The sequence below is a fragment of the Gossypium arboreum genome, chromosome 9 (genome assembly GCF_025698485.1).
Source record: "Gossypium arboreum isolate Shixiya-1 chromosome 9, ASM2569848v2, whole genome shotgun sequence".
NCBI lineage: Eukaryota > Viridiplantae > Streptophyta > Magnoliopsida > Malvales > Malvaceae > Gossypium > Gossypium arboreum.
In genome coordinates, this window is record NC_069078.1 from 55,950,823 (window position 1) to 56,022,911 (window position 72,089).

At 34.6% G+C, this 72,089-nt stretch overlaps 1 protein-coding gene and 1 non-coding gene across 4 annotated transcripts; both read left to right on the forward strand.

Annotated features, from left to right (window-relative positions):
• Positions 1-11,542: 11,542 nt before the first annotated feature.
• Positions 11,543-11,649, forward strand: LOC128281232 (small nucleolar RNA R71). Its single transcript, XR_008271445.1, has one exon. It is a non-coding gene; the product is annotated as a small nucleolar RNA R71 (small nucleolar RNA).
• Positions 11,650-27,420: 15,771 nt separating this feature from the next.
• LOC108455654 (uncharacterized) lies at positions 27,421-33,754 on the forward strand. 3 transcript variants are annotated; one of them, XM_017754192.2, is made up of 10 exons: positions 27,421-27,607; positions 27,725-27,819; positions 27,912-27,976; positions 28,049-28,092; positions 28,243-28,320; positions 29,040-29,081; positions 30,948-31,110; positions 32,746-32,856; positions 33,260-33,319; positions 33,476-33,754. In XM_017754192.2, exons 1-10 carry the CDS (start codon positions 27,456-27,458, stop codon positions 33,593-33,595), a joined length of 930 nt encoding a protein of 309 aa, XP_017609681.1. In that variant the 5' UTR covers positions 27,421-27,455; the 3' UTR covers positions 33,596-33,754. The 3 variants fall into 3 exon arrangements, with proteins under 3 accessions (XP_017609681.1, XP_052875384.1, XP_052875385.1); XM_053019424.1 differs by lacking the exon at positions 33,260-33,319; XM_053019425.1 differs by lacking the exon at positions 28,243-28,320.
• The last annotated feature ends 38,335 nt before the right edge of the window (positions 33,755-72,089 follow it).

Sequence of the window (72,089 nt, forward strand, 5' to 3'; positions counted from 1 at the left end):
AAGGGTATTAAATAGTGAATCAGCTATGTAAATGAACATTGATGAGTCTATTTTCATATGGAAGAAACGAAATGGTCATAGGAGTTACATGTTAAGAGATATTAAAGCTATTGTGAGACAGGGCCAGAACGGTTTCTGGGTTCCCTGTCGCAACTTTAAAAATTTACTGTAAATTATCCAGAAAGAATTAGGAGACATACCTTATATGTAAAAATTCCATTTTGAGTCTAGTTTCATTATAAATAAACGGCACCAGCATTAAATCCCTGTACAGAGAGATATTCAAGTTATACCGCGCGAAGGTCAGAGCAGTCGATCCCTATAACATGGGTGACTTTAACTAATAAACTGTACCAATTGGCCCGACCAAAAATTCTAGAAATAAATCCATGGATGGATATATGAGTCTAAATTCAGGGAAAATTTACAAAACCAGTTTCCGAGTTTTGAAACTCGAGATATGATTTTTAAGGCGACAGTGACGCAGTTTTTCCAGCCTGACTAGAAATGTCCAATGGATGGGCAAAACAAGTGAACTTGGCTTGCTAACCCCTCGTGTCCGACACCGGCGATGGTCTCGGGTTCGGGGTGTTACACTTTATCAATAGAATTTCTTCATGAAATCTTCACACAAGCATGCAATCATATCATAGACCCTATGAGAATCATAAAATAATTATTTCTATTTCAAATTTGTGGTCTCAAAATCATTGTTCCTACTAGACCCTGATTCGGGATATTACATAATCAATGTCTATCAGTTTTACTACAGTCTCAGTATTCACTATTTTAAGTGTTTTCAGTATAGTCTATCTACAGTAGTCTCGGCATATACTACCTATAGAAGTTTCAGGATATATTATCAAAAATAGTTTCAAAAAACTTACTAGATTGGTGCCGGAGACTCTGTGTACCATACTTTTAGTAAGAACATTTAGAAATCAGTTCTCAAAAAATCACGTCTTAAAAACCCATATCGACAGCCGAGTTTTGTAACCTGACTTTGATACCACTAAATGTAACACCCCAGATCGGGCCTGGATGTTATGGCTGGATCAAGCGATGTCACATGGAAGTGTGTTTAAAAACCGTAAATTAGCCTAAAATAATTTCTGTTTAGGAACTTTTCATTATTACTTATTAATTATAAAATCGTATTATTTAATCAGCCAAAAGTGTTCAAAACATTTATCCAATACGGAAGCTTTTAAAATGGCTTGCATGTTGGTGAGTATTTTGCTAAAATGTTTGTTTCTTTTGAAAACCTGAGTCATAACCAATAAAAATCCCAACCAAAATTGATGCGTGATATTCGTGACAGATTTTAAATATTTATAATGAATCATTCTTAAAACTAACTATTATCACGATGAAGGCAAGTGTACCTATCGAACAGTAGTATAGCTTTAGCAAGACCGGATTGTCAAACCCAAAGGAACTAAAAGTACTAGTAATGACTGTCTTTCTATTATCTAGCCTAAGAATAACAGGGTCTGTTTTAACTAACTAATTAACTAAACTAAGAATTCACAGAAAATAGAATTGGGGAATTACTTTTGGAAAAACGATTGAATTAAGACAATGCCTAAGGAAAATCCACCTAGACTTCACTTGTTATTTGACTCTGAATCGGACGATTTATTCATTTAACTTGATCCGTAGAAATCCCTAAGTTATATTATTATCCCTCTCGAGACTAACAACATATAACCCTAGGTTGAATAATTGAAATCTCTTTCTAATCAACTTCCTAAGGTTGCATTAAGTCGATCTATGGATCCTCTTATTAGGTTTCACCCTAATCCGGTAAAATCTTGTCATCCTATCTCTAGGCGCGCAATCAACTTCACTTAATTATGACAAATGTACTCTTAAACAGGGTCTATTCCTCCTCTGAATAAGAGCTTAGCTTGAATCAATCTCCTGGAATATCAAGATAAGAATAAAAACAACCAAAATATTTATCATACAATTCAGATAATAATAACAAAATCTGTCTTAGGTTTCATTCCCCTTAGGTATTTAGGGGTTTTAGTTCATAACTAAAAAGGTAAACATCTCAGAAGAATAATGAATACAAAACATAAAGAAAAACCCAAAACTCTTGAAGGGAAATTGAGGGGAGATCTTCAGTCATGATGATGAATCTGGCTTCTGAGATGGATCAATCAACTTTCCTTGAGCAGTTCCCTGCTTCCTCCTCTATGCCTCCCCTTTTCCTCCTCCTTCAAGGTGTATTTATAGGCTTTGGAATGCCTAAAAACCCTCAAAATTGGCCTTTTCCGAATTGGACTTAACTTGGGCTTGACAGGGACATGCCTGTGTGACACTCTCATGTACGATTACTTCAGGCCGTGGTCAAGCTTGTTAAAGAGGCACGAGCGTGTGGTCCACCCGTGTGAGTCGTGCTTCAATTTTGCCAAATTGACACGGCCGTGTGGTCTGCCCGTGTGAGGAGGTCCAGGCCGTGTTGATTTTATACGTTGGCCCATTTTCTCCATTTTTGTCCCGTTTCTCGTTCCTTTCACTCTCCTATGCTCACCTAAGTATAAAATATTAAATTAAGGCATTAGGACCACCGAATTCACCAATTTTAAGGAAAAATCATCCATAAAATATGCTAAGCATGGGATATAAATATGTATAAATTACAGTTTATCAAATACCCCCACACTTAAGCATTTGCTTGTCCTCAAGCAAAATCCTCAACTCATAATCAAAATAAATTCTTCTCAACTTATAATTTCTATTGTTAATATCTCAAAATAATCCATAGGTAATCATACATTGAAAATTCGACTGAAAGAACATCAAAGTTTCAAACATTCCAAGTTGAGTATTTTATCATGAAAACATAGGTGTCTCCCATCGTCTAAGTAATTACCTTTGATTCAAAATGTAACACCCCGTACCCGAGACCATGGCCGGAGTCGAACACGAGGTGCTAATAGACATAATATATTTATTTTCAGAGTCTATTTAAAAATTTCCAGACAGTTGGCTAACTGTGTCACTGTCACCTTAAAAATCATATCCTGAGTTCCATAACCCAAAAATCAGTTTCGTGATTTTTCCCTGAAACTAGACTCATATATGCATCTACAAATTTTTTTCTAGAATTTTTGGTCAGGCCAATTAGTACAGTTTATTAGTTAAAATCTCCCATGTTACAGGGATCAACTACACTGACCTTCGCACATTACGACTTGGATATCTCCCTGTACAGGGCTTCAATACTAATGCCGTTTCTTTCTATAGAAACTAAACTCAAAGAGGAATCTATACATATATGGCATGACTCCTAATTATCTCTGGTTAATTTATAAGGAATTTCCAAAGTCGGAACAGGGAATCCAGAAACCGTTCTGGCCCTATTTCACGAAAACCTAAATATATCTTAACATACAACTCATATGACCGTTTCGTTTCTTCCATATGAAAGTAGATTCATCAATGTTCATTTAAATAATTTATTCACTATTTAATTCCATTCCTACTATTTTTAGTGATTTTTCACATCCACATCGCTGCTGCTGTCAGCATCTGCCTTTAAGGTAGACTTTACCTATTTCATAGTTTCCATGATTCAATTAGCCCTTTTTGCATAAATAGCACAAAGTATAATCATGATTAACCATTCCAATGGCTAATCGTTTCCAAACATTTCCATACCTCTTAGTGATCAACATACAAAACGATTATAGTACTATGCTAAAAACGTATATAAGCCATTTTCGCATGGCTATCCAAGTTTACACAAAATCCATGGGTACATGACCAACAACAAAAAGGGTAGTCCTATACATGCCATTTCAAAGTTCAACCAAAATTGTACCAAAAGGGGGCTTTGATAGTGTGGGAGACTTCGACTTCCAAAAATCCCGAGTCCGATGGTGACGAGCTAAAATCTATAAAACAGAGAAACAAAGAAACGGAGTAAGCAATTTACGCTTAGTAAGTTTTGAGCAAGGATTCCAAGACAACAAAAGCATAGCATTCATATAGCTAAACGGATAATTTCATATGCACAAATTCTCAATATCATACTTACTTCACATTACCAACCCTTATGTTCATACACAAAAGATCAACTTAGCCAAAGGCGGTAGCTCATTTATCGATCGGCGAATACTGATTTGTGAGGGATCAACTAATTCAAGCACACACGAAACATACCTCATCGCTGGGATTTTACAAGCGTATTAATTTAAATTTTACAGCAAGATCGCTCATTCCCAAATCAAGCATCTTGAGGTTTAGCGGATATAACCACTCGCACAAGGCCTTGGTCTTAGCCGGATATGGTCACTAGCATAAATGCCTTCGGACTTAGCCAGATATAGTCGCTAGCACAAATGCCTTCTTGGATCTTAGTCCGGATGTAGTCGCTAGCACAAAAGCCTTGGGACTTAGCCGGATATCATTTGAGTAACCATGCACATATATCAATAAATCATGACACATTCATATTTCATTTTCATTACCAAAGCTCAAACACAAGACACTTATCACATTTACAATTTCGGCTCAATAGCCACATACAAGAGCATGATTTTGATTTACTTAAGACATAATCTAACCGAATCATAATTTAAGTTCCATTACTCGAAAACTTACCTCGGATGTTGTCGAACGATTCCGATAGCTATTCGACCACTTTTTCCTTCCCTTTATCGGATTTAGTTCCCCTTTGTTCTTGAGCTTAATTTAACAAATAAATTGATTTAATCATTTGAGCATCGAAAAGAGGAACTCAAGGTACTTAGCCCACATATATTCATTAGACATTAAAGTCACATATGTACGGAATCATGAATCAAACTCAACACATTAGTTAATACTCTCCTTAGCCGAATTTTCTAAGTCAAGATAAAGCCTTCAATATGCTTACCTATGGCGAACAACACATCAACCTATGTACTCATTCATGTGGCCGATTATGCATGTCTATGTTGAGGCCAATTATATACTCAATACCACACACAAATGGCATACCTTTTACTAACTAATGCATTACATATTATAACTCAATACGCATCCATCATGTACTCCATAATCAAACACCATCATATGTAAGTATATACCTTGAGATATTGTATATGTCATACCAATACGTCATGTGCAAACATATATATATATATGTGCAAGGGCGAATCTCAAAGTTGTTTATAACTAAACATGAACATAAATCCAAAACACAAATCTTACCTACCATGCAATAAGCATAAATCATACTTATGGATATACCATGGCGAATACATCACAACACCATACCATTTCAATTTTGGTCATGGTTAAACAAAGAACTTAATGTCTCACTCAAAAATGCTAAAAAGAAAATCCAAGAGTCATCAATCCACCATCACATGTATCATTATCAAGCTTCATATTTAGCATGCAATGGCATTAACACAAAATCCACCTTGGCGAATATCATCCCCATGACATAGCAAAGATTTGAACCATGGGCTAATTAGAACTCAATCTAGCAACTAAAAACATGCATGAATCTCATGGCACAACCTCAAACATACCTTAATCTAGATACAAGTATGGCCAAACCTCTTCCTAATCCTCTTCCAAACCAAACATGAAGCAAGAACTCCTTCCTTCTTCCTTAGAATTTTCGCCAAAAGAAATGAAAAGGATGAACAAATTTTTTTCTCTTTTCTTCAACTCACGGCAATGGGAGGGAACACTCACACACATTCTTTCTTTTTTTTCCATTTCTTTATTACCCATACTCCTTATTTTATTTTTCCTAACATACCTCACTAACATAACATGTTTGTGACATGTTTCCACTCATAGCATGGCTGGCCACTACTAATTAGGGGGGAAATTTGACATGCAAGTCCTCCCTTTTGATTACATGCACTATTAGATCCTTATAGATTAGCCTATCACATTTCAAAAGTGTCACACAAGTCCTACTAACTGAATTCACATGCAATCGACTAAATCGAAGCTTGAAATTTTCACACATTCATAATTACATGTTCTAGACAATAAATATTACGTTCAAACATTTCGGTGACTCGGTTTAGCGGTCCCGAAACCACTTCCCGACTAGGGTCAATTTTGGGCTGTCACACAAAATGTCATAGAGTTTCATATCCTCACTAAAGATTCACTCAAATCACTCGAGATGTTTAAGGACAATAAATGAAGCACTCAATAGTCAATAATGAAAAGTCATTACCATAAGCTTGCATGAAAATCAAATCTCCAACACTATAAATTGAGATAATACATCAATCAAAAGGTCTTTTGAGGGTTGTAACGAGGCTTGGTTAGTGGGTGTGGTCACAAGCTGAAAGAAAATGTTAGAATCGAGATTGAATTGAAAAATCACTTAACTAGAAAAAGATTTAATCATCACTTACATACAACAGATCTTCTTCTCAGAATATGGAATTTAAATACTTAAGCTCAAAAACAAAAGATTACTACTAATGTGCATACACTTTTTTTTAAAATAAGTCAAATAACATAGACTAACTATTAAGAACAAGACATAGCTGAGCAACTATTTCAATTCAAATCTCGACAAAAATAGGGATCAAATTAATTTAGGGGATTTCAATAATAATGAGTTATGGGTTAATATTAAGGGTAAATCAATGAATTGGTTGTTAGGCTTAAGAGGGTTCACTAAGGGTTAATTGTGAAGGTAGGCTTTTATGGAGTGAGTGGGTTAAACCTAAGTGCCTTTCTCATTTTGACATATCAAATCAAATGGTCTGGTCTTGACATGCATAATCAAGCAAGTTCTAGAATAACAATTCAATACTGATGCACTCATAATGAAAGTGAGCATGAAAGAAATAATAGATGCTCTAAAGGCTCAAGATCTCACAAAAATTATGGCTTTTTGATATTTAAACTTGTGAATTCCAACTCAAGATCATACCTAAACTTCGGGAAACAACCTAAAAGTTTTTAATTCTTCAAAAATCAACTCAAGTCCTGTGCCAAAAGAATATTATATCTGGTGGTAGCTATGGTCGTGGTCGAGTAGGACATGACAGTCGTGGAGAATCTTTCCCAATGGAGTTTCAAGTTCCTAAGTAATGGTGAGCTTTGTATCTCTTTATAACTGTGATAAAATCAGGAACTTTTTAGGGGATATTAGGAAGAATAATTACTTAGAAAGAATTAACCGAGATTTGTTTATAAAACCTAAAATAGTAGCAAAAAGGAAATAACATTTAAAAGTTAAAGGTGAATTAATAAAAACATAAAATGAAAATAAAAATGAAAATAAAAATAAAGATAAAGATAAAATAAAATTAAACATCATCATCGCCGGATGGTTCGCAAGGTGGTGGCGGCGATGAGATGTGGAAGTGCTGACAAATCTGCTGCAGAGTAGCATCAATGTTATCAAATCGTTGAAAACACTGCTGCTCGAATCGAGTGAGGCGCTCAGAGATGTTAGCATATAAAGTTGCCGCATGAATTGGACGATGGGAGCGTGGTTGCTAAGACGCTAGGTCCTTGTACTGTGGAGGGACATCATCAGTAATGTCCTCGGGGGCCTCTTCCTCAGTAGATTGGGCGAGATGATATTGAGGAGGGTAGGTTCCTCGACGCTTTTCGATTATCCTCATGCTTAGCATGCTCGAGATGCCTTGTGGAGACATCTGGCCAATGAGGGTCAAGGATGATTCTTGTGCCATAGTGTCGAGAAGTCCGAAGTGTCGTGCCAGTCGAGTCACATAAGGGCCAATGAAGATGACCCCCTTCTGATGTCGCTCCGTCTGGTGGCGAATGGCAAGGGCGATAAAGTAGGCGAGGTCGAAGACATGCTTGTGCGACATACACCATAAGTGGTAGACATCGTGAGTGGTGACAATGCCGGTGCTCTCTCTCTACCCTGTCAAGGTGTGAGATAAAATAGAATGTAAGTACCTCAAGGATAGAGGGAGAGCTGAGGCCTTGGAGCGACTTGGGTCGTAGGTGGCCGAACGTGGTACTAGTGCATCCCAGCACTGTGACAGAGAACGATGGATGTGGCGGTTGAGAGAATGTAAATCATTCTCCTACTTGAACTCCTCCGTATATAAGCCCAGTGCACTATCGAATTATGAGACGCTTAGCTGGCGGACTAATCTGCCTAGGCGAAATTGGACCGTGCCGGGACCATCGTAGTTTCTCATTACAGTCTTAAGATGAATCATTGAGCATAGTTCCATCGTGAGCTCGAGATAGTTGGCTCGATGATCCCAAAGAAAAGCTCCCAAGGGTCTGTGGTTAGGAGGGCCCGAATCGCATCAGCCAACTCAACTTGTTCTACTGTAGCCCAGTCGATGCAGTGGCCCATAATTAAAGGTCGGGACCGAAGTATTTGGAAAAGTTCTTCTTGGGGCCTAATGGGGAACAGCAGGAAAGGGTGACGAATTTCCGCGATAGGACCCGAGGAAGATGACGCTCCTTTCCTTTTCTTTGAAGCAAGGACGACGGCCTTTTTACCACGTGAAGATGACATTGTATGCCTACAATATAAAAAAAAAGGATAATAGTAGGTAAACAAATTTGAAAAGGAAAAAGCCATGAATTTGAACTAACAATTTCAGCCAAAACTACTAATACTAACCAAACTCAACCAAAATAATCAATTTGATAGCATAATTTCTTGACATTAGCATGGTAATAGCATGAGAATGAGCATAGTAATGGCATGGGTATGACAATAGAATAAGGCTTTCCTAACAACTCGATTCAACATGAAATGTATGATAAATAACCTAAGAATGCAAATTAAATGATAGAATAATGAGAAAAATGAAAATAGTATGAGAAAAATAAAGATTATTTTGATAATAAGCATTAGAAATAAGTAAAATAGAAGTGAAAAGAGTAAACAAACGCTAAGGGAGAGAGATTGGGCGTCAAAAATAGAGTTGGTAGCGGTGCAAGGGCGTGGTAGGGAGGCTGTGTGGACTTGCAGCGACTAGGGTTAGGGATTTTGAGTGAAGAAGATAATGAATAGTGCAGGGTATTTATAGATTTTGGGACACACGGCCAGGGAACACGCCCGTGTTCCCCAATTTTTGCCCGTGTGATTCGCAAATTTTAAATTTGGGCGCGTCTGACAATTTCCCCACACCCGTGTACCTTAGGCGTGTTCGTACGCATAGCTGTGTCGCATGGCCGTGTCTGTCTTTGTTCGCTTCTCCCACACCCGTGTTGTTTTGGCAAGTTTGCCCATGGTTTCTTGGCATAGATGTGTCGTACGCTCGAGTTAATTTAACAGGTTCGACCACAGTTTCAAGGCACGGGCGTGTCGCACGCCCGTGTTGTTTTGGCAGGTTTGCCCACCGCCATGTCATACAGCCATGGCAATTTATCATAGCCCGTGCTGGGGAAAATTTTTGCCCTGTTTCAACATGGCTTAAGGCACGCCCGTGTGCTTGGCCGTGTCTGTGTGGTAAACCTATATTCAAGAGCTCCGTTAGTAAGTTAGGTGTTAAACACTAAAATTTAAAGAAGTTAATATAGTTAGGGCTCGGGTTGCCTCCCGAGAAGTGCTTATTTATAGTCTAAGCTCAACTTATCTTTCCATTGAATGGTCATGGTGGTTCGAGGAGTTTATACTCCTCCTTCCTGCTGTGAATCTCATTAAAATAAGGTTTTAGGTGGGTATTGTTTACCTTAAAAGTGCCGAACTTGGGATGATTTACCTCGATTGTACCGAATGGGAAAATGCTAAGTACCGTAAGAGGGATTTCTTCATTCAATTTGGTAGTGACAATGTGACGATCTGCGGCATCTAATAAAACTTTATCTCCAACCTTAAGTTGATTTGGAAAGGTATTGAGCTCATCCTGGCATAGTTTTGGTTTATCGTGTGTTCTCGATTTATGTGTCTGCCATTCATCTAGCTCTTCCATTTGTAGTATTCATTCTTCATTAATAGGTCCTCTACTATTTCTTGAAAATGGCTCATGTACTTCTTTCAAACTCATTTCCTGCAAAGTAGGCTTCACCATATTGTCAGTTTTAGTAGAATGGTTTAGACAATCACCTTCAATTTTTGATGTGTTGCCAGAATTGCGAGTTTGAAGGGTAATTGTTTTGTCTCCCACATGAAGTGTGAGCTCACCTGTGCCAACATCAATAATCGTTCTAGCAATCACTAAAAAGGGCCTTCCTAAAATCAAAGCAGTGTTGCTATCCTCCTCTATGTCTAGAACAACAAAGTCAACGGGAAATATAAATTTATCGATTTTAACTAGCACATCTTCAATAATTCCCTTAGGAAATCTTATAGTTTTATCTACTAATTGAATGCTCATCCTAGTCTGTTTGGGTTTCCCAAGATCTAGTTGTTTAAACATTTTGTAAGGCATGACATTAATACTAGCCCCTAAATCAGCTAATGCATTATTAACATTTAAACTACCAATTAAGCAAGGAATTGTAAAACTCCCTGGGTCTTTCAATTTATTGGGTAGCTTATTCTAAAGAATGGTTGAGCAAACCACATTCAGCTCCACATGCGACCTTTCATCTAACTTTTGTTTATTTGCTAGAAGCTCCTTTAAAAATTTGACTGCGTTTGCCATCTGTGAAAGTGCTTCAATAAACGGTAAGTTAATATATAGTTTCTTTAAAAGTTTAAGGAATATACCAAATTGTTCATCTAAGCGGTCCTTCCTTGTCGCATTGGGGTATGTCACACGAGGTTTGTATTCTGTACTTACTGGTTTCTGCTCATTATGGTCTACCTTACCTTTACCTTTGCTTATCTCAGTTTCTTGCCTTGGTTCTAGTTCAGGTGTTACTAACCCTTCCTCATCTTGACTAGTAATCGCGTTGAGTTGCTCCCTTGGGTTAGATTCTGTATTGCTTGGCAGGCTACCTTGTGGTCATTCAGAAATTAACTTGGCAAGCTGTCCAATCTGAGTTTCGAGCCTTTGGATCTTTGCTTGTTGATTCTTAAGTTATGTCTCGGTATTCTTAAAACGAGTTTCTGACTCCGATAAAACTTTGAGAGCATCTCTTCAAGGTTTGGCTTCTTTTCCTGTTGGTAGGGTGGTTGTTGGTAGCCTGGAGGTGGTCTCTGATTTCCTTGGCCTCTCCATGGGAAATTTGAGTGGTTCTTCCAACCTACATTGTAAGTGTTACTGTATGGATTATTTTGAGATCGAGGGTAATAACATGTAATTTAACTACTCGTTCTCCATGCTGTGGCCATAATATTGGTATTCTGAATCACTTGATCCGCCTCCACTTGCTTTGCACTGCATTATTGGGTGAACCTGTGAGGAACTAGGAAAACCATCAATTTTCTTATTCAAGAGTTCTACCTGATTATAGAGCATGGTGACCGAATCGACGTTATAAACACCGACTTTTTTGTTGGCTTTGTCCTCATGATTTGCCACTGATAGTTATTCTATGACATCTCTTCTATAAACTCATAAGCATCCCAGGTGTTTTACTATTGATAGTTCCGCCAGTAGCTGCATCAACCATTTGTCGAGTCGAAGGATTCATGCCATTATGAAAGGTTTGAACCTGTAGCCAGAGTGGTAACCCATGGTGAGGGCATCTTCGCAAAAGGTCTTTGTATCTCTCCCATGCATCATAGAGTGTTTCTGAATTCATATGCACAAATGAAGAGATATCGTTACATAATTTAGCTATTTTAGCCGGCGAAAAATATTTAAGTAAAAACTTTTTGATCATTTGTTCCCAAGTAGTAATTGACCCTTGTGGTAATGAGTTCAACCACTGTTTAGCTTTATTCCTTAATGAAAAGGGAAACAACCGAAGACGTATGGCATCATCAGAAATGCTATTGATTTTAAATGTATCGCATAGTTCCAAAAAGTTTGCCAAGTGAGCGTTGGGATCTTCGTCCTGCAAACCATCAAACTGAACAAATTGTTGTATCATTTGAATTGTGTTAGGTTTTAGTTCAAAAGTATTTACAGCTACAGCAGGTCTAACTATGCTCGATTCAGTTCCTATTAAAAAAGGTTTAGCATAATCATACATAGTGCGTGGAGCAGGATTTTGATTAACAGTAATCACAGGAGGTAGCGGATTTTCTTGGTTCTCAGCCATCTCCTCAGTGGTGGTTGAATTATCTTTCTCTTGCTCTTCTGTGTAACGTAAGCTTCGCCTTATTTCTCTTTGGTTTCTGTGAACTGTGCGATCGATCTCACTATCAAAAAGTAATGGTCCTGACGGGTTTCTTCTAGTCATAAACTATAAGAACCTATCAGAAAAAGGGAAAAAGAAGAATTAGTAATAAAAATTGGAAATAAAGTTAAACTGCAGTAAAAATAAATGGCTAATGTAATAAAAATCGAGTGTTCCTAATATCTTAGTTCCCCGACAACGGCGCCAGAAACTTGATGCATGATATTCGTGATAGGTTTTAAATATTTATAATGAATCGTTCTTGAAACTAACTATTATCACGATGGAGGCAAGTGTACCTATCGAACTGTAGTATAGCTTTAGCAAGACCGTATTGTCGAACCCAAAAGAACTAAAAGTACTAGTAATGACTGTCTTTCTATTATCTAGCCTAATAATAATGGGGTTTGTTTTAACTAACTAATTAACTAAACTAAGAATTCATAGAAAATAGAAATGGGGAATTACTTTTGGAAAAATGATTGAATTAAGACAATACCTAAGGAAAAATGCACCTAGACTTTACTTGTTATTTGACTCTGAATCGGACGATTTATTCATTTGACTTGATCCGTAGAAATCCCTAAGTTATATTATTATCCCTCTCGAGACTAAAAATGTCTAACCCTAGGTTGAATAATTGAAATCTCTTTCTAATTAACTTCCTAGGGTTACATTAAGTCGATCTATGAATCCCCTTATTAGGTTTCACCCTAATCCAATAAAATCTTGTCACCCTATCTCTAGGCACGCAATCAACTCCGCTTAATTATGAAAAATGTATTCTTAGACAGGGTCTATTCCTCCTCTGAATAAGAGCTTAACTTGAATCAATATCCTAGAATATCAAGACAAGAATTAAGAACACATAATTAAGAACAAGCCAAATATTTATCATACAATTCAGATAATAATAACAAGATCTGTCTTAGGTTTCATTCCCCTTAGGTATTTAGGGGTTTTAGTCCATAACTAAAAAGGTAAACATCTCATAAGAATAATGACTAAAAACCATAAAGAAAAACCCAAAACTCCTAAAGGGAAATTGATGGGAGATCTTTAGTCTTAATGATGAATCCGGCTCCTGAGATGGATCAATCGGCTTTCCTTGAGCAATTCCCTGCTTCCTCCTCTGTGCCTCCCCTTTTCCGCCTCCTTTAGGGTGTATTTATAGGCTTTAGAATGGCTAAGAACCCTCAAAATTGGCCTTTTCTGAATTGGATTTAACTTGGGCTCGACAAGGACACGCCCGTGTGCGATTACTTCATGCCGTGGTCAGGCCTGTTAAAAAGGCACGGGCGTGTGGTCCACCCGTGTGAGTCGTCCTTCAATTCTGCCAAATTGACACGGTCGTGTGGTCTGCCCGTGTGAGGAGCTCCAAGCCGTGTTGATTTCTTACGGTGGTCAATTTTCTCCGTTTTTGGCCCGTTTCTCGTTTCTTTCACTCTTCTATGCTCACCTAAGTATAAAATATGAAATTAAGGCATTAGAAGCATCAAATTCACCAATTTTAAGGAAAAATCATCCATAAAATATACTAAGCATGGGATAGAAATATGTATAAATTACAGTTTATCAAAAATAAAAATCCATAGAGGCCATATTTACAATAAAATACCCAAATATAATCTAATATCATAAACAAGTGCGAAAAAGTGTTAAAAAGGTCATGTGGCCACCATTGAGTCCTCCGCTGCACCAATCCATCAAGTCAGGGGATTACCTGTACAAATTATGTAACACCCCTTACCCGAGACCGTCACCAGAGTCGAGCACGAGGCGTTACCTGACTTAACTTACTAATTCGGGGCATAAAATTTTCTTTTAAAATTAATTAATTTACATTCATTCAATATACCCCTAAAAAGGGCCCTCGAGACCCTAAAACATGCAATTGAAATGATTCATGACCAAACCGGGAACATTAAAAATTTTCCGAATAAATAGACAAATCAAAACAATTTATTTCATTATTCCTTATAAAATTGCCCACATGCGTCATAGTCACTAAATAAATCATAACTCGAGTCACAAAACTCAAAATTTAAATTTGTGAATTTTTCCTGAAACTAAACTCATATATATTCTTAGTAATATTTTTCCAGAACTTTTGGTCTAGCCAATTAGTACAGTTTATTAGTTAAAGTTTTCCCTGTTGCATTTATAACCTCTCATCATTACAAACCAATTTTATCCCTGTACAGAATTCAAATAACCATGCTGTTTGTTTCTATTAAAAGTAGATTCACTAAGGAATCTATAAATATAAACTATAACTCCTAACTCTTTTTGTACAATTTTTAATGAATTTATAATGTTAGAATAGGGGATTCAAAAATTGCTCTGACCCTGTCTCACTAAAATTCAAATATTTCACTTTTTCATGATTTTTTTGTATTAACTACCATTTAGGCATACATAACACTAAAACCTATTCTTCATTAGCCATTTCAATAGCTAATCAATATCAAATATTTACATACCATTCTTTAGCCATATCATAAGGACATACACACAAAATGGCTACGTCCCTATACATGGCATAAACTAGAACGTTTGTAAACGAAGATACCCATTTGGTAACCTGATAGTCGATAATGTGAAGTGATCTCTGACGACCTCCAACCCAAGCTTGCTTTTAAGTACTCTGAAATATGGGAAAGTGAAATAAGTAAGCTTATAAAGCTTAGTAAGTTCACATGTAAAATAATAAGCATTAACAATCAATTTAGCTTACTACTATGCTGTCATAATTTGCTTAAATAATGTTTAGTTCTTACTTTCCCATCTTACTCATCAGTAACCTTACTTAATAGCTTGCTTACATACTTGCAACATCTCACTTAACCCATGAGTACTCTTTCATAATATAGGCATATTGCCAATCATGTCATAAAGCATCACAAGCATAACTGAAAACTCATCACTTACTTAAACTTGATAATCTCAATTACTTACAATCTTAATACTAAATAAGCCTTAAATGCATACCTGTTCTCTTTCTTCATGTTCTCACCTTGTCATTTCTTTTACTTACTCTTTGGAATACTCGGGAACCTTTTTCCTTTTTGAACTTACCATTGCCATGTCTTGACATGGTCTTACGTGGTATCCTTGCCTTATGAACTCACCAATGCCATGCCTTGGCATGGTCTTACATGGGACCTTTGCCTTATAGTAACTCATCAATGCCATGTCTTGACATGGTCTTACATGATTTCCTTACCTTATAGAACTTATCAATGCCATGCCTTGGCATGATCTTACATGATATCCTTATCTTACCAAATGCCTTGATCCAAACATGGTTTTACATGGTATCCTTATCTTACCAAATGCCATGTTCCAAACATGGTCTTACATGGTATCCTTGTCTTAGTGCCAATGCCACATCTTGATGTGGTCTTACATGGAGTCCTTAATCAATGCCGATGCCATGTCTTGACATGGTCTTACACGGGATCCTTGCCTTACCAATGCCATGTCTTGACATGGTCTTACATGGTACAATTCCTCCTTAAATGCCATGTTATGAACATGGAATTTTCCGTCAATTCTTCCTTAATTGCCATGGTACAACCATGGACTTTGAAATATCAATACCTTGTCAAGTCATAGCTGAAACATACTTGCTCAAATTTCTCAAGGTTAGTCGCATAACTCAATAATAACAATACTAATAACAAAAATTGCATAATAATAAAATGCTACTCAACTTACATACTTACATTCTCAATCTCACCATATCATCAACTTAACTTATTCTCATCAAACTATGCTAGTCAATACTTTCTAATACAAAATATGGTCTTACATATAAATTATACAAGTTCTCTTTCCAATATCGAATTATCATCGAACATTAATCATTATATCTGAAACTTAATACTAAAGTATTTATGGCAAAAATATCAATTTACCATTAAAATATTCATAATTAAATGCTTATTAAACATATGAACTTACTTGGATACTAAAACGATCATTTGACCAACTTTCTCGATTTTTTATTTTTCTCATATTCTAGGTCCAAATCTCACTTTCCGGGATCTAAAACATCATAATTCACTTATTTAATTCATGTACTATTCAAAACATTCCCTAACTCAAACTTTGGCAAAATTACAATTTTGCCCATAAACCTTTGCAGAATTACGATTTTTCCCCTAAGCTCGGAAATTAAAATTTATCCATTTTTCTTATGTTTTATGACACGCTGAACATTTTTCCCTTCTATGGAAACATCAAATTCCCACTCTATCATGTACTTATGAACATTAGGTATTTTTACCGATTATGTCGTTTTACTCGTTTTCACTTAAAATCGCTTAGAAAAAGTTGTTTAACATAATTTCAAGCTTCATATTCTACCATAAAACATCAAAATATAAAATTTTAACCTATGGGTATTTCTCCAAATATGAACCTAGCATGAATTATTGCTAGAATAAGCTAAATCAAGTTACCAGGACTCAAAAAACGTAAAGAACATTAAAAACGATGTTAGAACGGACTTACTATTGAGCTTGGAAAGCTTGCAAACCCTAACCATGGCTTCCTCCATGCTATATTCAGCCTCCATGAAGAAGATGGACCAATTTTGGCTTTATTTTCACTTTTTAATTCTTTTAATTACTAAATGACCAAAATGCCCTTAAAGGCATTTCTTTCAAATTTGTCCTATTCTTGCCCATTTTTGTCCAAACATAAATATAATGATCTAATTACTAAATAAGGACCTCCACTTTCAGAACCCATTTCAATTAAATCCCCTTTATTATCTAGAACACACATTTTGCTAATTTTACAATTTAGTCCTAATTATCAAATTAGGAACTTATACATAAAATTTCTTCACGAAATTTTCACACAATTATTCAATCAATGAATAAACCTTAAAAATTAATCGAAATAAGTTTTTTTTTACCTTAGATTCGTGGTTTCGCAACCACTATTCCGTTTAGGCCCTATTTCAGGATGTTACAGATTAAACCGAGAAGGTGAGTTTACATAAACTCGGTGTGTAATCCCCATATAAACAAAAGACAGTATGCACATGATCACAGTCTGGGCCTAAGCCCTTTTCAGTAACAGCATCGGCTTCAGTTTGGCCTTAGGCCAACAATGTATCCGTAGCAGTAACAAATATGCAGTCACAAAATCCTACCCAGCCAGCCTCTACACACCATCTCCGTCCAACCTTACACTCCATGTGGGGATATATTCAACCTACCCATCCCTACACTGCAATAAGTACCGAGTGCAGCACTAGACAATAATTTGAAGCTAAGCTGCCAGTAAATTAGGCTCGCCTTCCAATACATTTCATTCGAACAATATCAACCCCCAACCCAATGCAATGCAATAATCAATTATGACATGCTATAACATGGTAACAGTACATACAATATCAGTTCAGTGAAACATCATCATGCTCGATAACATGTATACATACAAAGCAGTCACAGAGTCATTTCATTCAATTAGAAGTCTAGGTAAGCTTATTGACCCTACAATAGGTTTACAGTTGTCTTAGGTGACCCGTGCAACCTTGCAACAAATCAATGAAAATGGGCTCACATGCCCATGTTGTCTGCCTGTGTCAGCCCACACCCGTGTGGCCTACACCCTTGTGGCCCACACGGCCCAAATTGGCCTTGGCTGTATGGATCACACGGCCTGGCCCAGAATCCAACATGCTCGTGTAGTACCCTTGTGGGCCCACACGCTTGTGTGGTCCACACAGCCCAAATCAGTCGAGCCCGTGTGTTGCACACGGCCTACCTGGCCATCACTTGGTCGTGTCTGGTGCGTACGGCCTGGCCTCGTCGATCACGCGCCCGTCTTATGGCACACAGCCTACCACACGGCCGTGTGGCATCGACAGAATGGTTTTTAGCTTTCACTGAAACCCTATTTTCTACGTTTTTGGGTACACACTTGGTACAATTTCGACGCGAACCCACTCCCGAACCTTCAAAAACCTAAAAATCGATAACCCAAAGCTTAGAGTCAAATTTAATTTGCAACTAAATTGAACTACAAAAGAAACACCGAATTTCAACACTTACTCAATTACCATGACGATTTGATTACGATTCCAAACGAGGGTAACCCCTAGTCACTAGATTTGCTGCTATTTTAACACAAGCACTATCTTAACAGAGGATTCAACAAAAAAAAATTAAAAGAGTAAATAGAGGCTCCTTTCTCTGCACAACTTACTACCACACAACAAACGAGCACGTCTTCCAACCAAAATATGAAGAAGAAACGCGAAATAAGAAGAAAGTTCAGTTGACAATAGTAAGGGCAGAAAATGACAAGGACGGGGGAGAGTTTAGCAAATGAAAATTCAGTAGAGAGATGAAAGGAAGAGGAACGTCAAAATTTTAGGGAAAAAAATGAAAAAGAAAAGAAAACTAGGATAACCCATAACTCCCTATATCCCTCAAATCTCTCCACTAACCCCACTACCCAGACTTTTTGTCCAACCAAAATTTTACAAGTCAGCAGAGCAAAAATAACAACCACGCTTGTGCAAAGATTCAAACACACGACCTTTAGCAGACTAACACTCCACCCAACCATTAGACCAGCAGGCCTTTTCTGTTATTAGCTTACCAACAATTAAACTTAAACCCTTTCAATAAGGTTAAAGCTTTATTTAGTAAAAAAAAAAACCAAAATTTGCCAAATGAAAGGCTTAAACTTGGGACCTCCCACACACACCCGGAATACTTAACCACTAAAGCAGATACACATTTATGTCACAATTTCATGAAAGCTGAAATAGAAATTTTGAGGCATTAAAAAATTTGACGAGTAAGTTCGTAAATATTATATTTATTATTTACGAGTTAATTGTGACTTTAAAAAGGTTTATTAAGTAATTTATTAAGTTCAAGTGGTATGACCCTAAGGTCAAGTGGTTTCAGAAACTAAGGTATCAGGACATCACTTTTATAAACCGAGCCAAAAGTATTTTTATAAATATTTACGGAGTGTAATTAAGGTGGTATTAAAGTTTCATTGAAAAATTTCACTGTTTCTTAAGCAAAAAGGACTAAATCGCAAAATTTGAAAAATTCAATCGCTATTAGATTAAATGTGTTAATTGAAGAATTATAATTGAAGGGCCTTATGGGTAAATTACCCATTCTTAAGTTGGTTGACAGTTAAAGCTTTATGTACTTTTAATTTTATATGTGATTTTTATATTATAATGTTATTATTAAATGAAAAAGATAAAATAAAGAAATAAAAGTTAATAAAATAAGAAAACAAAGTTTCTCTTCTTCATTTGACATCTTCATCACTGAAACACCATGACAAGAAGAACCAAGGTTCAGCCGTGCTACAATTCATGGATGGTAAGTCATTTTTCATCCCTTTTTCATAATTTTTATGTTTTTGAGATCGTTGCAACTAGGTCTAACTAGCTTGTATCTTCTATTTTGAAACTATTAAAGATTTTGAATGTTTCCATTGATGAATCTTGTGATTTTTTATGTTATATGATGATTTTGGAATGTTTATTTATATTTAAAAGTATTTTGTTAAGTGATTTTGATGAATTTTCCGATTAAGGACTAATTTCTTAAATTAATAAAAGTATAAGGATTTAATGTGAAATTTTTACATAAATGGAATTTTTTAAATACTATAAACATTCAACTATCTTGGGTTTGTATTTAAAATAGTTAATTTGCATATTTTTGGCTGAGGGACTAAATTGAATAAAAGTAAAACTTTAGGGGCAATTTTGTAAAAATGTCAAAAATGACCAACTTGCATGAAATGAATTTTTTTATTGTCTAAATTAATGTATTGAATGAAATGATTAATTTAAATCAAGATCAGGTGGAAAATCAAGAAAAATAAAAAATTACCAAAATGCCATTGAGCTTTAGAATTTCTACAATTTAACCTGGTAAGTTTGTAACACCTCTAACCCATAACTGTCGTCGAAATAGGTTAAGAGGCATTACCAGACTTGTAACTCAGTTTAGAACAATCATTTATCAATCATCGTTTCATTTCAGTAACTATCATTCAATCTCATTCAATATGTACTTAAATCGAGCATACGAAGCTTAAAATGTGCATTCAGGACTAAATCGATAACATATTAAAATTTTGGAAACTTAAAAGAAATTTTAGCATTTAAGGGTCACACTGTAACACCCTGAATTTTGGGCCTAGAAGTAATGGGCCTTGAGTTTGGGATCGGTTAGAAGGTGGCTTAAATGAATGAAATGTGTTTAAATATTTTATAATTGCATGTTTAGTTTAATTGTTAAGTGATTTAGGAGGGGTTGGTAGTGTGGAAAAAGGTCCTGGGTTCGATCTAGGGCTTTAGCAAAATTTTGCATTTTTTTTCAAAAAAAGGCCCTGAGCATTAAGTGGAAGGCTTATTAATAAGGCCTGGTAAAATTTGACACAAGGAAACGCTTGGCCTAGTTGTAAGCGACGTTGGTGGCAAGCAGGAAGTTCAGGGTTCGAGTCTTGGCCTTGGAAAAAATTTTTATTACACACATTAGTAGTAGGGGAGCTAGGGTTTAGGCCTTATAAATGTGTTTGGTGGAAATTTCACATAAAGGATGCGCTTGGCCCAGTGGTATGATGGCGTTGGGAGTAAGGAGAGGAGCTGGGTTCAAGTCGCGGCATGAGTAAACGTTGTGGGTTTTTTTTTAGATAACCTGGAGGTCGGCGGAAAGACTTTATATATAATTGGGGAGGAAGAATAACACAAATAAGGTAAGTGCTGTGGTGGCAAAGGACGTATAGTGCAGCCAAGAGATTAGGGGTTCGAATCTGAATGGTAGCAAATATTTTTAGGATAACCTCGTTGCGGGTTAATAGGCCTTAAAAATAGTTAGGGATGGAATATGGCACAAGAGCGCCTGTGGTGCAGTGGCGAGAAGCATGTTATAGATATGATAGGTTGTAGGTTCGAATCCCAGGCCTGGCAAAGTTTAAATTTTTATTCCTTAAGAGAACTAAGGCTTAGGCACATAAGCCTTATAGTTAATTGTGACCGAATGTTACCAAAAGACAGGTAGTGGTGCAATGGCCAGCAGTATATTGGGAAGTTGAAGGATAGGAGTTCGAGTCATTCCATGTGCAAAAAAGGGAGTTAATTTTGCTACTCAACGCAGGGAAGGATGGCCAGTCGGTGGAAGCAATTTGAATGCAATTCAAATTGGAATTTTTGGCTAAAATCAAGGAGATAAGGATGAGGATTAAGTGTGGATATGATGAGGAAAAAAATTGGAGAAATTGAAGGTAATTTAACTAGTTTAAGTTGATTGGGGAGTGTAGGTTTGTATTTTTATTTATTTATTTATTTCTTTTAGTATATATATGTGTGTCGTATGAGCAAGTAAGGGCATTTGTTGTTTTTGTGTGCTTTAGTCACGTACCATCTTATCTTTTCTTTAAACCAAACTCTGGATCTTTTCTTCCTTATTTTAATCGGATCAACCTCTTCCCTGTTCAACCTAGCCGACTGTTTCTTTTTCATTTAAAAGTTTAGTCATACACTTTCGGGGTTTGATTTCTTGTTGGCAAGCGATCTCGCAATCGGTAAGTGAATTAGATCTTCTCTGGCTTTTGTTAAATATTTCTAAGTTCTTTCGTTGCTACACTCTTAAAAGATGCTTTTTCTTTATTCTTTCCAATACTTTCGTTAACCTATGGTTTCTCCATTTATTTCTCTTTTTCCCTCTCATTCAAGAGTGTGGTCGCCGGCTAAGTGTTAGTTGATGGAAAAAGCAAGTTCTAGCAGAGAAGTTGGGATAGAGGCTCCCATGTCTAAGTGATGTAAGTTGTCAGCCGTTCGGGACTTTCCACCGGGATACGGAAGGGGGGCTACATCAGATTTCGGGTTACATAGGCAAATCACAATCGATCAATCTAGTCAAGGCAAGTATAGGTTGTTATTCGGTAAGTAGTGGATTTATTTTGAATTAATGGAATGTGACTAATGCAGTATAATGTTGAATATAGGTTCGAGCGATTATGAATAATTAGTACTCCAGGTGATAAGGTGTGTACTTCTACCCTATGATAGCTTGATATAAAGCTGAAGGTGTGTACATACACAGCACACACAAGTAGATCGGCAAAAGCCAAAATGCCGAATAGCCGAAATGCTGAAAAGCCGAAAGTTTGGCTACGGTAGTCTTGCGAGTGTGTGAACACTCGTAAAGGGGAAACTGATAGGTTGCCTGAGGCCCATGGACGATTCCATGGACTTGGGTTGTGAATTGGCCAAACAAGCCAAAATGGGCTAAATGGGGCTGATGGGCTGTTGGGCCCATATAGGCAAAAATTGATAATTTATGCTATGTGATGGAAAATTGTATGTGAGCATGATTATAAATGTGATTTGGGCCTAATGGCCATATGAATGTGATTTGGGCCTAATGGGCCATATAAATGTGATTTAGGCCTTATGGGCCATATGAAAGAGATTGGGCCTAGTGGGTTACATACAGGTGTGTGGATTTGTCTGGCCTTTGTAAGGGGTTTTGGGCATAATATTTGATAACTGCTTAAATAGACATAAAATTTAATTAATTAATTAAAGACCATGGACAAGTCATAGGGTTAAGGTGTGGTAATGGGTATATGCATGTCTAAGATTAGATCTAGGGAGAGCTTGGTACTTAAACGGTCTTAATGACTCACCTACTCTTCTCTGGAATCCTACCTGGTGCATAGTATCCGTTCATCTTAGCCAACAGGGATTTGTTAACGAGCCAAGGTAAGTGAAAAACTCGTAATAAAGGAAAATTACTAAAATGCCCTTAAGGGTGAGAATGACTAAAATACCCCTGCCCGTTGTGTGTAAGATTTATTGATGTTACATGTATACCTGCTGCATTCATACGCACTCATATGATATTCTGTTTAAGTTGCATATGGGTTGGGAATTATGGAACGGAGGAAGTATATGAGGATCGCTTGGTTGCTTGGCGACCGTGGATCCACCGATGGCTATTAAGCTCAATATTTGATTAGCAGCTTGCTGCAATGATGGTAGTACCGCAACCGAGCTACCATTGATGTGTACTGGATGGGTGGGTCGATATTTATATCCCCACATGATGTGTAACGGGGGACGGAGTTGGTGTGTAACGGTTGGATTATTGGGGTGGGTTGCATAGCATTGTATGTATGATATTATTGTGATATTATTGCGATGTGGGCTTCGGCCCAACTGAGGCTAACATGGGCTAAGGCCCAAAGGTCACCGTTATTGAATTGGGCTCAGGCCCAAAATGACTGATGATTGCTTTATACTCGTTGAAGGTTGTACATACTGAGTTTTCAAAACTCACCCCCTCCTTCTAAATTTTTCAGGTGATCCTCAGTAGGCGGTTCGAAGGATGGAGGGACTCGGAGATGTCCAACTAGCATAAAATCTTTATGTAATTTTTAATATTTTGATTTTAAATTATTTTTATTTGATTTGGGTTGTAACAAGGTCTTTCCTCTGGCTAATATTTCAAATTAGGATTATTATCATTTTTATGCTTTATATTTATTAAATTAGAATGTTAAACCATAATTGTTTTTAAATACTATGTTTCCGCAATTAAATTCTTTAATGAAAAGTTTTCATAAATCATATGCTGTAAACAAGCTTTTGTGATTGAAAAGAGATTTTACAAACTAATTAAGGTTTTTCATTTTAAGGAAGTGTTTCCAATGAAAACAAGATTTTTGATAAAACACTTCAGTGTGACATGCCAAATTCGGCCATAACGTCCGGGTACACACACCCGTGTGAACAGGCCGTGTGCCTTACACGGCTACTAGACACGCCCGTGTCACAAGCCGTGTGAAAATAAGGCATACATACTAACTTGTACCACACGGCCGAGGACATGCCCGTCTACCAGGCTGTGTGAAATCTAGAGAGGTTACTGATTTGGGTCACACGGCCAACCACACGCCCATGTGTCTAGCCTATGTACCCTTCGAAATGGCCACAAACACCTATGAGCCAAGGCTGTGTGCCTCACACGGCTAGTAGACACGCCTTTGTGTCAGACCGTGCTCAAGACTGACTTGAGTTTCTAATTATTCCCCAGGGGACAATGACTGTGCAACATGACTGTGTGTCACACACGGCTGAGACACACGCCCATGTCTCTACCCGTATGGACAAAAATTAGGCCATTTGTAGAGCCATTTTGCCACCCTAAAAACAAAAACACTCACAAGCATAAATGATCACATTTTTACAACTCAATAGGCAGCCAAGATAACCATTTCAATACACATTATTAGCTATATCGAAACCCAACAATTACATGCCCAAATACCTATTTAACATCATGGATTATCCATTCATTTAACAACTAAATATCAAAACTTCACTTGCATAATTTCACTCGATCATTACCTTGCCAAAACATACCATAATTGAACACTTATACACTACCAAATATGATACCAAAATAAGCCAAATCACATGGCTTTTCATAGACAAAATATACCAAAACTATGATATCAAGTAACTTAATTATCATCATTTAAACTAGCCTATAAATGCCATATTTATAGTATCCACAAGTTCAAAAGTACCAATTGGAAATTGGATAGTGTGATGTGCAACTCAGATTTGTCCGAAATGAGCGAGCTAACGAGCCTCTGTAAAACATAGAAATAGAAACAGAGTAAGCATTATAACTTAGTAAGCCCGTATAATTCAGAACTAAACTTACCATTTAGACATAATCAAACAATACTTAAAGTTCAACTAATTCAATTATAAACACCTAATCACAAGTATTCATCACATGTTAGTCATTGTGGAAATATAAGAAACCATCCATTAATACAATACTTTGCATCAATCCAAATTCTTATATCACATATAACATTAGCAACATTTATAAACCGTGACTCATCCATATAACATTATTTGTGCCCGTTGAACCTATTAGAAATTCAAAGGATACTCGGGTGAATAACATCAGTAATTCATCAATTCATTATCATTTATGCTCTTTTGAGTCATAATCGGTAAGCTCCTCCTGAGCTGATGAATAGTAAGCTCTATCGAGCTGAACAGTAAGTTCATACGAGCTAAAACAGTAAGCTCCAATGAGCTGATAATAGTACGCACTTACGATCTGATACATTGGTAAGCTTATATGAACTGTGGTGAGTCCGCAACAAATGCAGGAGCTCAACCAAAACGGTAACCCTAGTGACAAGTCACACGTATCTTATGAATTCAAATAGTTCAAATGGGACTTGGTAACAAATATAATATATATCAATAATGTATTTTTAATTCAAGTATATCAAATTCTCAATCACAATATTCATTTCAAATATTTTCAAATATATAAAAGTTTGATTCTAATTATACGAACTTACCTCATATCCTCGGATAACACTATCGACTATTCGTCCACTTTTTGTTTTCCCCGATCTAGTTCCAGTATTTGCTTATCTTGATCTATATAATATCAAATTAACTCATTCAGACTTTCATTCAATTCAATTTAGCCTAAAACATTCTTTTTGGCTAATTTACAATTTTACCCCTAGACTTTTGACCACTTTGCAGTGTAGGGATGGGTGGGTTGATTATATCCCCACATGGTGTGTAGGGTTGGACGGACATGGTGTATAGAGGCTAGTTGGGTAGGATTTTACTACTGCATAATTGTTACTGCTACTGATACTGTGATGGGCTAAGGCCTACTGCATTTTTGACACTGTACTGAGATGGGCTAAGGCCCAAACTGTCACAAATACTGAGATGGGCTAAGGCTGACTGTTCAACTGTGCACTGTGAATACTGATTGTTTTTTTGGTTTCTGCGGGATTACACACTGAGTTTACGTAAACTCACCCTTTTTGTTTAATGTGCACAGGTAATCCCCAGACTTAGACGAATTGGTGCGACGGAGGACTCAGCAGTGACTAGAGTAATTTTTGGACTTCATGGTTTTCAATTTACGATTTATAATTTGATTATTATTGATTATTTTGGTTGTAAAGGACCCTCTAGGACTTTGATTTTAAATTTGGGTTTTTATTTATTTATTTTACTTTATGGATTTCTACTGGCTGGTTGTAAGAAATTCGGTTTTCAAAAGTTAAAATATTTTCTAAATGCATGATCACTTAGACTGTTTTATTAAAGCTTCCACAACGATAGATATTTCAAAACAAATATTTTAAATGAATAAAGATAACTTCCTAAGTTCTAACAAAGGTTTACTAAAGATAATAATATGGAATATTTTCGTCGTAACAATGAGGTTTCGAAAACACTATCATGTGACATTACCAGATACGGCCATAATGTCTAGGCCGGGTTTGGGGTGTTACAAATAAAATGTTTGTGTCTATTTCTTTTCGATGCTTCAGTGATCCTAATACCAATGCACGAGTAGAAAAATAAAAAATTCAGACTATTTATATAGTTTTATTATGTTGGTACCAAGTTTCAAACTATTTATACAAATATTTCAATGATCCTAATACCAATGGACGAGTAGAAAAATAAAAAGATGCACTTTTTCTTTTCGATGCTTTGTGCCTATTTATTTATTAATAAAAACTTCGTGTTTAATACAATTCATCAATTTTAGATTATAACACAAGTAAGAAATTTTATATAAAAATTATGTAAATAACAAATGAAAATTATTATTTTATTATTTTGTATGTAATAATAATTATATTAAAATATGATTAAATTATTTATTATTAAATTATATTTAATAATAATACTATTACAATTTAATAACAATAACAATAATCTTCTATTTTAAAAAATCCATTAAGGGTATTCGGTCATTTAAACCTTTTTCTTTATGCTATTATAATATCTATTCCATTCAATCAAACACAATAACATTATTACAGCTCGATTCCATTCTATTCAACTGAACAATTGAATTACTATTTCAGCTCTATTCCATTATAATTTTATTCCATTTCCCCAACCAAAGGTGGTTTAAAGGTTAATGGCTTTGATATTCCCACAACTACTCTCAACATTGTAGCATAAAACATTAATTAGATGACAAACGGAGATTACTATAAATTCCAAACTCAGCATTCTTAGCCTTTTTAGGGATTTACATTTAAGGTAGGGTATAGATAGGACTGTGGTAACCGTATACAACTAATTAATTTCGACTGGCTAGCTCCTATGAGGCTCCGCCTATGTGGATAGCGAGAATTTTATTAAAGAAAAAAGCACATTGCCTATAAATTGTGCAAGAAACGAACACAAATAACATACAAAAGAAAAAGAGATGGAAAGTGGAATTGATTCAAAGAGCAAAGGCGAGAAGGGAACAATCTTGGTGACCAACGACGATGGAATCCAGGCACCTGGCTTGAATGCTTTGGTTAGCGTCCTCGTTTCCACTCATCGATTCAACGTTCTTGTTTGCGCTCCTCAGCTGTACGTAAAAACACGCAATGTTTTCTTCTAGGTTTATCCTTGATTTGCTTTAAGATTGGTGAATGTTGGATATACGACTATTTTTGGAAAATGAAAAATAGTATGTGCTAATTGTAGGGAGATGTCAGCTGTTAGTCATAGTATTACATGGCGTCAACCACTTCGTGTGGAGAAAGTTGAAATGGATGGAGCCACTGCTTTCAAGGCTTCTGGTAATTTCGATGCTTCATCCCATGAATTCTACTTCATATTTTAATAGATTTATGCTTCCTTATGCGTATAATGTTTTCTTTTTGGGGGTTAGGAACTCCGGCAGATTGTGCTTCTTTGGGAGTCTCCTCGGTGCTGTTTCCATCAGTTCCTGACCTGGTAGGCTGGCACTTCCCTTAAATAGAATTAAACACGTTTTAACATGAATACGATAACATGTATGTTGAACAGGTTATCAGTGGCATCAATCAGGGCAGCAACTGTGGTTATCACACGTAAGTAATATATGATAAATTCATATGATCAAGTGCCTTTTTTTTTTTTTTTTTATGTTTTCGGTACAAGAGTTGGACCAAATTAAGTTGGGTTTGCTACAGATTTTGATCATGAAAATACTTAAATCCTGTCTATCAATAAAACTGCAGTGTTTATTCTGGTACCACTGCCGGTGCTCGAGAAGCATTCCTAAATGGCGTTCCAGCTATCTCCATATCCTACGATTGGTATTCATGAATATTTTTCACTATTTTTCCACTACAATGAAATTTCCTTTCGAATTTAAAATTTAATTGAATGGAGTGTATTTAGTTCATATTTTATATATATTTTAACATGAAATATTATTTGATGTATTGTCTATGCATAAATCTTATGCATTATCAGTAAATAATAATACGATACTTTATTATTAAATTAAACAAGAAAATATAAAGGACCTCAACAGGGGTTAAGTTAGAAATTTTGTTTAGAAGGTCGAAATTAAATTTTAATTTTTAATAGTCTATATCTTTATAATTTTAAAGGATTAAGCCAAATTTTTATTATTTTTAGGGGTCAAGTGCAATTTTACTTTTATTAATTTAAAATTTTAAAATTTTTAAAATGTCTAAATGAATAATTTTCTATTTTAGAGGTTAGACCTCTATCATCCCCTAAATACGCATACTGGACCTCAAAAAATTCTAATAATTTTATTTCAACATTATTTGTAACTATTATAAATAAATATTAATAATTTAATTTTTAAGTATCTGGGATTTTAAAGAAAACAATTATGGTCAAATAATATTTTTTTATAAGATGGTCAAATAATAACTTTAACATTGCGTTGAAATAACTAGTTAAATCCTTGATTTCTTTTCCATTTATGTTCCTCCATGCACTCTAAATTAATATTTACTTTTATCAGTGGTATTTTATTTTTATCTTTTTCCTCTTGTAGTTATGGTGGTCTTAGTTTTGAGGAATTCGAGAAGATGCTAAGGTAAAATATTTTATCTTTATTTTAATTAAGAATAAATTTTAATTTATACATGATTTTTAATATAAGATATCATACACAAAATTTTATATCTATGAAATATTAAATTTAATTCAATTTTACATAACACTAACAATATTATCTATGTGACACTATTTTCTTTTAAATATGCAAAATTGTTAATGTAATATTTTATTAAATTTAAAAAATTAAATAAATTTAAATTATTTTCACTTTGAAAAACAAATTATTTTTAGGTTTACAAAGTACAAGTTTTTTATCATTATAGCAACGTGGAAATAATTTAAATTTAATCATGTGACTTTTAGTTTAATAAAGCATCATATTAGCAATTTTCAATTAACATAATGGAAAATATGTCATATAAATAATGTGTTAGTGAAATATGAAAATCAAATCAAAATTATTTTTTGTATTTAATTATACAAAATTAAATTTCAGATATAATATTATACCTTAAATTAAATTTTATATATAATTTAATATTTATCCCTTAATTTTTTAAACTCAAAACTTGGCTAGAATATTAATTAATTTGATTTATGATTAATGAAATATTGGTTAAACTATTTATAATTAGAAATTTAAATAATAATTAATATTATTGATTGACTCTTAGTTCAATTGGTATTATTGTTATTGTAACAATTAATAAAAACATAGATTCGGTGTTTCTTAAGCATATATTATTTCTACGATGGTGTGTGATGATATATAGAAAATCACATCAAATATTAACCCTTTAAATAATAAATTATAGCCATCAAAATTAATATATAGATTTAATTTATATTTTAAACATAAATTATTTTTATAAACAAAATATTATAATAAAATGATTATAATTATTTTATTTACAATAGATTATGAAAATAAAAAAAATTCATGACTGCAACTAAATATACTTCCGCAATTTGAATCCTGGACAAACTTTTGTCCCTCCATCATTATGAAAAAGATCTTATAGGTTTAGCTTTTGATGTAGAGTAATTAAGCCTTCGCTGCTGAAAATGTTTACGGCTAAAGGAGTCATCCGTTCAGTCTTGCAAGTTATGTTCTTTAATTTTAACTGATTTAATCTTATATTACTATTTAAATTATTATTAAATTATGGTACAAAATTATATAATAATATACTAATAAAAATAATATAAAAACAAATAATATTTTGATTCAAATGGTAAAATTAAAGTATTAAAATTTTAGGTCTTATTTGATAAACTAAAAATTATATGCTAAATAAAATAAATGTTAGAAAATTAAGTATTGAATTTAAGTTATAAATTATGTTTGATACATTACTTAATTAATTAAGTAATATAATTAGATTGTTTGAATATACATTTTAAATTATAAAATATATATTCTACATTTCATATTTAATTTTAAACATTTTACTTTATTATAAACAAAAGTCAAATTTTAAATGTAAAGTTTTTATAAGATAATATGATATTAAAATGAATAAAATAAAATCAAGTAATTAAAAATATATTCCATTAAATGATAAATAATTTGTATCGGCCTATCATATTCAACATTTTATTATAGAAAATTCTATCGAATTATTTTTAGTTTCGATTATTAAACATGTGTAAAAAATAATCACTTCAATGAAAATTTTGTCTCTAAATTATAGGAACTTTTTTCATTTAGGTTCCTATTTTTTATAAAAATATACCTAAACTGATTATACTTTTAATTCAACTATTTTTTTTGTTCAAAATATTTCAACGACCAATTGAATTATTACACGAGGCAAAATTTTAATTAAAATCAAATTTCTTTTCTTTTTCTTCCTTCTCCCCTCTCCCCGTTATTCTTTTAACTGAATTCTGGTTACTCAAGGGTTGAGGCTGGGAGCAAGACTAAGATGAATTATGAGTATGAAGCTGCTGCAAAGGCTTGCTTGCCAATAATAAGTGGAATAATAGCTGAGATCAAGAACAATACTTATCCTCAAGGTTGCTTTTTAAATATGGACCTCCCCAAAGACGTTGCCAATCATAAGGTATGTTTCTTACTTGTAGCTTATAATTTTTATTTTATCATTATTCAAATTATGATACATTCATTCATGATGTAAGTGAAAATTTATATAAAAGTTTAATAAATATTGATATAGTAATTAAATATGACTTTTATTGAAATGATAAATAATAAATTTAATAAAATTTGATATAACAAATAAATAAGTGAGTTTATTAAAGATCATAATTTATTGGATTCGAATATCTTCATACGCTAGTATTTATCTAGATTTTATATAAAAGATAAATTTATCTTCAACTTAATATCTATTATATTGTAAATGTAAAAAATTTTAGTAACTTTATGATTGAGTTGGGACTCACTTGATGAGCAACACCAATTCAATCAATATATTAAATATAAACCTTATTTGAGAATGCTCAGGGTTGGAAAAGCACTTTTCCACCCTAAAAACAATGCCAAATACTTGACTTTGGGGTTGGAAGAGTGGTGGAAAAATGCTTTTCTATCCAAACATAAAAGCTAGAGTTTAGGTGTTTTTTATTTTGACTTTTCTGTTTTGAAATGCAAACTATCAAAAACTCTTATTTATATTAATTATTTAAAATGTAGTTAAAATTTTGGATTAATTTATTTTTATTTGTTTATATTAAATTATTTAAATATTATTTATTATTATAATTAAAATTTTAAAATATTTCATTTTAACTAAATTTACAAATAATTCATTGATCATAAAAATATTTAAATATATATTATGTAGAATTATATTAAATTATTTAAATATTATTTATATTAAATTATTTTTAATTTTAACATCATGTGTAAATTGGATAGTTTAAATTTTACCGTAATTTTTATAATAATGCCAAACACATTAATTTAATAAATCATACTTTTTTCACAATACTTTTTAAAGACACTTATTTCAAATCGAGCTTTTAAAAGCATTTCTTAACCCCAACAATAATGTCAAATTAACCCATAGTAAATATAATGATATCTTCTGCTCTTCCTTTACTAGAGAATTTTAAAGAAAAATTGTCATCTTATAAGTTATTTTGAGTTTTTTCGTTTATCAAATATATGATAAAAACATTTAAAAATTGAGCACACACATTAGACTTGCTCAATGGCTAGGCCATGGACAAAAATTTCACAAATTTGAAAGGAAATCAGTATTTGATAATAAAAAGCCTTTTTATTTAAATTTAATTATAAAATCTAAAAATATTACTATAAAAGAATTTTTTAATATTTTAGTAAATAAGTCACTTGCCTAAGCATGCAAGAGGATAAAAAAATGGGTTGTGATTTGATCAATTAATGGCTCTGATATTTGATGTCATGTCCACATCTTTTTAAAAGCAATCTTCCAAGCCCGGTTAAAAAATATTGAAATTTATGAAAAATAATATTTTTCATTTTTTCTTTTAGAAGAAAATAACAATTGGTGATTTATAAACATAATTTTTTTTGAGTTAAACTAGTTAAACATAAATGCTATGGCTGTTTCTTTTGAGGGATGACAAGGCTATTGCTTCCTTTACCAGCTTATATACATTGATTTTTAAAGATTTCAAGCTTTTCTTACTTTATTTTATATTTGACTCATGATGTAATTTTACAGTTCTTTTCTTTTAACCCCTAAAAGGGATACAAAGTGACAAAACAGGGGAAAAGTATGATGAAGATAAGATGGAAGCAAATTACAAGTCATGGACAACCCTCTGAAATTGAACACCATCTTTTATTCCGTAGACAAGTAAGCTCTTTAATTTCCCATTTTCTTTTTAAACATTCGAGTCAATTACACCACAAACCTCGATGGAGTTAATCCTGATTTTGAAGTTTGATGTCGGTGCAATTACCACTGGCCAGCTCATATCAATTGGGGCTTAGCATAAAATTTTTCATAGACAAGTTTAGTTTTTTTTATTCTCCAACAATTCAATCATCATCTTTATATTTTTTAAAAATAAAGAAAAATGCATGAGTTGATAATATTTGAATTTCCTATTTAAATTATATTTTTGAATGAATATTTGAATTTGAATCTATTATTCACTTTATACAAATTTTATTTAAAATTTAAATTTCTAAATTTAAACATTTACTTTGAATTTTGACATCCCATTAGTTAAAATGGACTTTTTTTTCTTGTATAGTTGAGTGGATGTCAAGTGGACATAGACGACTCAGATCACAAAAGTCTTCAAGAAGGATATGTAAGATATATAAATATACATTCAATTATTTGAGTTATAATTGTCTGTCACATCAAATATCGTACATAATTATTAAACTAAATTTTAAAACAGTAATTATTAAACTAAATTTTAAAACAGTAATGATTTGATGATTTTGGTTGAATTATAATTCAGATAAGCATCACTCCTCTGGGGATTCTCACTCATCCAGACAAGGATTGCAAGGCATACTTTGAAGATTGGCTCCCAAACCTGATTCAACAACACCAATCTCATAATCCTTTGCTGGATTAATGTTGTGGAAAGGAAATGCTGATATGAATTATTAAGGATCTACCCATCAATAGTATTTACTTTAAACTTCTTAATGTTTCGTATTTTTAAATTAGTATAATTCAGCATCAATAAAACATTATCAAACTTTACTAAAATTTTATTTTGTGATATTAATAAGGTGGTGTGCTTGCTTATCAGACTGACTAAAGAATGCTTTGTGTAACACTCCAAACTTGGCTTGGAAGTTTAAGTCGAATTTAGACGAGTTACACCAACGCATTGAAAATTGATTTTTTTTCGAGATTTTAATTTTGAAAATAAGAAATTTATTTTTATCAATTTAGGTGATTTTGTAGTTTCATGTTAGAAATTGACTAACACGGACGAAATTATCAAAAGGAAAGCAAGGCAAATCCAAGACAATTTACAAACCCGAAAGATCAATTTGTAGTTATTTCAGTGTAAAACAATCCGAGCTCCCGTATGTCGCCTGATCCTGAATCAGATCTTTTCCCATACAGGTGAAGGTAAGACAAAGGGTGAGTTACCAAGCACCGCGTACAACCAGGCTCAAATATAAATAAGCAGAGCATACTATATAATTGGTAGTAACGCAAATAACTTAACAGTAGTTGTATAACCAGTACGGACAACACAAGAGTATTATAGATATTTAATCAAAGGTAGAACAACAGAACAAAGTAAAATAGAATAGAGCAGAACAAAACCGAATGGTACAAAGCAGAGCAGAACTGAACAGAAAAGAACAAAACGGAGCAGAGCAGAACAGAACATGTCTGTTTATGTAGGTGCAGTATTTTTCAAACATATCAAAATGGAGATTTATCAGAAACAGCCTTCCCAAACTCCGTTAAACACAAAAATAGAGTTCTCCCCCAAACTCATCCATACAAAACACACCAAGAAAGTCATCCCGGGTTGATCCCACTAAATGTAACACCCTAAACCCGACCTGAAAGTTTAAGCTAACTTGGACGAGTTACACCAATACATTGAAACCGATTTCTTTTCGGGATTTTAATCTTAAAAACCAATAATTTGTTTTTTTCTATTTAGGTGATTTTTTTAGTTTTGTGTTAGAAATTGGCTGATACAAATGAGATTATCAAAAGAAAAGCAAGTCAAATCCAAGACAATTTACAAACACAAAAGATCAATTTACAGTTATTTCAGTGTAAAACAATCCGAGCTCCAGTATGTTGTCTGATCCTAAATCAGATGTTTTCTCGAACGGATAAAGGTAAGACAAAAGGTGAGTTACCAGGTACCGCATACAACCAGGCTCAAATACAAATAAGTAGAGTATACTATAACTAGTAGTAATGCAAATAACTTAAGAGTAGTTGTATAACCAGTATGGACAACTCTAGAGTATCACAGAGATTTAAACAAAGGGAGTACAACAGAAGAAAGCAAAACAGAATAGAGTAGAACAAAACCGAATGGTACAGAACAAGAAGGAGCAGAGCAAAACAAAACATGTATGTTTATGCAGGTGCAATACTTTTCAGATAGATTAGAATGCAGATTTATTAGAAACAGTCATTCCAAACTCTGTTACACACAAAAATAGAGTTCTCCCCCAAACTAATCCATCCAAAACACACTAAGAAAGTCACCCGGGGTTGATACCACTCAATATAACACCCCAAACCTGACCTGGAAGTTTAAGCAGAACTTGGACGAGTTACACCAATGCATTTAAAGCAGATTTCTTTTCGGGATTTTAATTTTGAAAACCAGAAATTTGTTTTTTTCAATTTTGGTGATTTTGTAGCTTCTTGTTAGAAATTGACTAATACGGACAAGATTATCAAAAGGAAAGCAAGGTAAATCCAAGACAATTTACAAACCCAAAAGACTAGTTCGTAGTTATTTCAGTGTAAAACAATTCGAGCTCCCGTACGACGTCCGATCCTAAATCAAATGTTTTACTAAACAGATGAAGTTAGAAAAAGGGTGAGTTACCAAGCATCGCGTATAACCAGGCTCAAATACAACTAAATAGAGCATACTATATAACTCGTAGTAATGCAAATAACTGAAGAGCAGTTGTATAACCAATTCAGACAACACTAGAGTATCACAGAGATTTAATCAAAGGTCGTACAATAGAAAAAAGCAAAACAGAATAGAGCAGAACAAAACTGAATGGTACAGAGCAGAGCAGAACTCAACAGAATAGAACAAAACAGAGTAGAGCAGAACAGAACATGTATGTTTATGCAGGTGCAGTATTTTTCAAATAGATCAAAATGCGGATTTATCAGAAACAGTCATCTCAAACATCGTTATACACAAAATAGAGTTCTTCCTCGAACTCATCCATCCAAAACACACTAAGAAAGTCATCTCGGGTTATACCACTAAATGTGACACCCCAAACCAGACTTGGAAATTTAAGCCGAACTTGGACAAGTTACACCAATGCATTGAAAACTGGTTTCTTTTCGAGATTTTAATTTTGAAAACGAGAAATTAGTTTTTTTCGATTTGGGTGATTTTGTAGTTTCGTGTTAGAAATTGACTGATATAGACGAGATTATCAAAAGAAAAGCAAGGCAAATCTATGACAATTTACAAACCCAAAAGATTAATTAACAATTATTTGAAAACAATCTGAGCTCGAGTTTGTCATCTGATCCTAAATCAGATGCTTTCTCGAACAGATGAATGTAAGACAAAGGGTGAGTTACGAAGCACCGCGTACAACCAGGCTCAAATACGAATAAGCAGAGCATACTATATAACTAGTAGTAACACAAATAACTTAAGAGCAATTGTATAACTAGTATGGACAACTCTAGAGTATCACAGAGATTAAATCAAAGGTAGTACAATAGAACAAAGGAAAACAGAATATAGCAGAACAAAACCAAATGGTATAGAAGCAGTATAACCGAATGTAAGCGTAACAAAAGGAGTAGAGCGAATGTAATATGTCTGCATTTATGCAGTGCGATACTTTTCAAAGCAGTTAAATGCAGATTTATCAGAAACAGTCTTCCCAAACTCTGTTACACACAAAAATAGAGTTCTTCCATGAACTAATCCATCTAAAACATACCAAGACAGTCATTCGAGGTTGATACCACTAAATGTAACACCTCAAACTTGACCTGGAAGTTTAATTCGAACTTGGACGAGTTACACTACTGCATTTAAAACTGATTTCTTTTCGAGATTTTAATTTTGAAAACCAAAAATTCATTTTTTTCAATTTAGGTGATTTTGTAGCTTCGTGTTAGAAATTGACTAAAACGGACAAGATTATAAAAAGGAAAGCAAGGCAAATCCAAGACAATTTACAAACCCAAAAGACCAGTTCGTAGTTATTTTAGTGTAAAACAATCCGAGCTCTCGTACGATGTCCAATCCTAAATCAGGTGTTTTACTAAACAAATGAAGGTAGACAAATGGTGAGTTACCAAGCACCGCGTATAACCAGGCTCAAATACAAATAAATAGAGCATACTATATAATCGTAGTAATGCAAATAATTGAAAAGCAGTTGTATATCTAGTGCGGTCAACTCTAGAGTATCACAGAGATTTTATCAAAGGTAGTGCAATAGAACAAAGCAAAACAGAATAGAGCAGAACAAAACCGAATGGTACAGAGTAGAGCAGAACTGAACAGAACAGAACAAAACGAAGCAGAGTAGAACAGAACATGTAAGTTTATATGGGAGCAGTATTTTTCAAATAGATCAGAATGCAGATTTATCAGAAACAGTCTTTCCAAACTCCGTTACACATAAAAATAGAGTCTCCCCCGAACTCATCCATCTAAAACACTAAGAAAGTCATCCTGGGTTGATACCACTAAATGTAACACCCCAAACTAGACTTGGAAGTTTAAGCCGAACTTGGATGAGTTACACCAAAGCATTGAAAACTGAGTTTTTCTCGGGATTTTAATCTTGAAAACCAGAAATTCATTTTGTCGATTTAGGTGATTTTGTAGTTTCATGTTAGAAATTGACTGATACATACAACATTATCAAAAGGAAAGCAAGGCAAATCCAAGAAAATTTACAAACCCAAAAGAACAATTCGCAGTTATTTCAGTATAAAACAATTCAAGCTCCCATACCCCATCCGATCCTAAATCAGGTATTTTTCTGACTAGATGAAAGTAAGACAAATGGTGAGTTACCAAGCACTGCATATAACCAGGCTCAAATACAAATAAGCAGAGCATACTATATGACTCGTAGTAACTCAAATAACTTAAGAGTAGTTGTATAGTCAGTACGGACAACTCTAGTGTATCACAGAGATTTAATCAAAGGTAATACAATAAAACAAAGCAAATCAGAATAGAGCAGAACAAAATCGAATGGTGTAGAACATAACAGAACAAAACAGAACAAAATGAAGCAGAGCAGAACATAACATGTATGTTTATGCAGGTGCAGTATTTTTCAAACAGATTTGAATGCAGATTTATTAGAAATAGTCTTTCCAAATTCCGTTACACATAAAAATAGAGTTCTCCTCTGAACTCATCCGTCCAAAACACATCAAGAAAGTCATCTCGGGTTGATACCACTAAATGTAACACCCCAAACCCAGAGGTTTATGCCAAACTTGGACAAGTTATACCAATGCATTTAAAACTGATATCTTTTTGGGATTTTAATTTTGAAAACCAGAAATTCATATTTTTCGATTTAGGTGATTTTGTAGCTTCGTGATAGAAATTGGCTAATATGGATGAGATTATCAAAAGGAAAGTAAGGAAAATCTAAGATAATTTACAAACCCAAAAGATCAGTTTGCAATTATGTTAGTGCAAAAAAAATTCCGAGCTTCTATACGACATTCGATCCTAAATCAGATGTTTTAATGAATAGATGAAGGTAAGACAAATGGTGAGTTACCAAGCACTGCGTAAAACCAGGTTCAAATACAAATAAATAGAGCATACTATATATCTCGTAGTAATGCAAATAATTGAATAGCAGTTGCATAACTAGTATAGACAACTCTAGAGTATCACAGAGATTTAATCAAAGGTACTACAACAGAAAAAAACAAAACAAAATAGAGCAAAACAGAACCGAATGGTACAGAGCAGAACAAAGCTGAATGGTACAGAGTAAAGTAGAACTTAATAGAATAGAAAAAAAATGGAGTAGAGCAAAACAGAACATGTATGTTTATGCAGGTGCAGTATTTTTCAAATAGATCAGAATGTAAATTTATTAGAAATGGTCTTCCCAAACTCTATTACAAACAAAAATAGAGTTCTCCCCCAAACTCATCTATCCAAAACACACCAAGAAAGTTATCTCGGGTTGATACCACTAAATGTAACGCCCCAAACCTGACCTGAAAGTTTAAGCCAAACTTAGATGAGTTACACCAATGCTTTGAAAACTGATTTCTTTTCGGGATTTTAATTTTGAAAACCAAAAATTTGTTTTTTGTTGATTTAGGTGATTTTTTTAGTTTTGTATTAGAAATCAACTGATATGGAAGAGATTATCAAAAGGAAAACACGGAAAATCCAAGACAATTTACAAACCCAAAAAATCAATTCGTAGTTATTTCAGTGTAAAACAATTTGAGCTCCCTACGCTATTTGATCCTATGTCATATGTTTTCCTGAACAGATGAAGGTAAACAAAGGGTGAGTTACCAAGCACTGCATACAACCAGGCTCAAATATAAATAAGCAAAGCATACTATATAACTGGTAGTAACGCAAATAACTTAAGAGCAGTTGTATAACCAGTACGGACAACTCTAGAGTATCACAGAGATTTAATCAAAGGTATTACAATAGAACAAATCAAAACAGAATAGAGCAGAACAAAACCAAATGGTATAGAGCAGAGGAGAACTGAACAAAACAGAATAAAATGGAGCAAAGCAAAATAGAACATGTATGTTTATGCAAGTGCAGTATTTTTCAAATAGTTCAGAATGCAGATTTATCAGAAACAGTCTTCCCAAACTCCGTTACACACAAAAATAGAGTTCTCCCCCGAGCTCATCCATCCAAAACACACCAAGAAAGTCATCTCGGGTTGGTACCACTAAATGTAAACCTCAAACCCGACCTAGAAGTTTAAGCCAAACTTGGATGAGTTACAACAATGCATTAAAAATTGATTTCTTTTTGGGATTTTAATTTTGAAAACTAGAAATTTGTTTTTTCGATTTAGGTGATTTTGTAGTTTCATGTTAGAAATTGACTGATACGGACGAGATTATCCAAAGGAAAGCAAGGCAAATCCAAGATAATTTACAAACCCAAAAGATCAATTCACAGTTATTTTAGTGTAAAACAATTCGAGCTCCCGTACACCATTCGATTCTAAATTAGATGTATTCCTGAATCGATGAAGGTAATACAAAGAATGAGTTACCAAGCACCATGTATAACCAGGCTCAAATACAAATTAGCATATCATACTATATAACATGTAGTAACGCAAATAGTTTAAGAGCAATTGTATAACCAGTACGGATAACTCTAGAGTATCACGGGGATTTAATCAAAGGTAGTACAACAAAACAAAGTAAAATAGAATATAATAGAACAAAATCAAAAGGTACAGAGCAGAGAAAAATTGAATAAAACAGAACAAAACGGAGCAAAGCAATACAGTACATGTATGTTTATATAGATGCAGTATTTTTCAAACATATCAGAATACAAATTTATCAGAAACAATCTTACCAAACTCCGTTACACACAAAAATAGAGTTTTCCCCTGAACTCATCCATCTAAAACACACCAACAAAGTCATCCTAGGTTGCTCGACAACGATGACCCGCCACTTCGGGTTGCCCTGAACGATGGCTTATCAATATGCAGTTTAACTGCCAATCAAATATATGTGGTCAAGCAACTAATTATGTAGATCATTAAATACCAGTACAAAAGCTTTCTCCTTTAACATCAACCCAAGTTTCATGTATTGTGTCATGGCATGCATATGTTGAATGAGAGTAATAAGCATGTAAGACATTTGTTCTTTTTTTAATGAGAGTAATAAGCAATACAGTACATGTATGTTTCATGTAAGACATGTAAGCTTGGTGAACCTGTTTTCAGTCAAATCGGAACAGTAGATTCGGAACCATAAATTTGAAGTTGAAATAATTATTTTATTATTATTTTTATCCCTGCAGCATGATAGTATGATTACATAAAAATTTCATTAAGAAATTTTAACGTTTGCATGCATAATTCGATAAAAAGGACTAAATCGCGTAAAGTGCAAAAGTTGAGTTCTAATAGATAAAAGTGTTTAATAACTATAGAAATTTAAAGTAGAGGTCCTTATATTAGACCATTAATATGTTATTGGATGATAATGGCTTGGCAATTATGTAAATTCTAATGTTTTTAAAGGCTAAATTAGTAAATAGATATATAATGGTAAATTAAGTAAAATAAAAAGATGGCTATCATCTTTTCCCATCATCCACCACCAAAAATAAAATATGAAAGACATCATGGATGCATGATAGGTTCACCAAGCTTGCAAGCTCAATTGGTAAGTGAATTTTGATCCGTTTTTAATGATTTCTATGTTTTTGGAGTCGTTGTAGCTTAATCTAGCTAGCCCAGGGACTAAATTGTCAAACTGTTAAAGTATTAGGATTTCACGATTGATGAATATGTATGTATCTTAATGTTTGATGATAGAAAATAAATGGTTGTTGTTAGATAAACAAGTTTTGTAAAGTGATTTTGGTTGAAAATGTTAAATAGGGATTAAATTGATAAAATGTGAAAATTTTGTGGTAAATGTGTGAAATAATGAAATATATGAGCTACTATTGGCTTAGATGAAATTCAGCTGGCATGGGTATGTACTAAATTGCATAAACTTGCATTGTTATGAGCTAGGGACTAAATTGTAAATAAGTTCAATGTTTAGGGGCAAAATAGTAATTTTTCCAAATTATGAATTTTGGATTGAATTGAATAGAATAATGATTAAAGTAGTTAAATTTGATTATATATATAAATAAAAACAACATTCAAAAGTAAATCGAGGAAAAGATAAAGTAGTGGATTGATCGATCAATTGTCTTTATAGTAATTCGAGGTAAGTTCGTATGTTAATAAGCATTACAGTGATTGTGTTAAATACCTTATTATTGCATTCTTGCTGAATACAACCTCACAAAAATACATCGATGAAGATTTGGCGATGTATGAAATCCCGGTTGAACCTCAGGAATAGATAGAATACAAATGACATGTCATTAGGGGTTATTATGTTTTGGGTGCTGGTCCTGTACTTTCTACCAATGGCTGAGTTTTTCGGCATGTGTTGCGGTTACTCATCATCTTGTGTGAGCAGCACCATGTAGTTATGTCTTGACTGCCAGCTTGTGTGAGCAGACCCAATGATGGCTCGAGAGTGAGCATTTATATGAGATATGAGATAGAGATGGTTTCGACCATGTATTGGCACTTAGTGTATGAGATACCCAAATATCCGATATTATTCCAAATGGTTCAACGGGTAAAGTGTTGTTATGAAAGTATATGAGTTGATTCGAACTAGTACAGGTATGTACATGAATTGTGGAAATGGATTATATGTGACTTATGATTACATGGCTAACTTTGTTGATGAATATGTGTTAGGCTTATGAGCCAAATTGAGTTGTAATATGCCTAAACTTTATTTACCTATAGTAAACTGGTAAGTTATATTTTTATATATACAAACTTACTAAGCATAATTACTTACTCTGTGTTATTTTTTTCGTGTTTTATAATGAATCGGAAGCTCGTTCAGATTGGAGGTTGTTAGAGATCTCATCACACTATCAATCAACTATTTTGGTACTTTTGAAATTAATGTATTTTGGTTATATGTCATGTATAGGTCATTTGACTAATGAAAGCCTATATGTTTTGCTATGTAATTATCCATTTAATGTGGCTTGATTTGGTATATGTTGGTATGTATATATATGTGTGTGGTCAGCTTCATCTTGTATGATTTATGATTGCCATGGAATGCTTTGATTGTGCATTTGTACATTGGTATTTAATAGATGGTTTTGATACGTGGTAAGCATGTTATGTTTAGGTAAGATAGTGCATATATGCAATTGGCCACTTAGGTATTTTTTTTAGGTGAATTTGGTATATATTTAGATGATTATTAGAGATACTAAAAGGCTTATAATTGTTGGTAATGAAATTGTATGGTTTAGGCTTGGTTGTGATTGGTTTGAATGTATATTGATGGTATGGTTATATATTATTTGGTAAGTGTAGGTGGTTGTAAAATTTTGGGTGAAGAAAGTGGCTTGGAACATAGCCTATTTTATCCATACGGGCAGAGAGACGAGCGTGTGTCTTAGCCGTGTGTGACACACAAGTAGGTGATACGGCTGTGTGTCCCCTGTAACTTCTATAGAAAACAAGTCAGAGAGTTACATGGGCTCATCACACGAGCGTGTGGTTGGTCGGGTGACCAAAGTCAGTGAGTTATACGGGGTCAGACACGGGCTGGGACACGGCCATGTGATTCCATTTCGGATGCCCACGCGGCTTGAGACATAGGCTTGTTTCTTGGCCGTGTGTCTAGCCACACGGGCATATGTCTGCTGCACATAAAAAATTTTCAATGTTTTCTCAAAACTTCTATGAGTTCTCGATTTAGTCCTAAATTATTTTAAATTTTTATTTTGGGCCTCAAGGACTTGTATCAGAGACTATATGATTGAATTTAAATGACTATTGCTTGAATAAGAGAAATGAACATGAAAATGTATGATTATTTATGTGATAAGTCTGGTAATGCTCTGTCACCCTATTTTGGCAACGGAAATGGGTTAGGGGTATTACATTTATTGGTATCAGAGCTACAGTTTAGTCGATTCTAAGACTAACGTAGCTTATGTGAGCCTAGCTATACATGCCATATTTAACCTGTGATAGTGTGATATCTCTTGACAGTTTTTAAATCATGTTTTCATATAGCCATGGATTCCAATCAAGTAGACTCTAGTGATATAGAAAGTAATGTGCCAGCCTCCATTCATGGAGCAGCGCCGTCTAAATCTAGACCCGTATTTGAGGGTCATAGAGGTGAGGCCAAGGAAGCCTTTTTCTGAATAATGAATGAGTGGTCCACTAAGTTTGTCTACACGAATCTGGCTGCTTAGCAACCTTCACCCCGAATTATTCCCTAATTGGTTAGCTTTTCAAATTCTTAAACTCGTAGGTTTAAGCAAACCGTCTATGGATAAAATTCGAAAGTATAGGGCCGAAGAATTTAGAGATATAGTTGATGATGACCTTGAGAGAGCCAACTTTTGGCTTGAGAATACGATTCGAGTTCTTGATAAGTTATCTTATACACCAACAGAATGTGTTAAATGTGCGGTATCTCTTCTGAAAGATGCTGTATACCAGTGTCAGAGTACTTTAATTTCTGTGGTACCGAGGGAATGTGTTACACGAGAATTCTTTTAGACCGAGTTGAGAAAGAAATTATAAGTCAACTGTTTCTTGATCAAAAGTGCAAGGAATTCTTAGAGCTGAAATAGGGTCGTATGACCATAGCCGAGTATGAAAGAGAGTTTGTTAGACTGAGCAAATATGCCCGAGAGTGCATTCCAACCGAAGTGGTTATGTGTAAACGGTTCGAAGATGGGTTGAATGAAGACATCAAGCTTTTAGTCTGGATTCTTGAACTGAAAGAATTTATTGTGTTAGTTGATAGAGCACACAAGGTCAAAAAGCTTAGCAAAGAAAAGAGAAGAGCCGATTCTGAGGCTAGGGATTCGAGAAAGAGATCGACATGTAAATCATATCATTCTTCGTCTAAGAAATCAAAGGATTTTCATAATCGTTCGACCGCTTCAGTGGGGTATTCTAGTAGAGATCATGGGAAGCACACTCGAGTCCAAAAGCTTAAGCCACTTCCGTGGCGAGCGTTAGTAGTGTCAAGGCCAACAAACCTGAGTTTCAATGGTGTGGTAGATGACATTTTGGAGAATGTTGGATGAATGAGAGAGCTTGTTTTAGATGTGGCTCACAAAAGCATTCCATACGGGATTGTCTTGAGTTACTTGAGAAAGACAAACTTCTGACTGCTCGACCAAGCAATACAGCTGCAAGAGGGAGACCACTCCGAAATATTGGAAATGTGAGTGTTAGTAGAGGTGAAATAAAGGATTCTGTTGTGAGATCTGAGGCACGGTCACCAGCTAGAGCTTATACTATTTGTACTTACGTAGATGCATCAGTCCCAGATATTATCACCGCTACTTTTTCTCTTTATAACACTAATGTAACTGCATTGATTGATCCTGGATCAACCCATTCTTATGTGTGTACAAATTTAGTGTCTACTAAGAGTTTACTTATCGAGTCCGCTGAATTTGTGGTTAAGGTATCGAACCTCTTAAGTATTCAAATTGATAAAGTATGCAAGAATTGTCCTTTGATGACTCGAGGTTACAGTTTTCCAGCCAATTTGATTGTTTTACCATTTGATGAGTTTGATTTGATTTTGGGTATGGATTAGCTGACTTTGCATGATGCGATTGTGAATTATGGACAAAAGCTTATTGTGTTAAAATGTTAGAACAGTGAGACTTTTCGTATTGAATCGATGATTTGAATGGTTTGCCTATTGTGATATCGGCTATGCTAGTGCAGAAATATGTGAGAAAAGGTCGTGATGCTTACCTTGTGTATGTACTCGATACAAAAGTGTCTGAATCGAAGATTGAGTCAGTGCCAATGGTTTGTGAATATCCATATGTATTTCTAGAAGATTTATCTTGATTGCCACCGATCAGAGAGGTTGAATTTGTTATTGAGTTAGTACTAGGAACATCACCGATATCGGTAGCTCTGTACAGAATAGCTCCGTCAGAGTTGAAAGAGTTGAAAGCTCAGTTGCAAGAGTTAACAGATAGAGGTTTTACACGACCGAGTTTCTTGCCCTGGGGTGCACCAGTTTTACTCGTAACAAAGAAAGATGGATTAATGATTTTGTGTATTGATTATCAACATCTTAACAAGGTTACAATTAAGAATAAGTACCTTTTCCCGAGAATTTATGATTTATTTGATTAGTTGAAAGGAGCAAAAATATTTTTAAGATTGATTTGTGTTCTGGATATTATCAGTTGCGGGTTAAAGATTCTGATGTGTCAAAAACTGCATTCAGAACCAGGTACGGACATTATGAATTTCTTATTATGCCATTTGGGTTAACTAACGCTTCTACAGTATTTACGGACTTGATGAATAGAATTTTTAGACCGTATTTAAACAGATCCATAGTTGTATTCATTGATGATAGATATATTCCCAAAATAAGTTTGAACATATCGAACATATGAGGATTGTGTTACAAACTTTGAGAGATAAATAACTTTTTGCTAAATTCAGCAAATGTGAGTTTTGGCTCCGAGAAGTTGGATTTTTGGGACACATTGTTTCAGTAGAAGAAATCAGAGTGGACCCGAGTAAGATTTCAGCAGTTATTGACTGCAAATCACCAAGAAAGATATCTGAGGTTAGAAGCTTTCTGGGATTACCGGGTTATTATCGAAGATTTATTAAAGGGTTTTCAATGATAGCTACACCGGTAATTCATTTATTGTAGAAAGATGTGAAGTTTGAGTGGTCTGAGAAATGTCAATAGAGTTTTGATCAGTTGAAAGCACTATTAACAGAAGCATCAGTTTTGGTTCAGCTTCAGTTAGGTAAAGAATTTGTGATTTTCAGTGATGAATCATTGAACGGTTTGGGATGTGTTTGAATACAAGAAGGCAAAGTGGTAGCTTATGCTTCCAGGCAGTTAAAATAGCATGAAAAGAATTATCTGACACATGACTTAGAGTTGGCCGCTTTTGTGTTTACATTAAAAATTTGGCGACACCACTTGTGTGACAGCCTTAAAATGACCCTAGTCGGAATGTGGTTTCGGGACCACAAAATCGAGGCATAAAAATAATTTAAAATTTATTTTGATGCCTATAATATGTGTTAACTCATGTGTGACATTTTTGATGTTTTGATTTAGAGTTATAAATGTGAATTTCACTAGAAAGGACCTAGTAGTAAACTTTGGAAGTATGATGGGGAAATGTGTGATGACTAGTGGATCATGCATGCAAAAATGAGGAGTTTGCATGTCAAATTTCCCATATATCATAAGTAGTGGCCGCCATGATGGGCTTATATGCACATAATATGTATTAATTATTAGTTAGTAGCTTATATTTTATAACATAAGTAAATAAAACAAGGAAAGAGAAAAGAAACAAAGGAGTCTTTCTCATGTTTTCTTCTTGGCCGATTCTAAGAGAGGAAGAGGAGGAGCCATTCGGCCATGGTAGGCTTTCATTAAGGTAAGAAACTCAAGCTAGTCCTTTAAAATCTTAGCATGGTTTTAAGCTAGATTCTAAGTCCCTTACTTAACCATGCCGAAATCTTTGAAATGGATGGTGATATGAACATTCGGCCATGGTAGAGGTTAAAGAAAAATGGTGGTAATGTTATATATTTTGATAAGTATGTTAAATGGTTTGAGATTTGAACTAGTCATCAAATCCTCTAGGTAGCCCATGCTAAGAATTTTGAATTTTGGGATGACTAGAACTTTCGGCCATGGTAGCTATTGAGGATTTAGGTTTGTGTTTCATGTTAAATTGGATGAATCTTGGTGTAAGGGTGTTTGAACTAAACTAATGATCAAATAGGTGCATAGATACAAAATGGAAAGAATCGGCCTAAGTGTTTTAGTCATTGACATATATATATATGTTGCCGAATGTGTGCTTAAGGAATTGGTTAAGTACATTGTTGTTAAATGCTTGTTGCTAAGGAATTTTGAATGGGTTATAAATTGAGTTTAATGTTCGAGGAACATTGGTTTGGACACCTAGCGCCGAATGTGTTCAGACGCAACTTACCAAGTGCATAAGTATGATAATGCTATGATGGTAGACTTAATTGGAATTCGGCATTGTAAGTGATGCCTTGGGCTCTTATGATGGTTAGGGACAAAATGTGTGTTGTGAGGAACGAAATGATGTCTATGAATTCGAAAATGCAAGGTATTAAGCTAGTCCTATTATTCGGTGGTGCATGAGTAGAGCACATGTATAATGCTTGAATAACTAGTCAATAAAGCTATTCGCGCCTAATTGTATAATATGAATGTATTTAATCGGATTGTTAAATTGATAAATTATTAAATAAGCTCTATTTGTTTGAATTAAGCTCAAGAGCTTAGAGGACCAAAGTTGGATAAGGGGAAGGAAAAAGTGATCGAATAGCCGTGAAATCATTCGACAACATCCGAGGTAAGTCTTCAAGTAATGACCCTACTTGATTTATATTGAAATGATTTGTCATATTATGGCGGATAGCCGAATGTGCATAGAGCCTATGTTATAAAGCCAATTGAAATCATGCTCTTTGTGTGTGGCTATTGAGCCGAAATTGGAAAGGTTTGATAAATGATTTGTGTTTGAGCCTTAGTAACGGAAATGAAATATGGATGTGTCATGAATATTGATATATGTGTGCATGAGCATTTGAATGATATCCGGGCTAAGCCCCGAAGGCATTTGTGCGAGTTGTTATATCTGGGCTAAGACCCGAAGGCATTTGTGCGAGTTGTTATATCTGGGCAAAGACCCGAAGGCATTTGTGCGAGTTGTTATATCCGGGCTAAGACCAAGGCATTTGTGCGAGTTGCTATGTCCGGGTTAAGACCAAGGCAATTAGGCGTGTGGTTATATCCGCTAAATCTCAAGAAACTTGGGTTTGAAGGTGAGCGATTTGTGCTATAATAATTTTAATTAATACTCGAAAAACCCAAACGATAAGGTATGTTTGCATGTGCATCGGAAAAGTTGATTCGTTTTAAATAGTATTCGTTCAATCGACTAACGAACTTTCAGCTCTTAGATAGGTTGATACCTTGTGTGTGCATATGTTGATGAAGTGTGAAGTAAGTATGATTATGAGAATGTGTATTAATAAAGTGATTCATTTAGCTATGTGAATGTAATACTTTAGTCAAAGCTGATTTCATTACTTGAAACTTACTAAGCATTAAAATGCTTACCCCGTTGCTTTGGCTCTCTGTTTTATAGATTTTGCTCGTTAGCTATCAGATTCGGGATCATCGAAGTCAAAGTCATCCACACTATCAAAGCCCTTTTGGTACTCTTTTAGTTGAACTCTGGATATGGCATGTATAGGACTACCCTTTGTTGTTTTTCAAGTACTTTTTGTGATGTATGTGTACGACCATGCGAAAATGGCTCGTAGAAGTGGAGTATGGCATTAGACCATTTGTGTTTATGTATATATATATGGTTTCATGATGTGACTATGGACTGGAATGGAAGTGTTGGGCAAATGATCAGCCATTGGAATGGCTAAATATGATCATATGTGGACCTATGTATGACAAAACTCTAGTTGGTCCATGAAAACCACGAAATAGGTAAAGTTTACCTTGAAAACAGATGCTGACAGCAGCAGTGGTGTGGATTTGAAAAATCACTAAAATTTGTAGGAATGGAATTAAATAGTTAATAAATTATTTAATCGAACCTTGATGAATCTATTTTCATATGAAAGTAACGAAACGATCATATGAACAGTATATTAAGAGACATTAAAGTTCTCGTGAAACAGGGCCAGAGCTGTTTCTGGATCCCCTGTTTCGACTTTGAAAATTTACCATAAATTATCCAGATACAATTAGAAGTCATGCTTTATATGTATAGATTTCACTTTGAGTCTAGTTTCATTAGAAACAAACGGTATGAGTATTGAAGCTCTGTACAGGGAGATATCCAAGTCGTAATACATGAAGGTCAGAGTAGTCAAACCCAGAATCAGGGGAGAATTTAACTAATAAACTGTACCAATTTGTCCAACAAAAAATTCTAGAAATAAATCCACAGATGGATATATGAGTCTAATTTCAGGGAAAATTTACGGAATCAGTTTTCAAGTTTTGGAACTCGAGATATGATTTTTAAGATGACAGTGACGCAGTTAGCCAGCCTGTCTGGAAATTTTTTTTTTTAAATGGACTGTGAAAACATAGTAATCAAGTCTGTTAACACCTCGCGTTCGACTCCGGCAACGGTATCGGGTACGGGGTGTTACAACTTGTTTGGTGAGAAGTGCCACATATTTACCATCACAAGAGTTTGAAGTATTTGATGTCACAGAAAATTTTGAATTTGAGATAGCAAAGATGGCTCAAATTGTTGAAAGATTATGAGCTAGTGATTGATTATCATCCAGGGAAAGCAAACGTAGTCGCGGATGCTTTGAGCAAAAAATCTTTATTTTCTTTGAGAGTGATGAATACGAAATTGACACTGTCTGATGATGGATCAAATTTAGCTGAGTTATAAGCTGATTTACGAGGCTCAGAAATGTGATCATGCATTGCAAACTAAATGAGTACAGTGTGAGTCAACTGCTAATTCTGAATTTTAAGTCAGACCCGATGGTTGTTTATTGTTTCAAGATAGGGTTTTTGTGTCGAAGAATTCATAGCTTATACAGAAAATTTTGCACGAAACACACAGTGGTTGTTTGTCTGCTCATTTGGGGAGTACTAAGATGTATAGTGATTTGAAACAGATGTACTGGTGGTCGGGCATGAAACATGACATTTCGGAATTTATGTCGAAATGCTTGATTTGTCAAAAGGTTAAAGTAGAACACCAAGTACCATCAGGACTATTACATCCAATAATGATACTGGAGTGGAAATGGGATAGATGTATGATGGATTTTGTATTGGGATTACCCTTATCTCCAAAAAAAAAATGTTATCTGGGTTGTTGTTGATTGGTTGACGAAGTCTGTACGTTTTATTCCGGTACGTACTGACTTCTCACTTGATAGATTAGCCAAATTGTATAATTCTGAGATTGTGAGATTGCACGGAGTGCCAGTCTTCATTATTTCGGATAAAGATCCACGATTTACATCACGATTTTGGAAGAAGTTGTAGGAAGCTTTAGGTATGCGGTTGCATTTTAGCACCACATTTCATCCTCAAATAGATGGTCAGCCTGAGAGAGTGATTCAAATTCTCGAAGATATGCTTCATTGCTGTGTTTTAGAGTTTGAAGGCAACTAGGAAAAATATTTATCATTGGCTGAATTCACATATAATAATAGTTTTCAATTGAGCATAAAGATGGCAACATATGAAGCTTTATATGGTCGCAAATAGTGAGTTACATGGCCTGGGCACACGCCCATGTCCTTGTCCTTGTGAATCCTACACTAAGATGACCACACACGGCCTGGACACACGCCCGTGTCCCTTCCCGTGTGGCTCAAATTTGATGAACAGTGAGTTACACGGCCAACACACGGCTTGGGCACATGCTAATGTTTCTAGCTGTACGGCATCGACAACCACATTTTTTGGCATTTGGAATTTGAAAAAGTAGGGGTTTTCAGTACACACTTGATACAGATTCAAAGTAGAAAAAATAAGGATTAGGTGCCATCCTTAGATGACAAGCAATCAAACAGTTAAGTCACAGTCAAATCGCTAAAAACTAACATTCCAAATTCAAAGTTATGTCGAAGAAATTTCGATACCAAACCTTTAAATCGAACTTACTGGCCAATGAATTGAACTAGAAAGATAAGTCAAATCCCGTACAGAATCATCATAACATAACGTAACAAAAAAAAAGGTCACATTGATAGGAAGAAACCAAAATAAAGAACTAAATATCGAGAACGATTGATAGAAGAAACATAGAAGAAAAAGAAAGAACAAAAATGAAAAGAAAAACCCACTAGAGGTTTCTGGAAGGTTTTAAATAACAAACCGAAACTAACTACCATACAAAAAATTCAAAATGAAACATTTCCTATTGATTTCGCCGGAATTCGAGCAGAGGACCAAGGAGTATACAGAAGCTTAGCCATTGATCCAGTAGGCTCATGCTTGACATCAATTGACATAATTTAACTTATAAACCCAATGTTCAAATATAAGGGTTTAAGCAAAATAACAAAATTTCCAAAAACATGATTCTAACACTTAACCATTGAACCTCACACACATACCCCGAACACTTAACCACTGAACTAGATCAATGTACGTGTCATAAATTTCCAAAATCTAAACTCAAAATCGAGGGATGACCACTCTTGGTTTCAAAACCCAATTTCTTCTAACCCAATTTTTGAGATGTTACAACTCTTTCTCTCTTAAAAGAACTTTTTCCCCGAAATTCCCACAGTCTCATCAGTTCCTAAACCATAAAATCATTATTATTCCTATTCACACAGACCGTCATCCTCGTTGTGCAACTCAAGTTTAATACAAAAAATAAACAATATTTCTAACAACTTTTTATTCATTCACGAAAATTATCACAGTAAAACATCACAAAATCATGAAGAATTCTTAGATCGTGGACTCCGATCAATAACTCTCATACTCCTCTTATAGTTCGGAGTTGCTCAAATGTAGACTCTTGATCCATAGATTCCAGTTGGGTCTCATCGACCCTTACTAATTGTAACACCCCGTACCCGAGACCGTTGCCGGAGTCAGACACGAGGGGTTAACAGACTTAATTCACTTATTTGCACAGTCCATTTTTAAATTTCCAGACGAGCTGGCTAACTGCGTCACTGTCACCTTAAAAATCATATCTCGAGTTCCAAAACTCGAAAACCAATTCCGTAAATTTTTCCTGAAACTAGACTCAAATGTCCATCTAAAAATTGTTTTTAGAATTTTTGGTTGAGCTAATTAGTACAGTTTATTAGTTAAAGTCTCCCCTGTTTCAGGGTTCGACTACTCCGACCTTCATGCATTACGACTTGGATATTTCCCTATACAGGGCTTCAATACTTATGCCGTTTGTTTCTATAGAAACTAGACTCGAAAAGGAATCTATACATATATTGCATGACTTCTAATTATCTCTAGTTAATTTATAATGAATTTCAAAAGTCGGATTAGGGAATTCAGAAACCGTTCTGGCCCTGTGTCACAAAAACTTTAATATCTCATAATATACTATTCATATGATCGTTTCGTTACTTTCCTATGAAAATAGATTCATCAAGGTTAGATTACATAATTCATTCACTATTTAATTCCATTCCTACTATTTTAGTGATTTTCAAATCCACATCACTATCTGCTGTCAAGATCTATTTTAAGGTAAACTTTACCTATTTCGTGATCCTCCATGGATCAACTAGAGTTTGTCATACATAGCACCAAAATGATCATGAATAACCATTCCAATGGCTAATCGTTACCAATATTTCCATACCTCTCAACGAACAACATACAAATGATTATAATGCTATGATCAAATTATATTTAAGCCATTTTCGCATGGCTATCCAAATTTACACAAAACCAAGGGTACATGACCAACAACAAAAAGGGTAGTCCTATACATGCCATTTTCAGAGTTCAACCAAAAGTGTACCAAGAGGGCTTTGATAGTGTGGACGACTTTGACTTCGACAATCCCGAGTCCGATAGCTGACGAACCAAAATCTATAAAACAGAGAATCAAAGAAACGGAATAAGCATTTTATGCTTAGTAAGTTTTGAGCAATGAAATTAGGCACAACTGAAGTATAGCATTCATATAACTAAACGGATAATTTCATATACACATATTATCAAAATCAGTCCTACTTCACATTTCCAACCCTTATGTTCATACATAAGGGATCAACTTAACCAAAGGCCGGAAGCTCTTTAATCGACTGAGCGAATATTATTTAAACGGAATCACTACTCCAATGCATATATGAAACGTACCTCATCGTTGGGATCTTACGAGCGTATTAATTGAAATTATTACAGCAAGATCGCTCATTCCCAAACCAAGTACCTTCGGGGTTTAGCCGGATATAGCTACTCGCTCAAATGCCTTCGGGACTTAGCCCGGTTATAGTAACTCGCACAAATGCCTTCGGGACTTAGCCCGGAATTAGTCACTAGCACAAATGCCTTCGGGACTTAGCCCGGTTATCATCCGAATATCCATGCACGTATCAATAAATCATGACACATCTCTATTTCAATTTCATACTAGAATTCAAACACAAGTCACTCATCAAGCATTGTCATTTTGGCTCAATAGCTACATACAAGAACATGATTTTGATTTACTTAAAACATGATCTAATCGAATCATAATCTAAGCTCCATTACTCAAAGACTTACCTCGGATGTGGTCGAACGATTTCGGCGGCTATTCGATCACTTTTTCCTTTCCCTTATCCAACTGTGGTCCTCTAAGCTCTTGAACTAATTCAAACAAATTTAACTTATTAAAGTCTCATTATGCTAGCTTATGGCCGAATATGACAAGGAGTTTGATAGGTCATATGGCCACCTTTAGCTCAAATACAAAATGGTCATACGCATTTTTAATCACATTGAGCAATTTAATACAATTAATCTAACATTTCCTCATGTGCACTTTTATGACCGAATACACACATCATTGACCTAATATCAATTAACTAAGCACTTAACAAATTCTCCTTGAGCCGATTATCTAAGTCAAGATAAAAGCATCAATATGCTTGCCCCTAATCGAATACATGCAACACTAATCTATCTCATGTGGCCGAATATGCATGTCTATGTTGAGGCCAATATATGCTTAATACTTCCTACAAATATGGTTACTTGTATTGACTACATACCATTTTGTTTCAAATTCAAAACTCGGCTTATACACATATATGCATTAGTAATCAAATACTAACATTTGCACTTCACCTTACTACCATTTCTCATCCAAATAACATGAGCTACAACCATTTTTCTCTTCTACTTCCTACCATGGCCGAATGCATCAAGACACCATACCATTTCAATTTTGGTCATGGTTTAAACAAAGAACTTAAGGTCTAACTCAAAAAAAAATGCTAAAAAGAAAATCCAAGAGTCATCAATCCACCATCACATGTATCATTTCAAAGCTTCACATTTAGCATGCAAATGACATCAACATAAATCCACCTTAGCCGAAACTTAGCTCATCTTCATCACATAGCAAAGAATTAAACCATGGGCTAGGTAGAACTCAAGCTAACAACTAAAAACATGCATGAATCTCATGGAACAACATCAAACATACGTCCTCCTAAAACACCAACCAACCGAACATGAAGCAAGAAGACTCCTTTCTTCTTCCTTTGATTTTTCGGTCAAGAAGAACAAGGAGGATGAAGCCCTTTTTTTTTTCTTTTAGGTACGGCACAATGGGGGAACAACCACACACATTTTTTTTTTGTTTCTCCTACTACTAACACTAATATTTTATTGCCCATGTTCTTTATTTTATTATTCCTAACATAAAGCATTAACCCAACATGTTTATGACATGTTTTAGCCATAACATTTTGTCCACCCTCATGCTCATGGCCGGCCATTACTAATTAGGGAGGGGAAATTGACATGCAAGTCCACCCTTTTGATTTCATGCACTAATTGATCCTTATAGATTAACCTATCACATTTCAAAAGTGTCACACATAAGTCCTATTGACTAAATTCACATGCAATTTATTAAATCGAAGCTTAAAACTTTTACACATTCATAATCACATATTTTAGACAATAAATATCATATTCAAATAATTTGGTGACTCGATTTAGCGGTCCCGAAACTGCTTTCCGACTAGGGTCACTTTAGGGCTGTCACAACTCTCCCCCACTTAAGGAATTTTCGTCTTCGAAAATCTTACCGGTAAATAGGTTTAGGTATCGTTCTTTCATAGAGTTCTTGGTTTCCCAAGTAGCTTCTTCCATGCCGTGTTTGAGCCATAATACTTTTACTAAAGGAACCTTTTTGTTTCGTAATTCTTTCACTTCACGAGCTAGGATACGAATCGGTTTTTCTTCATAACTCATATCGGCTTGAATTTCAACCTCGGAGGGACTTATTATGTGCGAAGGATCAGACCTGCAACGTCGAAGCATTGAGACATGAAAAACTTTGTGAATCTTCTCAAGATCAGGGGGTAACATCAATCTATATGCCACCGGACCAACTCGTTCGGATATTTCATACGGCCCTATGAACCTCGGACTCAGTTTGCCCTTACGGCCAAATCTAAGTATCTTTTTCCAAGGTGAAACCTTAAGAAACACTTTGTCTCCCACCTGATACTCAATATTTCTTCGTTTTAAATCCACGTACAACTTCTGACGATCTGATGCTGCCTTCAGACTCTCACGAATTATTTTTACTTTCTGTTCAGCATCTTTAGTCATATCCACTCCAAAACTTTTACTTTCACTGAGCTCGATCCAAAACAATGGTGTACGGCATTTACGCCCGTACAAAGCCTCGTAAGGTGCCATCTTAATACTTGAGTGAAAACTATTGTTGTAAGCAAATTCAACCAAAGGAAAATACCGCTCCCATGAACCACTAAACTCGAGGATGCAACATCTCAACATATCCTCAAGTATTTGAATTATCCGCTCGGATTGACCATCGGTTTGTGGATGAAAAGCGGTGCTAAAATGCAACTTGGTACCCAAAGCTTCTTGCAATTTCTTCCAAAATCGCGAGGTGAATCTCGGATCTCTATCCGACACAATAGAAATGGGTACCCCGTGTAATCTCACAATCGAGAAACATACAATTCAGCTAGTTTATCCGTTGAATAATGCATGACGTCACGGAATAAAATGAGCGGACTTAGTCAGTCTATCAACAACAACCCAAATCGCATCTTTCTTACTTGTCGACAATGGCAACCCAGACACAAAATCCATCGTGACTCGATCCCAATTCCATTCAGGTATCATGATCGGCTGAAGTAAACTCATAGGCACTTGATGTTCCGCCTTCACTTGCTGACATATTAAACACTTCGAAACAAAATCGGAAATGTCTCGTTTCATACCATGCCACCAAAACTGACGTCTCAGATCGTTGTACATTTTCGTACTCCCCGGGTGAATTGACATTCGGCTACAATGAGCTTCGTTCAGAATTATCGAAATAAGTTCTAAATTTCTTGGAACACACAAACGACTTCTGAACCTCAAACAATCGTCATCATCAATTTGAAACTCTGATTCCATATTCGAAACACATTCAACCCGTTTTGCAATTAATTCATCATCGACTTTCTGAGCTTCACGAATTTGATGAATCAACAATGGTCTAGCCTTTAATTCTGCTACTAACACATTGTCGGATAGAACAGACAAGTGTACATTCATTGCTCGTAAAGCAAACAGTGATTTACGACTTAAGGCATCCGCAACCACATTAGCCTTTCCCGGGTGATAATCAATGACAAGTTCATAATCTTTCAACAACTCAAGCCAACGCCTTTGTCGCAGATTCAAGTCTCTTTGAGTCATCAAATATTTGAGACTTTTGTGATCCGAATATACATGGCACTTCTCACCAAATAAATAGTGTTGCCATATTTTCAAAGCGAATACGATGGCAGCTAGTTCGAGATCATGGGTCGGATAATTTTTCTCATGTGGCTTCAGTTGTCTCGACGCATAAGCTACAACTCGACCCTCTTGCATCAATACGCAACCCAACCCAAGTAGGGATGCATCACTATAAATGACAAACTCTTTGCCCGATTAATTTGCACTAGAATTGGAGCTTCAGTCAAATAAGTTTTCAGTTGATCGAAACTTTTCTGACATTTTTCCGTCCATTTGAACTTAACATCTTTTTGAAGTAGCTTCGTCATTGGTGTGGCTATCATCGAGAAACCCTTTACAAACCGTCTGTAGTAGCCGGCTAACCCCAAAAAGCTCCGAACCTCAGTAATATTTCTCGGAGGCTTCCAGTTAAGTATGGCTGAAATTTTGCTTGGATCAACTCGAATACCTGATGCAGATACCACATGACCCAAGAAGCTCACCTCTCTTAACCAGAATTCACACTTACTGAACTTAGCATATAACTGCTTATCCCGTAAAATTTGCAACACTAATCCCAGGTGTTCAGCATGATCGGTTTCATTTCTCGAATAGACCAAAATATCATCGATAAACACAACTACAAACCGATCCAAATACGGTCTAAAGATCCGATTCATCAAATCCATAAATACCGCAGGGGCATTAGTGAGCCCAAATGGCATCACTAAGAACTCGTAGTGACCGTATCTCGTTCTGAAAGCAGTTTTGGGTATATCCGAATCTCGAATTCAGAATCGATAATAACCCGATCTCAAATCTATCTTTGAAAACACCGAGGCTCCCTTTAGTTGATCAAACAAATCGTCAATACGCGGTATCGGATATTTATTCTTTATTGTCACCTTATTCGGTGACGATAATCGATGCACAACCTCATGGTTCCGTCCTTCTTTTCACAAACAATCTTGGTGCACCCCAAGGTGAGAAACTTGGTCGGCGAAACCTCTATCCGTCAACTCTTGCAACCGAGCTTTCAACTCTTTTAACTCGGTTGGTGCCATACGACACGGAGCTATCAAAATCGGCGTAGTCCGGTACAAGCTCAATACCAAACTCTAACTCCGAGCAGTGGTAAACCCGGTAATTCTTCGGAAAAACATCCGGTATTCACAAACCACCGCATGATTCAAGTTTCTTTTCTGGCTCTTTATTATCAAGTACGTATGCAAGATACGCTTCACACCCCTTTCTCACATATTTTTGAGCTAACATCGAGGATATTATTGTTGGCAATCCATTCAAGACAGTAGACTCAACTCGGACTATCTCATTATTTGAGCACCTAAAATCAATAGTCTTGCTTTTGCAATTCACAACCGCATCATGCACGGTCAACCAATCCAAACCGAGAATAACATCAAATTCATCAAACGGCAAAAGCATCAAGTCCGCTGGAAAATAGGAACCTCAAATTACTAGGGGACATTTCTTACACACTTTGTCGACAAGCACGTAACGACCCAAGGGATTTGACACCCGAATTACGAACTCGATGAGACTCAATAGGTAAAGTCTTCTTTGGATGCTAAGGTTTCACATATATAAGAATGAGTAGAACCAGGGTCAATCAAAGCAATCACATTAGTATCAAAGAGAGTAAAAGTACCGGTAATAACATCTGGCGAGGAAGCATCCTCGCGTGCGCGTATAGCGTAAGCTCTAGCAGGAGCGCGAGCCTCAGATCTGGTTGTAGCATCTCTAGATCCTCTCTGACCACCACTAGGATTTCCCGTGTTTCTAGATGGTCTACCTCGAGCAGTGGTAGCACCCGGTTTCCTACTCTAATTTACATTCTGTTCAGACAACCTCGGGCAATCTTTAATAAAGTGGTCAACTGATCCGCACTTGTAACAGGAGCGGTCATGGAATCTACAACTCCCCGAATGCCATTTACCACAATACTGGCACTCCGTTCTATCTTGACGATCATTTACAACACTGGCGACTGAAGTGACTCGTGCACTCACAGGGGGTCGATCGCGATCTCGTCTAGAAAAGCCCGAAATGTCTCTAGATCGGCCTAGATTATCTCTAAATTTCTTCGATGACTGTTGAAAGGGCTTTCTTGAAAATCTCTTACGAAACTCTTTTGCTCCCGCATCAGCTTTCCTTTTCTCCTTACTGAGCTCCTCGGCTTTGCAAGCTCGCTCGACAAGTACCACAAATTCTCGGATTTCTAAAATGCCAACATACAGCTTTATATCATCGTTCAGCCCATCCTCGAAACGTTTACACATCACCGCTTCTGAAGAAATACATTCTCGCGCGTACCGGCTAAGCCTTACAAACTTTCGTTCATAGTCGGTAACCGACATGAAACCCTGTTTGAGTTCTAGAAATTCCTTCCGTTTTTGATCCATGAATCTCTGACTGATATACTTTTTTCGAAACTCAGTTTGGAAAAACTCCCAAGTTACTTGCTCTCTGGGCACAACAGAAGTCAACGTATTCCACCAATAGTAGGCAGAATCACGTAGCAAGGAGATAGTACACTTTAGGCACTCATCGGGTGTGCAAGATAACTCATCGAGTACCCGAATAGTGTTGTCCAACCAAAATTCCGCTTGCTCGGCATCATCGTTGTCCGTAGCTTTAAATTCAGTAGCCTCGTGTTTTCGGATTCTGTCAACTAGGGGCTTATTCGACCTTATTTGGTCAGTTACTGGAGGTATTCTAGGTGCGGGGGTTGTATTTGTCGGGGATGGAGGTTGTGGAACAGCTGTATTAGTTCGAATGTATTGGTTGAACCAATCATTCATCACGCTATAAAAAGCTTGTCTAGCTTCATCATTCGGATTACTAGCAATAGGTTGAGAGTCCGGTATTGTCCCTTTAAGGGAGCAGCGCTACACTCTCAAGACCATCAGCTACCGCTCGGTTGGGATCGGGATCCATTACTATAAATAAACACATTTGCAAATGTCAGAAATCACCACACTATCAAATAATCACAAAATGGCATGTATAGCTAGACCCAAACGTATTACGGTAGTCCTAGAATCGACTAAAATGTAGCTCTGATACCAATTTAATTGTAACACCCAGTACCCGAGACCATTGCCGGAGTCGGACACGAGGGGTTAACAGACTTAATTCACTTATTTGCACAGTCCATTTTTAAATTTCCAGACGAGCTGGCTAACTGTGTCACTGTCACCTTAAAAATCATATCTCGAGTTCCAAAACTCGAAAACCAATTCTGTAAATTTTTCATGAAACTAGACTCATATTTCCATCTAAAAAATTTTTTCTAGAATTTTTGGTGGAGCCAATTAGTAAAGTTTATTAGTTAAAATCTCCCCTGTTTCAGGGTTCGACTACTCTGACCTTCATGCATTACGACTTGGATATTTCCCTGTACAGGGCTTCAATACTTATTCCGTTGTTTCTATAGAAAATAGACTCGAAAAGGAATCTATACATATATGGCATGACTTCTAATTATCTCTGGTTAATTTATAATGAATTTCCAAAGTCGGATCAGGGAATTCAGAAACCGTTCTGGCCCTGTGTCACGAAAACTTTAATATCTCATAATATACTGTTCATATGATCGTTTCGTTACTTTCCTATGAAAATAGATTCATCAAGGTTAGATTACATAATTCATTCACTATTTAATTCCATTCCTACTATTTTTAGTGATTTTTCAAATCCACATCACTACTGCTGTCAGCATCTATTTTTAAGGTAAACTTTACCTATTTCGTGATCCTCCATGGATCAACTAGAGTTTGTCATACATAGCACCAAAATGATCATGAATAACTATTCCAATGGCTAATCGTTACCAACATTTCCATACCTCTCAATGAACAACATACAAATGATTATAATGCTATGATCAAATTATATTTAAGCCATTTTCGCATGGCTATCCAAATTTACACAAAACCAAGGGTACATGACCAACAACAAAAAGGGTAGTCCTATACATGCCATTTTCAGAGTTCAACCAAAAGTGTACCAAGAGGGCTTTGATAGTGTGGACGACTTCAACTTCCACAATCCCGAGTCCGATAGTTGACGAACCAAAATCTATAAAACAGAGAATCAAAGAAACGGAATAAGCATTTTATGCTTAGTAAGTTTTGAGCAATGAAATTAGGCACAACTAAAGTATAGCATTCATATAACTAAACGGATAATTTCATATACACATATTATCAAAAATCAGTCCTACTTCACATTTCCAACCCTTATGTTCATACATAAGGGATCAACTTAACCAAAGGCCGGAAGCTCTTTAATCGACTGAGCGAATAATATTTAAACGGAATCACTACTCCAATGCATATACGAAACGTACCTCATCGTTGGGATCTTACGAGCGTATTAATTGAAATTATTATAGCAAGATCGCTCATTCCCAAACCAAGTACCTTCGGTTTAGCGGATATAGCTACTCGCTCAAATGCCTTCGGACTTAGCGGTTATAGTAACTTCGCACAAATGCCTTCAGGACTTAGCCCGGTTATAGTAACTCGCACAAATGCCTTCGGGACTTAGCCCGGATATAATAACTCGCACAATTTCCTTCGGGCTTAGCCCAGAATTAGTCACTAACACAAATGCCTTCGGGACTTAGCCCGGTTATCATCCGAATATCCATGCACATATCAATAAATCATGACACATCTCTATTTCAATTTCATACTAGAATTCAAACACAAGTCACTCATCAAGCATTGTCATTTCGGCTCAATAGCTACATACAAGAACATGATTTTGATTTACTTAAAACATGATCTAATCGAATCATAATCTAAGCTCCATTACTCAAAAACTTACCTCGGATGTGGTCGAACGATTTCGGCGGCAATTCGATCACTTTTTCCTTTCCCTTATCCAACTGTGGTCCTCTAAGCTCTTGAGCTAATTCAAACAAATTTAACTTATTAAAGTCTCGTTATGCTAGCTTATGGCCGAATATGACAAGGAGTTTGATAGGTCATATGGCCACCTTTAGCTCAAATACAAAATGGTCATACGCATTTTTAATCACATTGAGCAATTTAAAACAATTAATCTAACATTTCCTCATGTGCACTTTGATGACCGAATATACACATCATTGACCTAATATCAATTAACTAAGCACTTAACAAATTCTCCTTGAGCCGATTATCTAAGTTAAGATAAAAGCATCAATATGCTTGCCCCTAATCGAATACATGCAACACCAATCTATCTCATGTGGCCGAATATGCATATCTATGTTGAGGCCAATATATGCTTAATACTTCCTACAAATATGGTTCCTTGTATTGACTACATGCCATTTTGTTTCAAATTCAAAACTCGGCTTATACACATATATGCATTAGTAATCAAACACTAACATTTGCACTTCACCTTACTACCATTTCTCATCCAAATAACATGGCTACAACCATTTTTCTCTTCTACTTCCTACCATGGCCGAATGCATCAAGACACCATACCATTTCAATTTTGGTCATGGTTTAAACAAAGAACTTAAGGTCTAACTCAAAAAAAAATGCTAAAAAGAAAATCCAAGAGTCATCAATCCACCATCACATGTATCATTACAAAGCTTCACATTTAGCATGCAAATGACATCAACACAAATCCACCTTAGCCGAAACTTAGCTCATCTTCATCACATAGCAAAGATTTAAACCATGGGCTAGGTAGAACTCAAGCTAACAACTAAAAACATGCATGAATCTCATGGAACAACATCAAACATACCTCCTCCTAAAACACCAACCAACCGAACATGAAGCAAGAAGACTCCTTTCTTCTTCCTTTGATTTTTCGGTCAAGAAGAACAAGGAGGATGAAGCCCTTTTTTTTTTCTTTTAGGTACGGCACAATGGGGGAACAACCACACATATTTTCTTTTTTTTTTTGTTTCTCCTACTACTAACACTAATATTTTATTGCCCATGTTCTTTATTTTATTATTCCTAACATAAAGCATTAACCCAACATGTTTATGACATGTTTTAGCCATAATATTTTGTCCACCCTCATGCTCATGGCCGGCCATTACTAATTAGGGAGGGGAAATTGACATGCAAGTCCACCCTTTTGATTTCATGCACTAATTGATCCTTATAGATTAACCTATCACATTTCAAAAGTGTCACACATAAGTCCTATTGACTAAATTCACATGCAATTTATTAAATCGAAGCTTAAAACTTTTACACATTCATAATCACATATTTTAGACAATAAATATCATATTCAAATAATTTGGTGACTCGATTTAGCGGTCCCGAAACCGCTTTCCAACTAGGGTCACTTTAGGGCTGTCACACTAATCACCGAACACAACCCGGACACCACAGCGCCCATATTTCTTTGCTATCACCCTAGATTTGAGCGTCCTTACAAATTCATATATTCTTAGATTGGGCTCACTGCCCCAACTAGAGGACTTGACTCGAGTCGTTTGGTTATATCGAACTCGCACTTGCACAACAAGGCTACATGTACTCATTATACTAATCTACAATTTTAGAATTTTACGAACTAACTTAAGTTTATCAACAATCCTAAGTCTAAAGTTTTAGCAGAGGTTTCCATAGATTTTCCACAGTTTTAGCTAGAATAGAGTAACGAAACACTATAGTATGTGTTAGCTCATTTTACATAGCTAAGTAAAGATACTTATAGATCAGCATCGGAGTCTCGGGTTCTCTGTTTACAAACTCAAAAATAATTAAAATCTAAATATACACTTTTCAGAAACCTCAAATTTCTAAGTCAGTTAGAAGTCTCATTTATTTCAAACATTTTAAAAGAAGAATTTTGAACCCGAAACCACATCCCGAGTTTTTCTAACCTGGATCTGTTACAACTAAATGTAAGACCCCAAATCCAGCCTGGAAGTTTAAGCCAAATTTGGACAAGTTACACCAACACATTGAAAATTGATTTCTTTTCAGAATTTTAATTTTAAAAACCAGGAATTTTTTTTTTACTTAGGTGATTTTGTAGTTTCGTGTTAAAAATTGACTAATACGGACGAGTTTATCAAAAGAAAAGCAAGGAAAATCCAAGACAATTTAGAAACCCAAAAGATCAATTTGCAATTATTTTAGTGTAAAATAATCTGAACTCCCGTACGCCATCTGATTCTAAATCAAATATTTTCATGAACAGATGAACGTAAGACAAAGGGTGAGTTACCAAGCACTACGTATAACCATACGAAGCACTGCACATAACCTGACCCAAATACAAAAAAGCAAAGCATACTATATAACTTGTAGTAACTCAAATAACTTAAAAGCAATTGTATAACCAATACGGATAGCTCTAGTGTATCACAGAGATTTAATCAAAGGTGGTACAACATAATAATGCAAAACATAATATAGCAGAACAAACTCGAATGGTACAAAGTAGAGCAGAATTGAATAGAACAGAATAGAATGAAGCAGAGCAGAAGAAAGCATGTATGTGTAACATCCCGATTTTGGGCTTAGTCGGTCCAGTGGTTTCGGGACCACAAATCCGATGAGGAAAATTTTATTTTTATTATATTTTTATGGTCTACTATTTCAAAGAATGATTTATTGAAAATTTCGTTCGAAAATTTCGACGTTTGGGCACTCAATTTAGTAAAAAGGACTAAATTGTAAAAAGTGTAAAAGTTGAGTTTTACATGTTAGAGGTGTCTAATTGTCATGAAATTTTTAATGGGAGGTCTTTAAATGATAATTAAACCATTTTATAACTTGTTGGACAAAAATGGCCTTGGTTGGGTAAAATTTGAAAGAATAGTAAAAAGGGCATTTTGGTCATTTAAGGGTAAAATGAATTAAAAGACAAATTTCAAACCCCAAATGTGTCCCTTTCTTCTTGATATAGTAGAATGTACCAAGAGCAGCCATGGTTAGGGTTTGGCCAAGCTTCGAAGCTTAATAGTAAGTGATTTCGAGCTCCGTTTTTAATGTTCTATATATTTTTGAAATCCCGGTAACATGATCTGCTCATTTCTACCATTATTTTGAGCTAGGACTTATGTTTAAAAATTTACCCATGAATGATATGCATGTATTTTGATGTTTAATGGTAGAATATGAAGCTTGAAATTGTGTTAAACAACTTTTGCTAAGCGATTTTACGTGAAAACGAGTAAAACGACATAATCGGTAAAAATACCTAATGTTCATAAGTACATGTTAGAGTGAGAATTTGATGTTGCTATAGAAGGGAAAAATGATCAGCATGTCAATAATTTTAATTTTCGAACCTTGGGGTAAAAGTGCAAATATGCAAAAGTTTAGGGGTCAAAATGTAAATTTGTAAAAAAATTATTTTTAGACCCATATGAATAGTGTGACTAATTAATAGGCTAAATGTGATATTATAGATCAAGAAAATCGAGATTTGGGCTTAAATCGGGAAAATACAAGGTTATGGACTAGAATGGTAAATTGCCATTTCTGGATCCGAGGTAAGTTCGCATGATTCAATAAGCCTATTATTCATGTTATTACTGATATACATGAAATATAATTTGTTATAATTGTATTGAATTTGATGTTAATAGAAATTTGATGGAATATGATATTTAAAAGAAATGGGTGATTACCGAGAATATGAGATCTTACATATAATTGTCCTGTTTGCATGAGTGGTTGTGATAAGAGATAGCACAGGTACGTACTCGAAACTCATGAGTACATGTTTGACATGTGAAATGAAATGGACTTGTGAAGAGAGTGCAAATGAAATAAGTTTTAGTATTGTTCAATTAATAGACACAAACGGTGATTTGTGGTTGATGAATTGAGATTAAATGAGGAAATCTCAATTGAACCTTCAGAATGAAAAAACGTGGTGCTAAGTGGATATACCACGGTTATACGTGTAACATGGTGCTAAGTGGATATACCAGAATTACGCATATTGATACATATAACGTGGTGCTAAGTGGATATGCCACGGTTACATATATTGATTCATTAACATGGTGCTAAGTGGATATACCACGGTTAAACATGTAATGTGGTGCTAAGTAGATATGATACGGTTACATATATTGATTCATTAACGTGGTGCTAAGTGGATATACCACAGTTAAACATGTAACGTGGTGCTAAGTGGATATTCCATGGTTATACATGTTAATTTGAAAAGTGGTGCTAAGTGTGTATACCACAATTACTTGTTAGCCCAATAGTGTAGAGCTATGCGCTAAAACCGCCGGATATTGTTAGTTTCCGAAGTGTTCACCGGGAGAAACAAGTTTGCTAAATGAAATTTAACGTGAAAAAAAATGTGGGATAATACCGGAATATGAATATATGAGTTTTGAATTATGAGTTAGATATGTGACTAAATTTCTGATAAGTTGAATATGGATAAGTATTATCTTGAAAGTTGATAATAAGAAATTTTAGTGAAGGAATGAAATTTGGGATAAACAGTCTAAAACAACAGCAGGGGAGTGAATTTTGAAAAATCACCAAAAATAGTTGAAATAGAAGTGGAATGAGATATGGAATTAAATCTTATTGAATCTATTTTTATATAAAAGAAATAGAGAAAATAAAGGATTCTTTATTTTGAGATATTTATATTTTTGTAAGACTGGTTCAGACTGATTTCGTGATCCCCTATTCTAAATTGTAAAAATGATTAAAAATTTTGCAAAAATAGTTAAGGAACATAATTTATATGTTTGGATTCCTTATTGAATTTATTTTCAGAAGAAAGAAACAAGAACCTCATTTGAATTTGGTAGAAAAAGATAATTAAATTTTAGTGAAGCGTGGTCGAAGTTGTCAAAAAGCAAAATAGGGGAGACTTTAAATAATAAACTGTACTTATTGGCTAGACCAAAAATTATGAAAATTTTATGGTTGAAACATATATGAGTTTAGTTTCTGGAAACATTTAAGGATCTTAATTTAGAGTTTTGTAGCTCCAGATATAAATGATTTAGTGACTGTGACTCAAGAAAACAGCTTAACCAGAACATGTTTAAATGTACAATTGAGATAGTTTTACTATGGAAAGCATGTTAGTAAATTGCTTATTATTTTCATGCAAGCTTACTAAGCGTAAAGCTTACCCCCTCTTTTTCATTTCTTTTAGTGTTGTCAGGTTAACTCGGGGTTGGAGATCGTCGGAGGCAGCATCACACTATCAAGCCAACACCTTGACAGTATAAACACATATGCTAGAATTATCAAGTGAGTGGCATGTATAGGGACCTAGTTTTATAACATGTGTTATTATAATTTGGCCAAATATATTGGTCTTTAGTGAGCTAATGATTTTGACTTATAAATCTAGCTATTCATGTTATGTCTGATATTGGTTATATGCATATGCTTGTTTGCCATGCATGGTTGGTAATATGTTATGTGTTGTTGTAAGAATGCCATGCTTGTGTCTTGATTGTGAATATATAATTACTCAAATATTCCATGTCAATTGCTATGAAAGTGTATAAGTGTACGTAGGTGATTAAGGGTGACAATTGGCCTGGAAAATAGCCTTGAAATTGACAACACGGCCCAATCCACATGGGCGTGTGACTCTCCGAAGCAAGAAAATTAGTTAAGTTGGATTTTCAAAGTTCTTAGTTTAGTCCCGAACCACCCCAATGTATGTTATAGGTTTCGAAGACCTATATAAGGGACGATATGCATGTGTTTGAGATGTTTTAATTTTTGGTGAAATTTTGTGGCCCGGTTTTGCATGTTGTGAATGTTTAAGTCCGGTAACGCCTCAAACCCTGTCCCGACGTTGGATACGGGTGAGGGGTGTTACAGTATGTTTATGCATATGCAGTATTTTTCAAAAAAATTAGAATGTAAATTTATTAGAAACAATCTTTCCAAACTCTGTTACACACCAAAATAGAGTTCTCCCTTGAACTCATCCATCCAAAACACACTAATAAAGTCATCCAAGGTTGTCTGGTAACGATAACCCGCCACCCCGGGTTGCCCGGCAATGATGACTTATCAATATGCAGTTAAACTGCCAATCAAATTTATGTGGTCAAGCCACTAATTACGTAGAGCATTAACTGCTAGTAGAAAATCTTTCTCGTTTAACATCAACCCAATTCCATGCATTGGGTGATGACATGCATATGCAGAATTAGAGTAATAAGCATGTAAGACATGCTATCTTTCAATAACAGAATTAGTAAACATGAGAATCCATGTTTTGTAAAATAGACTTTTCGAACTATAACAGATCATATCATATTTTTCTGAAGTCACGTGCCTGGTTATGGAACAGAATCAGTAACAATCGATCTAACATATTTAGATATCACATATTCTCCATCAAAAGAATAATGCAGAGGCGTACCAGCAAACTTAACAAATACACATCGTACTTAGATAATTCGCACACATTGGATAGTAGCATATTATGTTCTGACAGATTCTATTCATTTAGGATCAAAGATAAAAGACATACATGCATATCACACACCCATTTCGTCTACCTGTGTGATTCTAAATCCTAAATAGTGAATCACACGGCCTGGGCACATGCCCATGTCCTTACTCGTATGGCTTACACGGCCAAGGTACACACCCGTGTCCCTGGTTGTGTGGTCTTAAATCATAAACAGTGGGTTACACGGCCTGGACACACATCCATGTCCTTGCCGGTGTGGTCCTAAATCATAAACGTGAGTTACAAGGCCTGGACACACACCTATGTCCTTACCCGTGTGGTCCTAAATCATAAACAGTGAGTTACACAGCCTGGATACATGACCATGTGGCTCAAATTTGATTAACAGTGAGTTACACGACCAACCACATGACAGTGTGGCTCACATGGCCTGGGCACATGCCGATGGCTCTGGTTGTGTGGTGTCGACAACCACATTTTTTTGCATCTAAAATTCGCAAAAATAGTGGTTTTCTGTATGCACCTAATATAGATTCGAAGCAGAAACAACAAGGATGAGGTCCCGTCCCTAGACGACAAGCATTTTTCCAATAAACGATTAACACACAGTCAAATCGTTAAAAACTAACATTTCAAATTCGAAGTCACATTGAAGAAATTTCAACACCAAAACTTTAAATTGAACTTACCAACCAACTAATTGAACTAGAAGATAAGTTAGATCCCATACAGAATTAGCGCAACGTAACGTAACAAAAGAAAAGGTCACTTTGAAAGGAAGAAGCCAAAACAAAGAACTAAATATCGAGAAAAACTGACAGAAGAAACATAACAGAAAAAGAAAGAACAAAAATCAAAAGAAAAACCCGCAGGAGGTTTCTGGAAGGTTTTAAGTAACCAACCAAAACTAACAACCATACAATGATATTCAAAATGAAATATTACCTATTTCTTTTATTAGGATTCAAACACAAGAGCAAGGAATATACAGAAGCCTAGCCATTGAACTAACATGCTTATTCTTGACATCAATTGACAAAATTTAACTTATGAACCCAATGTTCAAAGGTAAGGGTTTAAGCAAAATAACAAAATTTCCAGAAATAGGATTTGAACCCAAAACCTCCCACACATATCCCGAACACTTAACCATTGAACCAAATCAAGTTACTTGTCATAAATTTCCAAAATCTAAACTCAAAATCGAGCGATGACCACTCTTGGTTTCAAAATCCAATTTCTTCTAACTAGACTTTTGGGATATTACACCTTGATTATTATTAATTTACAAGTGAAGTTTCATATCTAATTTTCTTTCATTCCAATTAAATTTTTATTTAAAAAAATAATATTAGGTAAAAATTATTAAATCGGCATATAGTTGCTATTCCTCAGTGTTGGATGCAGCATAGATCGCATGCATAATAATAACAATATAGAATAGTGTTGTCCAAGGTTTTTCAAATTGAATCAGTGGTCAAGTCAATCATATTATTGATTCTCAGTTTGATTAATTTATTTGGTTCAATTGAATAAATCATTAAATTTTTTTAAAATTTTAAAATATTAAAAATAAAGGAAACCAGTTCAACTATTAATTCGATCGGTCCATATAATTCGCAGATCAACCAATCCAACCTCTTATTTCAAACTAGTACTCTAATCCAATCCATCCGGTCCAATTATGAAAACAATCTAATTGCTTTACATTGGGGTTAAAAGGATTTCAATTAAGCAATTATTTATTTAATTTTTATTATTGTAACAATATTAATATTAGTATAATTATAAAATTATATTTAAAAATTTGTTAATTATAGTATGTGGATTAATTTTTTAAATACATTATTTAAAAATATAATTCTTTTCTCGAGTAGATTGAATATAGATTTAAATCAAATTTTAAGTCATCATGCAAATGAACTCTTTTAAATATATGTTTAAAAAAATTAAAATATTGTTTGAACAAATCCAATATAAATTTTAAGCAACATGGAAGTGAACAAACAAATCAATTATTTTAAATACTCTTATTAAAATAAATTAATTAAAAAATGAATTTTTAATTTTTTTTTATCATGTTAGATATAAATTGTAAATCAAACTCTCGAGCTATCACAACAATCAAACATTTTTTAAAAAAATGATATTATGTTTATGACGGATCATCTAAATAAAACAATTTGTCAATAAAATCATATTTTAGATTTTTCTCTAGAGGTCTAATACATATTTTAATTTACTCTTGAGTTAACATGCTTACTATCCCTCTAATTATACCATTTAAAAAGTAAAAAGAAAATAAATAAAATACTTGAATATTTAAAATTTAAAATAAATTTGTTCTTATTTATTTTTAGGTAAAGTATAGACTTGATTCAATGATTGTTTTTTAAAAAACTTAACAAATAGTTGTTTAATTTATTTCCAATCAGATTGAATATGGATACTAAACAACTTATAAGATAACATATAAATCAATCCTTTTAAAATACAATATAAAAAGTAATATAAAATATTAAAACTAAAATTTTATAATAGAATAACTAAAAGATAGTAATTTAGAAAAAAGAAGAAGTTATCTAGTGTCTGGAAAGATGAAGATTTTTATTTGTTCATAAGTTCATGGTTGTCTGAGAACCTAAATTCTCTTTTTAGTACTATAATTTATCTTATTACTATAATGAATACTTGTTGATAAAATCTTTTTAATATCGATAATATATATATATATATATATATATATATATATATATATATATAAAAGCACGAAGTTGAAAAAATTGTTGAATCGAGAATACCTTTTATTGTTAATTATATTACTAAATTGACATTAGAATAATAATTTATTAGTATTAAAAAGTGATAGTAATGAAAGTAATATTAATTATTATGACAATATATTAATATAAAATTAAATAATTTGATCATATTTTTAAAATTCTACTTAAAAATAACATATTATATATTAATTAACAAAACTATAAACTTATAGGCTCATTGAATATAATTGGGTAAATTTTTAATTAAATAAATATAATTTTATATATAAATATAATTTTATTTTTAGTATGATAATGATTAATAATGTTAAAATTAATTTTTATAATTAATAAAATTAAACATGTGAAATTAACATTATTTATATATAAATAAAATTAATATATTGGTAATCTAACCTATAATGCATAAATTTATTTATTTATTCTAAATTTGTATGAAATAACTAAAATAAATGTATCTTATAATTAAATTGAATGTTAAATTTTATAAATACTAATTGCATCTAATCAAATCGGTTCCATTCAACACAAATCCTGATTAGAAAATTAGTATGATTCATATCTTGTAATATCCTGATTTTGGGCCTAGTCGGAATAGTGGTTTCGTGACCACAAAATCCGAGATATAAATAATTATTTTATGATTATTTTAAGGTCTATGATATGATTGCATGATTGTGTGAAAATTTCGTGAAGAAATTTTATGCATAAAGTGCTTAATTTGAAATTTGGGACTAAATTGAATAAATTGCAAAACTTGTGTTCTAGAAGTATTTTGCATAAAATTGAATTAGATTATTAATTAGAGGTCCTTAAAGAGTAATTTTACCAATTTCTAAGTCTATGGACAAAAAT

Excerpts from the sequence above, each read along its gene's own strand:
- LOC108455654 (XM_017754192.2), top strand. The coding sequence starts at position 27,456 with ATGGAAAGTGGAATTGATTCAAAGAGCAAAGGCGAGAAGGGAACAATC. Across the intron at positions 27,820-27,911 it reads CACTGCTTTCAAGGCTTCTG|GAACTCCGGCAGATTGTGCT; the intron begins GTAATTTCGATG and ends TTTGGGGGTTAG. Across the intron at positions 28,093-28,242 it reads AGCAACTGTGGTTATCACAC|TGTTTATTCTGGTACCACTG; the intron begins GTAAGTAATATA and ends ATAAAACTGCAG.